Genomic DNA, 72,089 nt, shown 5'->3' with positions numbered 1-72,089 from the left:
CCATCTGACACACAGAAGGCAAAACTTGTTGACTCCACACAGCCTAATCTACCGTAAGTGTTCTTCTATCAGCATATGCACCAGGTGTCTGTTTTGCTGTCACTTCCACACAGAAAACCCACACCCTGGCTTTCTTCTAGAGGAAGACAAAAATTCAAGAGCTCAGCAGGACTCAAATCATTCCCTCTGTGTACCAAGGAAGAATTTGGTGGCACAATACCCATTATCTCCTTTGCAAAGGGACTGACAAAGCCTACAGAGGCCCCATTATCTTCCCTGGGCTTTGCCATTGCACACGTTTTATCAAACATCCTGGATGAGCTGAGCGGAAAGATAAGACACCGGTGTATGATGTGGGGCCAACCTGTTGATTTTCATTGCAACGGACAATAGCCTGACCATTATGGGAAGTGTTGTAAGGGTCTGCTCGCTGTGTATCTCTTGCTTTGTCCTTTGCTTAGACTTTCCTTGCACTCTTTCTCATGGAGGACAACAGACAGGGAGGGAATGTCCCATCTTTATAAAGCAAACCTTCCCATTTATCTCTTCAGGTGACATTTTCTCTGTAGCCTTTGAAAACAATAGGGGTCAGTCAGAAGCCGACAATCTTATAGCTCTATAGAATTTTTTGAGAAGTAGGTATCACACAAAACATTTTTGTCTCTGACTTACAGGGGTGTCAAATATGTAGTTTGGGGGCTGAATCAGGCCCCCGGAGGGCTCCTATCAGGCCCTTGAGCAACTGGCCGTCATCTGCTTCAAATTTAGAGCCCGCATCATCTACCATCAGCTTTCCATTTCCCCACTTCATTTGTGTCTCCTTTACATTCTTAGTTCATTTGAGTAAACCCCTGGCAAAGCATCAGAGAAAATCAGTATGGTTGTAGTGGTTAGCAGAGAAAATCTATCTATCTATCTATCTATCTATCTATCTATCTATCTATCTATCTATCTATCTATCTATCTATCTATCTATCTGTCTGTCTGTCTGTCTGTCTGTCTGTCTGTCTGTCTGTCTGTCTGTCTGTCTGTCTGTCTGTCTGTCTGTCTGTCTGTCTGTCTGTCTTATATAATAAGGCAGCGAGTATATATATATATACACACACACATACATACACACACACATACTTACATATATATATTGGATCTGGATTATGGGAAGGGCAGAAATATCATTGGATTATTTGTGTCTCCAATACCAGTCCAGTATTTGGAATGTGCTTCCCCTCCACCTGTCCGCCGGAATTCTTTCTTTCTTTCTTTCTTTCTTTCTTTCTTTCTTTCTTTCTTTCTTTCTTTCTTTCTTTCTTTCTTTCTTTCTTTCTTTCTTTCTTTCTTTCTTTCTTTCTTTCTTTCTTTCTTTCTTTCTTTCTTTCTTTCTTTCTTTCTTTCTTTCTTCTTTTCCCTTTGGGTAATCTTTCCAGGGGCATGGAGTGGTAGGTTGTTGTTTTCTTCCCAGTCAATTGACACCAACATTGCAACAGAATTTGGATTTCTTATCCACAGAAGAACCCATAAGCAATGCTCCCCCTAAGCTGTGGAGTCTTGTGAGCAAAAATTCTACTTTGTGAGCAACTGGCATTACAGTTGTGAGTTACTACAATGAATTAGCATGCTCTGGGGCCATTTTTTCCTGAGCTAAGACAAAAATGTATGAGCTGGAGGCTAAAAAACTGTGAGCCAGCTCACAGTTTCTCAACTTAGGGGGAACGCTGCCCCTAAGTTTCAAGTGAATTGGATACCTAAACCAGGTGCTCCAGCCAATGTTCATTGTTTCATATGAGGGGTGGTGGTGGAAATCTATGCTTTCTCCAGGGCAAAGAGTAGCTAAACATAAAAGACAATCAACTGCAGGCAAAGGTCTCCCAATATAAAGAGAATCAATAAGCCCAACAAAACCCATGTCAAACCAGAGAATCACACCAGAAAAAATCGGGAAAGCTCCCACTAACATGTAATCACATTTGCACTCTCCCTCTATCCTGTTGCCTGAGAAACCTACAACCCCCACCACACCCCCAACTTGGGAGCTTCAAAAAACAGGCTGAATATTGCTGAATATTACTGAATATTGTGAATATTACTGAATATTGTGAATATTGGTGAATATTGTGAATGTTGCTGAATATTGCTGAACATTGTTGAATATTCCTGAATATTGTGAATATTGCAGAATATTGCAGAATATTGTTGAATATTGCTGAATATTGTTAATATTGTTGAATATTGCTGAATATTGCTGAATATTGTGAATATTGTGAATATTGCTGAATATTGTTGAATATTGCTGAATATTGTGAATATTGCTGAATATTGTAAATATTGTGAATATGGATGAATATTGCTGAATATTGCTGAATATTGGTGAATATTGTTAATAATGTTGAATATTGTGAATATTGTGAGAATTGCTGAATATTGCTGAATACTGTTGAATATTGTGAATGTGAATATAGCTGAATATTGTGAATATAGCTGAATATTGCTGAACATTGTTGAATATTCCTGAATATTGTGAATATTGCTGAATATTGCAGAATATTGCTGAATATTGTTAATATTGTTGAATATTGCTGAATATTGCTGAATATTGGTGAATATTGTAAACATTGTGAATAATGTGAATAATGTTGAATATTGCTAAATATTGTGAATATTGTGAGTATTGCTGAATATTGTGAATATGGATGAATACTGTGAATATTGCTGAATATTTTTGAATATTGTGAATATTGTTGAGTATTGCTGAATATTGTGAATATTGCTGAACATTGTTAATATTGTGAATATGCTGAATATTGCTACTGAATATTGTGAATATTACTGAATATTCATGAATATTGTGAATACTGGTGAATATTGTGAATACTGCTGAATATAGCTGAATATTGTGAATATTGTGAATATTGTTAATATTGTTGAATATTGCTGAATATTGTGAATATTGTGAATATTGCTGAATATTGCTGAATAATGTTGAATATTGTGAATATTGTTGCATATTGTGAATATTACTGAATATTGTTGAATATTGTGAATATTGTGAAAATTGTGAATATGGCTGAATATTGTGAATATTGCTGAATATTGTTGAATATTGTGAATGTGAATATGGCTGAATATTGTGAATATAGCTGAATATTGTTGAATATTGCTAAATATTGTGAATATTGCTGAATATTGTGAATAATGCTAAATAGTGCTTAATATTGTTAATGTTGTTGAGTATTGCTGAATATTGTGAGTATTGCTGAATATTGTGAATATTATGAATATTGTGAATATTGCAGAATATTGTTGAATATTTTAAATATTGCTGAATATTGTGAATATTGTGAATAATGCTGGAATATTGTTGAATATTGTGAATATTGCTGAATATTGTGAATATTGCTGAATATTGTTGAATATTGCTGAATATTGTAAATATTGTGAATATTGTGAATATGGATGAATATTGGTGAATATTGCTTAATATTGTTAATAAAGTTGAATATTGCTGAATATTGCTGAATATTGCTGAATATTGCTGAATATTGTTGAATATTGTGAATATTGCTGAATATTGTTGAATATTGCTGAATATTGGTGAATATTGCTTAATATTGTTAATAATGTTGAATATTGCTGAATATTGCTGAATATTGTTGAATATTGTGAATATTGCTGAATATTGTTGAATATTGTCGAATATTGTGAGTATTGCTGAATATTGCTGAATATTGCTGAATGTTTTTGAATATTGCTGAATATTGTGAATTTTGTGAATATTGTTGAGTATTGCTGAATATTTTGAATATTGCTGAATACTGTGAATAATGCTGAATGTTGCTTAATATTGTTAATGTTGTTGAGTATTGCTGAATATTGTGAATATTGTGAGTATTGCTGAATATTGTGAATATTATGAATATTGTGAATATTGCAGAATATTGTTGAACATTTTGAATATTGATGAATATTGTGAATATTGTGATTGTGAATATTGCTGAATATTGATGAATATTGTTGAATATTGTGAATATTGCTGAATATTGCTGAATATTGTGAATATTGCTGAATACTGTGAATAATGCTGAATGTTGCTTAATATTGTTAATGTTGTTGAGTATTGCTGAATATTGTAAATATTGTGAGTATTGCTGAATATTGTGAATATTATGAATATTGTGAATATTGCTGAATATTTTTGAATATTTCTGAATATTGTAGATATTGTGAATATGGATGAATATTGCTGAATATTGCTTAATATTGTTAATAATGTTGAATATTGCTGAATATTGTGAATATTGTGATTATTGCTGAATATTGTGAATATTGCTGAATATTGTGAATATTGTGAATATTGTGACTATGGATGAATATTGCTGAATATTTGTGAATATTGCTTAATATTGTTAATAATGTTGAATATTGCTGAATATTGTGAATATTGTGAGTATTGCTGAATATTGCTGAATATTGTTGAATATTGTGAATATTGCTGAATATTGTGAATGTGAATATAGCTGAATATTGTGAATATTGATGAATATTGTGAATATTGTTGAATATTGCTTAATATTGTTAATGTTGTTGAGTATTGCTGAATATTGTGAATATTGTGAGTATTGCTGAATATTGTGAGTATTGCTGAATATTGTGAATATTGTTGAATATTGTGAATATTGCTGAATATTGTGAATATTGTGAATATTGTGACTATGGATGAATATTGCTGAATATTTGTGAATATTGCTTAATATTGAATATTGTGAATATTGTGAATATTGTGAATATTGTGAATATTGTGAATATGGATGAATATTGCTGAATATTGTCAATATAGTGAATATTGTGAATATTGCTGAATATTGTGAATATTGCTGAACATTGTTGAATATTGCTGAATATTGTAAATATTGTGAATATTGCTGAATATTGTTGATGATTGTGAATATTGTGAATATAGCTGAATATTGTTGAATATTGCTGAATATTGTGAATATTGTTGAATATTGCTTAATATTGTTGAATATTGCTTAATATTGTTGAGTATTGCTGAATATTGTGAATATTGTGATTATTGCTGAATATTGTTAATATTGTGAATATTATGAATATTGTGAATATTGTTGAATATTGTGAATATTGCTGAAAATTGCTGAATATTATTAATATTGTTGAATATTGGGAATAATCAAGACTGGGACAGCAAGTCAGTGATAGAAGCCTCATGCCTACCCCCATTAAATGGGGAGAGAGGCAGATCGCCTCCGCAAAAGCAGCCCCGCACCTCTGATTTGCCTCCCTGGCCAGCTGGCCAGCAGGGTCTTTAAATTGGGAGGTAGATTGGCTGCTTTCACCCCCTCTCACCCCCCCCACTATTTTTTGAGTGGGGGCACATTTTTTTATTCTTATTCCTATGCAAAAATATGTAGATCTGGCCCTGTTTCTTAGATGGAATCAGGGTGGAATAGTGTTAGATTCTCAGAAGAGGCTCTGGAAGACCCAGATGAAAATCCCCACTGTGCTGTGTACAGTCACTGGCTGACCTCTCTCAACCTACCCTTCCTTGCTGAGTTGTTACGAAGATAAAAGGGAGAATGGGAGACTGATATTGTTAGCTGCTTTGGTTCACAAATAGGGAGAAAATGAAGTATAAATCAATAAAGCAGGGGTGTCAAACATGTGATCTGGGGACCAAATCAGGCCCCCGGAGGGCTCCTATCAGGCCTGCAAGCAACTCAAGATTGTCTTCTTCCTTCTCCCTTTCTTGCTTCCTTCTTCATCACAACTTGCTTTGCCAGGCTTGCTCAATCGCACAGGAGCTACAGAGCAAAACTCCTCCCTTGGGAAGGAAGTGGGGAAAGGAGAGCTTGCTTTGCCAGGCTCTCTCAGTCGCACAGCAGAGCTACAGAGCCAAGCCTCTCTTCCTTCTGTTGGCTGAGGCTCGACAAGCCAGTGAGGTTTAGGTGGATTAGGCTGAGTGTGTGTGTTTGTCTGTGTTCATTATAAAGTTTATATCTCCCCTATCTGGCATTGCATTTTATGACACACATGACCCAGCTCAATTAGGTGAAGAAGAAGACTTTTTTTGAAGAAGACTGTGGATTTATACCCCGCCCTTCTCTCTGAATCGGAAATTCAGAGCGACTTACAATCTCCTATATCTTCTCCCCCCACAACAGACACCCTGTGAGGAGGGTGGGGCTGAGAGGACTCTCACAGCAGGTGCCCTTTGAAGGACAACTCCTGCGAGAGCTCTGGCTGACCCAAGGCCATTCCAGCCGCTGCAAGTGGAGGAGCGAGGAATTAAACCTGGTTCTCCCAGATAAGAGTCCGCACTCTTAACCACTACACCAAACTGGCTCTCATAGCAAATGAGTTTGACACCCCTGCAATAAAGGGTGGTATCTTTGCTAAAGCTCTGAACTAACATATTGAACATATGAAGCTGCCTTATACTGAATCAGACCCTCAGTCCATCAAAGTCAGTATTATCTTCTCAGACTGGCAGCGGCTCTCCAGGGTCTCAAGCTGAGGTTTTTCACACCTATTTGCCTGGACCCTTTTTTGGAGATGCCAGGGATTGAACCTGGGACCTTCTGCTTCCCAAGCAGATGCTCTACCACTGAGCCACCGTCCCTCCCTTAAGGTGAAGAAGAAGGTGAACTAGGACTAGGGAGAACCAAGCTGAGTGATTTATCAATTGCTCTTTCCCATTCCGATGTTACTCTCAGGTTTGGCAAACACATACCTCTTTTTTATGCATTTACTTATTGCATGTTTTGCTTCTAAACAGCCCTGAAACACGTCTTCATCTCCCTCTTGTAGAAAATGCAGGGTTTTTACAGCTGCAGCTGCTGCACAGTGACTGCGCTTGTTCAATCCTGAAGAACCTCTGATCCTTCTAAATCTGGAGTTAATTAAACCGTGTTAATGATGCTCTCTTGCAACACAAGCGAGGCTATAATTTTGCTCTGAGCAAAAGGTCTTGGTCTCCTATTTGCAGTGTGCTTTCTTCCTTTTTGTCAATAATTTTAGCTGGGTTTTTCCCCCCTTAAAGTAACAAATGTAATCGTTAACAGGGAAGTGAAGAGAAGGATATTTTAAGCAGAAAAAAGCGGAGTAAATAAGAAGAATAAGATGAAGATATTGGATTTATATCCCGCCCTCCACTCCGAAGAGTCTCAGAGCGGCTCACAATCTCCTTTACCTTCCCCCTCCCCACAACAGACACCCTGTGAGGTAGATGAAGATATTGGATTTATATCCCGCCCTCCACTCCGAAGAGTCTCAGAGTGGCTCACAATCTCCTTTACCTTCCTCGCCCACAACAGACACCCTGTGAGGTGGGTGGGGCTGGAGAGGGCTCTCACAGCAGCTGCCCTTTCAAGGACAACTCCTACCAGAGCTATGGCTGACCCAAGGCCATGCTAGCAGATGCAAGTGGAGGAGTGGGAAATCAAACCCGGCTCTCCCAGATAAGAGTCCGCACTCTTAACCACTACACCAAACTGGCTCAAATGATTTTATTTTATTTTTTTTTATTTTTATCATTTACCGAGTGCTGTTTTTTTGCAAAGCTATTGTTTATAGAACCTGACTTTGTCCTTCAGTCACAGTAATTTTAGCACATAACCCTTTGAAGAAGGGAGAGGTGCAGCATTGGAGAGTTTTGGGGTGCCAGCTGTTGTGCAGAGGCTAAGAGCAGCAGTCTCTGATCTGGAGAACTGGGTTGGAGTCCCGCACTCCTCTTCTACATGCAGCCAGCTGGGTGACCTTGGGTCAGTCGTAGTTCTCCCAGAGCTCTCTCAGCAGGTCCAAGACTCCTTCTGTTAGTGAAGGGTGGGATGTAAAACCAATTCTTCTTCTTCTTCTCTTCCTCCTCTTCCTCCTCCTCCTCTTTTTCATCTTTAAGAATCAGGGTGGTGTTTCTATGCTCCCTTATCCAACCCTTCATTCTTCTTTCTTGTTGGTTCTCTGATGTGCACCATGGCTGTATTAGGTAACATTGTGCCCATCTAGACTGGGATCAATGGGTATTTTTACATTCAGTTTGATCCACAGTTTTAGAGTCTTCAAATTGCCTGCCACCGTTTTGCTTTAATTATTTTCCTTTTACATTGGTGGATTTGCTGCGCTCATTTTGCTTAGCCAAACTTCTATATTTCCTGCTGAAAGCGTTTCAATTTTTTTTTTAAGCGGGGGGGGGGGGGTGATCTCTGATCAGAGAGCAGACGGAATTCCAGTGCTTAGTTAAATGTATACAATTGCCTGGAAATGGTGTCAACACTGCAAAAACAATACACATTTAAATTACAAGATGAGGAAAGCAATGATATGTACAAATTTCAAGTGCTGTTAGTTCTCATGCAAATTACTGCACCTTGTGGCTTTCAGAGGAGTCTTTTAAAACTTCTACAATACAAGTTTGAAACGCTTGCAGAGAAACGACCATCTCAAAACTGGTTTTGAGAAAAACGTCGCAGCAGCAGCACCAGAACTCATCTCACCGAAACAAATGTCGATGCTTCGGGCAGCAACGATACAAAACAGTTGTGAGAACGTTAGGTCATGTGAAAGGTGAGTTTCCAATGTGGTGTTAGAGAGTCACAAACTGTCAGTGTAAAAAAAACCCCAATGCCATACTAAATAAAATAAAATAAAAGCACCACCAGAGGGCAGTATTTACTTTATTGTGGAATACTTCGTTACACATATCCTGGCTTTCTCGAGCTATACTAATCTCATTTTAATTTAATAAGAGCTGCCATCCTTTCTAAAAAGAGACTTCAACAAACCCCCCCAGAGGGGCTATCTGTCTTGTCATGGGCAGTTGGCTAACAGTTCCACTATACTCCTGACAATGCAGTGCGATACTGCTCTCCAATTAGATTTGGGATCAAGGTTTGAAATAAGCATATTATCTTTGTTTGAATGCATAAGTCCAGAACTCATCTTGGGAAAGGCCATGGCTCAGTAGCTGAACATCTTCCTTGCATACAGAAAGTTCCACGTTCAATTCTGGCTATATCCAGTTCAAAGGACTGAGTAGAAGGAGATGTAGGAAAACCTCTACCTAAAACCCTGGAGAACAGCTGCTAGTCCCAGGAGACAGCAGGGATCTTGATGGACCGATGGGTGACTCAGTCTACAAAATTGTGGTAGGGTCCCAATACTTCCCTCCATTTCTCACAATACAATACTCATGGGCACTCAGTGAAATTGCTGAGCAGTCGGGTTAGAACGGATAAAAGGAAGTTCTTCTTCACCCAAAGGGTGATTGACATGTGGAATTCACTGCCACAGGAGGTGGTGGCTGCTACAAGCATAGCCAGCTTCAAGAGGGGATTGGATAAACATATGGAGCAGAGGTCCATCAGTGTCTATTAGCCACAGCGTATTGTTGGAACTCTGTCTGAGGCAAGTGATGCTCTGTATTCCTGGTGCTTGAGGGGCACAGTGGGAGGGCTTCTAGTGTCCTGGCCCCACTGATGGACCTCCTGATGGCACCTGGGTTTTTTGGCCACAGTGTGACACAGAGTGTTGGACTGCATGGGCCATTGGCCTTATCCAACATGGCTTCTCTTATGTTGTTGTGTTCTTACTCCCTTGAAGCTGTGGAGTCTTATGAGCAAAAATTCTACTTTCTGAGCTGCTGGCATTAAAGTTGTGAGTTCAGGGCTTTTTTTTTTTTTTTGTAGCAGGAACCCCTTTGCATATTAGGCCACACACCCCTGATGTAGCCAATCTTCCTGGAGTTTACAGTAGACCCTGTTCTAAAAGCCCTGTAAACTCTTGGAGGATTGGCTACATCAGGGGTGCAAAGGAGTTCCTGCTACAAAAAAAAAAGTCCCGTGTGAGTTACTGCATAAATAATTTTTTTTCCCCTGAGCTAAGACAACAATGTGTGAACCAGAGGCTAAAAAAACTGTAAGCTAGCTCATTCTAACTCAGTTTAGAGGGAAAATTGGTCCTGATGAAGATGGAGCCAGACTTTCCAGAGAAATAATCACAACCAGGGATGGAATTCTAGCAGGAGCTCCTTTGCTTATTAGGCCACACATCCCTGATATAGCCAGGGCTTTTTCTGAGTAGGAATGCACAGGAACGCAGTTCCGGCTGGCTTTGGCATCAGGGGGCTTAATATGCAGATGAGTTCCTGCTCGGTTTTTTTTAACAAAAAAGCTCTGTGCAAAACAATGGTTGTGTCAGGGGGTGTGGCCTAATATGGAAATGAGTTTCTGCTTCTACAAAAAAAAAGCCCTGGATGTAGCCAATCCTCCAAGAGCGTACAAGGTTCTTTTTTGCACGCTCCTCGATGATTGGCTACGTTAGGGATGCCAATTTGCAAATTTGCAAAGAAGCTCCTGCTAGAATTCCACCCCAGATCACAACATTGTCTCTAGCTGCAGTAACTGGGTGGGTATCAATTCTATTTATTTATTTACTTCGTTTACACCCTTCCTTTCTTCCCAACACAGAATCAAAGCGGCTTCTGTTATTCTCCTCTCCTCCATTCTATCCTCAGAACAACCTTGTGGTGTAGAGCAGCAGACTGGCCCAAGAATGCCCAGCAAGCTTCCAAGGTGGAATGGGGACCTGAACCGAGGTCTTCCAGATCCTAGTCGGATACCCTAACCACTCCACCACGCTGCCTTTCAATGTGCATGTATATACATATGCACTTCATTCAGCCTGACCTGGATAGCCTTGCCTAGCTTGATCCCATCAGATCTCAGAAGCCAAGCAAGACGAGGCCTGGCTAGTATTTGAAAGGGTGACCTCCAAGGACCAGCAGGGATTTTGTTGTATCTATCAGGGTCCCCCTTTTTCTCCAATCAGGAGACTCAATAACAGAGGTGGAAATGAGATGAATAGGCAGATCTTTATTGTTTGCACATTAATGTGGGAAGGAAGACAATCTTTCGCCCTTCCTTCATCTTTCCTCCGTTTTCCTTCAGCCATCTTCTCCATAGCCATCGATATCTATACCTTTCTGTAAACGAAGGCCAACTTACAGATTGGGTACGTCGTTCCTCGCTTCTGACACTGATTACACTCGTTGGCCAAAGGCCTCATGTCTCCAGATTTAGAAGCGGGAGATGAATTGATATTACTCTTAATCAGGACCTCCACCTCTCACTTCTTCATATCCTCATATCTCCTGGCTTCCTGGCGTATAGCATCTGAACAGAACTCTGTGGTCAGGTGTTCCTCTGAAAATGTGCAGATGGTCAAGATCGTTGTGCAGGCTCTTTGTTTTAGAATTATGGCTTGGTCCCAGAAAATGTGCCAGTAAGTAACATCTCTACTGTGTGGACATGATGGCTTCTTCAGGCTAAGGGGTCTTTTCTGAGGTAGGGAAAACAGCCTTTCTTATCAAAGGATGTTTACAGAACATACACTGATGACATTCTTTTGCTAGGGAAATGTGCTTTGTGATGTGCAATGTGCTTCCTTTCATATCTGATATGGGGAGGAGGAGGTCTGGCTGCTAATGTTACTTGAGATTGAGAGGCTCTTGGTCCGCATGAATGTCATGTCTGAAAAGTTGCCTCATTCCAGGCCTCATTTGGGGCAGGGGCTCACAGGAGCAGAGCTCTGAAACCTCTACATTTCATTGTGCTCTTTCTTTCTTATCCCCCCCCCTTCCAATACTTGCTTCTGAACTCCATTGTTTAACCCCCCTGTGAGAATTTTGCTGAACTCTAAGAAGATTTGACAAACTTTCTAATATTTCTCCCCACAAAAAATGGGGGAAATGACCAAAATCTATAAAGCAGGCAGATGGAAATGTTCCTCATGCCACTGTGGCCACATAGGAGGAAGTAATTTAAAAAGTATGAAGGGAGTCAGGTTTGATGATGACAATTCTCATTCAAGAGGCATCTTAAGGTAGACGCTGAGGCGATATAATTTGGTACCCCTTCCGGTGATGTCGGAGGGTGTGGCATATGCAAATGAGTTGTGCTAATGAGCTCCAGCACCTCTTTTTTCTGTGAAATGACCCCTGCCTAATTCCATTCTAAAGTGAACTGAAGTCAGTCATATAATTTCCCAGGATGTTTTGGATTTAGGTTGTGATGTCTTGAGATAATCACCCTAATGACAGCCATAGATTTAACTTATCCTGGTGATATACCATGCATATCCTTATCCTTATACCATGCATGAAAATAACGCCATGAGTTTCATGCATGGTATGACCACATGAGACAAATAGTGTGCTCTCTGGCAATGCCTTTCAATGTACCACCCTAGATCTATTTTACCAACAGTAATGTAAGAACATAAGAGAGAATATAAGGACATAAGAGAAGCCATGTTGGATCAGGCCAATGGCCCATCCAGTCCAACACTCTGTACACACAGTGGCCAAAAAACCCATGTGCCACCAGGAGGTCCATTAGTGGGGCCAGGACACTAGAAGCCATCCCACTGTTGCCCCCCCTCCCAAAAAAGCACCAAGAATACAGAGCATCGCTGCCCCAGACAGAGAGTTCCATCTATTTTTGTTGTTGTTCAGTCGCACAGTTGAGTCTGACTCTTAAATGTAAACTTTGCAACCCCATGGACGAAGTCACGCCAGGCCCTCCTGTCTTCTACCATCTGCTCAAATTTGTGTTAATTACATCAGTAACGCTGTCCAGCCATCTCATCTTTTGCTGTCCCCTTCTTCTTTTGTCTTCTGACTTTCCTGGCATCAAGATCTTCTTCAGTGAGGGCTCCCTTCTCATTTGGTGGCCAAAGGATTTGAACTTCAGCTTCAGCATCTGACCTTCCAGGGGACAGTCAGGGTCGATTTCCCTTAGAACTGACTGACTGGATCTTCTTGCAGTCCAAGGGACTCTCAATTCTTCTCTAGCACCACAGCTCGAAAGCATCTATTCTTCTGCGCTCGGCCTTCCTTATGGTCCAACTCTCACACCCATACATTACTACTGGGGATACCATCACTTTGACTATACCCTGTGGCTAACAGCCACTGATGGACCTCTGCTCCATATGTTTACCCAATCCCCTCTTAAGCTGTCTATGCATATAGCTGCCACCACCTCCTGTGGCGGTGAATGGTTATGGGTGACGTGACAAGAGCAAAATGTCTAGTCTGTGACTCAATTAAAATAAATTGATTTCTTCCCCAAGTCAATTGGACAGCTGATCTTGTGCATCCTAGCAACAGATTGCATCAGGTTGATGGATATGTTCTTTGATGGCCAAATTAAAAAGTATACAAGCTTTGACAAATGATGATCTGGACAAGACAAGTGGAGCTGTCTATTTTTCCAGCGTGTCCGTGCCAGCTTATTATTACGGTGCACATGGTCTAATTATTTCAAAAATGAACACCTGGAGTGGCAGACGGGAAGCCTGGCTAATAGAAACTTTCATCACTTTCACACATGTTAACTAATGCCATTTCAACCCAATTCAGCGACCGCTTGCATGTGGCTTTTGCCCTTTCACACGGTAAAACCCAGCTGCAAAGTGGATTGAAAGTGTCATTTGGTGTGTGTGAAAGCACTCTCAACAGGGGTGGAATTCCAGCAGGAGCTCCTTTGCATATTAGCCCCCCCCCCTGATGTAGCCAATCCTTGATGAGCTTACAAAAAAGAGACTTGGAAGCTCTTGGAGGATTGGCTACATCAGAGGTGTGTGGCCTAATATGCAAAGCAGCTCCTGCTAGAATCAGGGGTGTGTGGCCTAATATGCAAAGCAGCTCCTGCTAGAATCAGGGGTGTGCGGCCTAATATGCAAAGCAGCTCCTGCTAGAATCAGGGGTGTGTGGCCTAATATGCAAAGGAGCTCCTGCTAGAATCAGAGGTGTGTGGCCTAATATGCAAAGCAGCTCCTGCTAGAATCAGGGGTGTGTGGCCTAATATGCAAAGGAGCTCCTGCTAGAATCAGGGGTGTGTGGCCTAATATGCAAAGGAGCTCCTGCTAGAATCAGAGGTGTGTGGCCTAATATGCAAAGCAGCTCCTGCTAGAATCAGGGGTGTGTGGCCTAATATGCAAAGGAGCTCCTGCTAGAATCAGGGGTGTGTGGCCTAATATGCAAAGCAGCTCCTGCTAGAATCAGGGGTGTGCAGCCTAATATGCAAAGCAGCTCCTGCTAGAATCAGGGGTGTGTGGCCTAATATGCAAAGGAGCTCCTGCTAGAATCAGAGGTGTGTGGCCTAATATGCAAAGCAGCTCCTGCTAGAATCAGGGGTGTGTGGCCTAATATGCAAAGGAGCTCCTGCTAGAATCAGGGGTGTGTGGCCTAATATGCAAAGCAGCTCCTGCTAGAATCAGGGGTGTGCGGCCTAATATGCAAAGCAGCTCCTGCTAGAATCAGGGGTGTGTGGCCTAATATGCAAAGGAGCTCCTGCTAGAATCAGAGGTGTGTGGCCTAATATGCAAAGCAGCTCCTGCTAGAATCAGGGGTGTGTGGCCTAATATGCAAAGGAGCTCCTGCTAGAATCAGAGGTGTGTGGCCTAATATGCAAAGCAGCTCCTGCTAGAATCAGGGGTGTGTGGCCTAATATGCAAAGGAGCTCCTGCTAGAATCAGGGGTGTGTGGCCTAATATGCAAAGCAGCTCCTGCTAGAATCAGGGGTGTGCGGCCTAATATGCAAAGCAGCTCCTGCTAGAATCAGGGGTGTGTGGCCTAATATGCAAAGGAGCTCCTGCTAGAATCAGAGGTGTGTGGCCTAATATGCAAAGCAGCTCCTGCTAGAATCAGGGGTGTGCGGCCTAATATGCAAAGCAGCTCCTGCTAGAATCAGGGGTGTGTGGCCTAATATGCAAAGGAGCTCCTGCTAGAATCAGGGGTGTGCGGCCTAATATGCAAAGCAGCTCCTGCTAGAATCAGGGGTGTGTGGCCTAATATGCAAAGCAGCTCCTGCTAGAATCAGGGGTGTGTGGCCTAATATGCAAAAGGAGCTCCTGCTAGAATCAGGGGTGTGCGGCCTAATATGCAAAAGGAGCTCCTGCTAGAATCAGGGGTGTGTGGCCTAATATGCAAAGCAGCTCCTGCTAGAATCAGGGGTGTGTGGCCTAATATGCAAAAGGAGCTCCTGCTAGAATCAGGGGTGTGCGGCCTAATATGCAAAAGGAGCTCCTGCTAGAATCAGGGGTGTGTGGCCTAATATGCAAAGCAGCTCCTGCTAGAATCAGGGGTGTGTGGCCTAATATGCAAAGGAGCTCCTGCTAGAATCAGGGGTGTGCGGCCTAATATGCAAAGCAGCTCCTGCTAGAATCAGGGGTGTGTGGCCTAATATGCAAAGCAGCTCCTGCTAGAATCAGGGGTGTGTGGCCTAATATGCAAAAGGAGCTCCTGCTAGAATCAGGGGTGTGCGGCCTAATATGCAAAAGGAGCTCCTGCTAGAATCAGGGGTGTGTGGCCTAATATGCAAAAGGAGCTCCTGCTAGAATCAGGGGTGTGTGGCCTAATATGCAAAAGGAGCTCCTGCTAGAATCAGGGGTGTGTGGCCTAATATGCAAAAGGAGCTCCTGCTAGAATCAGGGGTGTGTGGCCTAATATGCAAAAGGAGCTCCTGCTAGAATCAGGGGTGTGTGGCCTAATATGCAAAAGGAGCTCCTGCTAGAATCAGGGGTGTGTGGCCTAATATGCAAAGCAGCTCCTGCTAGAATCAGGGGTGTGTGGCCTAATATGCAAAGCAGCTCCTGCTAGAATCAGAGGTGTGTGGCCTAATATGCAAAGCAGCTCCTGCTAGAATCAGGGGTGTGTGGCCTAATATGCAAAAGGAGCTCCTGCTAGAATTCCACCCCATCTGTAAACATAGTATGAGGCAGCACTGTCCCTGGGATTTTTTTTTTCTTGGAGGGGTGCAAGCACAAGGCAATTCCACCTGATGGAGCTTACTTCTGAGGAAGCCTGCAAAGAAGATCAGGCTGCACAAAGGAATGGGAAAGCTGCTCTTGGGCTCAAGACCGACTCTGTCACCAGGCAAACTAGGTGATTGCCTAGAGCATCCCCATGTGACCCAGTGATGTTATCAGTGCGGGGGCAGGGGGGGCAGAAGTTAACCTTACATAGAGTGCCAGACAGTTTAGGGCCGGCCCAGCTTGGGCTACGAGCAGACGGGCAGTTCTGCAAGGATGGGGCTGCTGGGAGCAACGCTCCCTCTAAGCTGCGGAGTCTTGTGAGCAAAAATTCTACTTCGTGAGCTCCTGGCATTAACGTTGGGAGCTACTGCAGAAATGAGCGCGCTCTGGGGCCATTTTGCCTGAGCTAAGGCGAAAAATGTGTGAGCTGGAGGCTAAGAAAACGTTGAGCTGTTAGCTAGCTTACACTCACTCAGAGGGAACTCTCTCACCACAGCTGTGGAGGGTCCAGTTCTATGTCCAGGGGTGAAATTCTAGCAGGAGCTCCTTTGCCTATTAGACCACAACCCCGGATGTTACCAATCCACCAAGAGTTTACAAAGCTCTTTTTGGTAAGCTCTTGGAGGATTGGCTATATCGGGGGGCATGGCCTAATATGCAAAGGAGCTCCTGCAAGGATTCCACCCCTGCCTAAGTCCAACACCCCCTTTGAACAACTATTTTGTTGCATTGGTCATTCCCTCAGGGTTCCTTCCTTCCCGCCCAGTGTTTTAGACACTGTTTTAATGTATTTTAGCACTGTTTTTAACCATGCTAAGGATGCATTTTTGTGGTGGTGGGGGGGTTGGTTTTAAACGGTTTTTAAATGTGATGTTTTAATTTGTTAGCTGCCTTTGTGACCCTCGTGGGGGCAGAACGGTAAGATTTCTGCAAAAAAAAAAAAAAACCCTCGTTAATAATACCACTAATCCTGAAGGTCCCGTCTGTCCGCTAGGCAATGTGGCCCCGCTGTGCCTGCTATTTATCTACGCATATGCCTGTGACACTTGGCAGTTTGCTACGGGTGCAATTGATGTCCATCTCCTTTCTGACCAGCTGTCACATTCTGGAGCTGCAGAAAGCCTTCCAAGGAAAAGAGGTGCAATTGTTCGCTTTGATCAGGAGGTTGCAGTAGAAGATCAGGCAAACCTCAGGAAGGTGCCTTTTTTAGCACTGAGGAAGATCTGCGGTTACTCGCAAACGGCTTTTTTGGTAGAAGAAGCACAGCAGGGACCCATTTGCATATTAGGCCACACACCCCTGATGGCATCATTGTTACACATAGGGCTTTTTGCAGAAAACTCCCAACAGGGACTCATTTGCATATTAGGCCACACCCTCTGACACCAAGCCAGGCGAAATTGCGTTCCTGTGCCTTCCTGCTCAAAAAAAAATAAAAGCCCTGCTCACAAAAATGCGAATCTCGGTTTGGATTTCCCAGAAGCAGTTCTTGCAGATCTCTGTCACAAGGTATGGCTAGGTTGAGGTGGCCAACCCAAGATATTTTCCCTTCTTCACCTACAAGGAATTAATCATATGAATTCAGTCATTAGAAAACCCCGTCCGAATGGTGTGAACCCAGCAACTATTCAGTGGTTCTGTGGGAGAGATAAAATGGGTCAAGGCAGATGTCAGGAAGGCAACGTTTTTGGCTCCACCCCTGAAAGATTAATTGTTTTCTGAAAGTTTGCTGTAGTACAAAGCAGGGGCGGAATTCTAGCAGGAGCTCCTTTGCATATTAGGCCACACAACCCTGATGTAGCCAGTCCTCCAAGATCTTACAAAAAAGAACCTTGTAAGCTCCAGGAGGATTGGCTACATCAGGGGTGTGTGGCTTAATATGCAAAGGAGCTCCTGCTAGAATTCTACCCCTGGTGCAAAGATATAAAGGTGTCATGATGAATGAAATTACTGGTCTGTTTAGGTCAGTGTTGGCTACACCCACTGGAAGTACCTCTCCGGTGTATCAAGCACAGAGGGGACTCTCCCAGTACCTTCTAACTCTGATCCTTTACCTGGAGATGCCAAGGGCCTGGGAGCATCCGCATTCAAAGCATGTCCTCTTAACAGTGAGCCACAGGTCCTTTCTCTGGTGACGGCACTACCTCAAATTAGATTAGTTCTCTGGCTAACTTCCTCGTGGCACCACTGATATGAGGAAGATGACGCCGGTTGCTACAAAATGGTTTCCACAGGAGGTGGAACAAAATGAATGTCACAAAATGAGTGCCACAAAATGAATGTCTCAGGCAGGCCTGTAGACAGGATTTCATTTTTGGTGGGGCCCACAGTTGGTTGTGGGGGGGGGGCAGGGGACCACCCCGTTTGGTTGCCCTGGGCTCTCAGCACTGTAAGCTGCCTCGAGTTCCACAAGCTAACCCCTCCCTTCGCCTGGGCAATCATAGCAGCTCTGCTTCCCTCACCCCATTCTTATGTGCCCCTCCCGCAGAGAAACAGAGACCTCTTGACTCTCCCCTAGCGCCCCCCCCCCTTTGCTCTGCACACTGTATTAAGGAAGGGGAGAGAAAAAAAGTGAAAAGACGAGCAGCAATGACACTACTTGTTCAGAGTGATGGTGAGCCAAGGGGACAGATTTGGGACCCTCCGATGGAGGGGCCATACAGTTGGAAGGGGAGGTTTGAAAAGATGGACCTGGTCCCTCCAAGGCCCCCCTGTAGCTACGGGCCTGGCCTCAGGTGAACTTCGGTAACACAGTGAAGATCCTTGGGCTATGGATAGTGGCAGCTGCTGCCAAAGCAGAATTTCAAATAATCTGCACCGTTTATTAACTCCCCAGTAGTCAACCAGAAGCCTCGCTGGGCAAAAGCCCTGTCTGGTTCCATCCACTGCTTAAGAACACTTGGTGGGCACCAGAAAAGGTGTTGGTGGGCACCAGGTGTCCATGGGTACCACCAGGGCTTTTTGTATCAGGAACTCCTTTGCATATTAGGCCATACCCGTCTTATGTAGCCAATCCTTCAAGAGTTTACAGGGTTCTTAGTCTAGGGCTTACTGTAAGTTCCAGGAGGATTGGCTGCATCAGGGGTGTGTGGCCTAATATGCAAAGGAGTTTCGGCTACAAAAAAAAGCCCTGCTTCCAACTGAGCAGTCAGAGATCACTATGAGCTGTGGTCTCCTTGTGGACTTATCAGTGACACTAACAGGGGTCATTTTGTAGAAAAATAGGTGGCCGAGCTCATTAGCATAACTCATTAGCATATGCCGCCCCCTGCACCAGCCGAAAGCAACCCGAGGCAAGAAAGGAGTGCCCCAGGGGAGCAAGGCCTGCTTGCCAGCCAAGCAGGCCTTGCTCACCTGGGGCTCTCCTGGGCTGCCCACCCCCCATCAAAAGGTCAGCAAGCCACCCGCTGCCCAAAATCACATAAGAATTGCGGAAAGGGTGGTGCGGGCTTCTCCAGGGATTAATGAGGGCTGCTGGGGGTGTGGCAAAGCTCTTGGTGGCTGGCTGGCTGCCCGCTCTCCTAATCCAGGGATTGTTATGCAGCTGCACTTACTATTCAATGGACAAGGTAGGTGGGGAGGAACCATCAGAAAGGTTCAGGAGCTGTGCTCCTGTGAGCTCCTGCTGAATCTGAGGTCACTAATATTACTAAACTGCGATAAAATTCCAATGCTCTCTTCCCCAAAGGGAGCCCAAAACCAGACTTTTTGGGCCTCAGTGCTGAAAAAGACCTTCTAATAGTTGAGGTGACCCAGATGGCTGAACAATAATGTGCGTAAGAAAAGTGTGTAAGGAAAGTGGGGCTACACGCATAGTGTAAACAAACAAATGGATGAACAATCTCCATTTAAAGACAGCTGAACTAGAGACTAGGGATGGGCATGAACCAAACTACAATGCGAACTTCATCACAGACTTTGTCCTGTTCATGGTTCATGAACCAAAGTGCACGACAGGCCTACAGTCGCAAACTTCCATGGATGCAAACTGCCATTAACTTGGAAAGCAGTTCATGACAGTTTGTAGGCAGAGCAGGAAGCAGGGTTTTAAAGGGACTCCATCCCTTTAAAATTCTGTTTTCTGTTTCCCCGAAATCTGCAAAAACAGCTGACTGGTGGGAGCAGGTGCTCTCTGTCACTCAGCTGATTCAGGGTGCCTTGTGCAGCCCCTTTAAAGTTTAAAGGGACTGCACAAGGTTTAAAGGGACCCTTTAAAGTTTAAAGGGACTGCACAAGACATCCTGAAACAACTGACCAGAGGGGAACAGGCTGCTCCCTGTCGATCAGCTGTTTTGGGGTTTTCTGTAAACCCCATTTAAAGGGACTGTGATCCCTTTAAATGTGGTTTGTGGGGCTGTAGACCACAAACCTGTTTGGTTTGCAAATGAACCTCCCAGTTCAGTTTGTGGTTCAGGTTGTGGTTTGGCCATGAAGCAGGAACTGATATGAACCACATTTTTTCTAGTTCATGCCATCCCAACTAGAGGTCATCATTACATTCTGGGACACCATTTCCACAACTTAATTACTGTTTGAGTGAAGAAGTACTCCTTTCGTCTTTCCTGATTAATTGCCCATTAGCTTTATAGGTTTCTCATCAGTTCTGGTGTTACAGGAGAGGAGAAATAGTTGTTTCTTTCTCCACTGCATGCATGATACTTTCTTATAACGTACCTCTCCCCTCCCAGACTCTAGAGTGCTTCCATAGAGAAAGAACTCCCTACCTTATTGCAAATTCAGTCTGCAACTTAAAAGATCCTATAAGAGCCACCAACAAATTGAATTGGATCTCCTAAGACCCGAAATTCAGTTTAATTTCTAATACTACCCAGGCAATTGCTTTCAAATGCTGGTGCTTCCTTTTCAGAGGCATGATTTTGATTACAGCTGTGCTTTTTAATTCTCTCTCTCTCCACTTCCCTTGAGCCTTCTGTTTGTGACTCTGTCAGTCTGTGAGGACACATGTCAAAAGAATCCAGTTAGCACAACAGCTGTTTAGGCACAGTCAACACGGAAGCTGTTTTCTGTACGTTAACAACGGGAGATTGATCATGCGTACAGCCAATGTATTGTAACACCTTTTTAATTCTATTTCTTTTAATTGATTCCCCCTCCTTCTTTCCTCTCAATGGCGCTGAAATGCAGAAGTACCCAGCTTGTTACGAGAATATGGCCTACTTGTAATTTTCAGATGTATAACTAATTGAGCTCCGTGTCCCAGAAGTTCTTCCATGGCTCAGAATACAAAGTGAGCTTTCCGTGCACACACCGTCAGCGTTCATCAGACCTTGTGCCAAGTGTCAGCAGCTCTGTAGCTTCGTGGTGCAGAATTCGTGTATTGTTGGCAACAAAGTTTTCACTAATTGCAGCGAAGCAAAACGAATTTTCTAAATAACCCTGCACTTAAAAAAAAAAGTTTACCTACTTGTAGTGTATTGGGAGCTTCAAATGAAGACCCTTTGTTGGAGAGGCACCTTGCAGCTGCATTCAGAGTGGCTGCCCTTGCCGAGCCAGCCAATCAGGTAACATCCATTTGATTCTCCACTCCTCCACTCACAGCTGCTGGAATGGCCTTGGGTCAGCCATGGCTCTTGCAAGAGTTGCCCTTGAGAGGACAACTTCTGTCAGAGCCCTCTCAGCCCCACGCAACTCACAGGGTGTCTGTTGTGGGGAAAGAAAGTAAAGGAGATTGTAAGCCACTCTGAGTCTCTGACTCAGAGAGAAGGGCGGGGTATAAATCTGCAGTCTTCTTCTCCTTCTCCTTCTTTTTCTCCTTCTCCTCCTTCTTCTCCTCCTTCTTCTTCTCCTTCTCCTTCTCCTCCTTCTCCTTCTTCTCCTCCTTCTTCTTCTCCTTCTCCTTCTCCTTCTTCTCCTTCTCCTTCTCCTTCTCCTTCTCCTTCTCCTTCTCCTTCTTCTTCTTCTTCTTCTTCTTCTTCTTCTTCTTCTTCTTCTTCTTCTCCTTCTTCTTCTTCTTCTTCTTCTTCTTCTTCTTCTTCTTTTCTATTTCAAATGTTCTCTGCCTATTTCTCCCCAACAACGATGCCTGTGAGTCTGGGGTCTTTGGTTCTTGGCTTTCAGGCCTCTAACCTAGGTGCTCGTGTCGGTCCTCACCTGGCCTTGATTGCAGGCTGCTGGAAAAGACTATTTCTGGTAGACAAAGAAGAAGGAAGGGAGTAGCAAGGAAACAATTAGATAGGATAGTGAGGTCAGCACCTTCTCTTCTGTTCAGTGCCATTCCTTGTGTGTCTCCAGATTGCTACTCTTCAGTCCATTTCCTCCTTCTCAGAAGCTGCACACTTAGGGTGAGATCGCGCGAGAGATTTGGCCCCATCTCGCCCAGTTTCTCCTCCCGATTTAATGTGCATGATCACAGGCACACATCTGCCCCTCAAGTCCTGCCCATGCATACCTTATTGTAGGACAGACCGGGACCAGATTAAAAAGCTACCAGGAGCTTCCTGGTAGCAAATCTCTACAATGCATGCAGGGCATGTTTGCCGGCTGTCTGAATGGCTGAACAGAGGAGCAGTCTCAACGCTACTCTTGCATATGTGCAGCCCGTGCCTCTCCCAGAAGCAGGGCCAGTGCTGTGCAATTGCCAGGGCAAGCATTGAAGAGAGCAGGCTTTTTCAAATCTGGGAGACAGTCAGGGGAAATTCCCAGCGCGATCCTGCCCTTTGTCTCCCTTTTCCCTCTCAACTCAGGATGTAGTTAAGACCCTATCTCTGTCTTCAAGAGAGCCAGTTTGGTGTAGTGGTTAAGTGTGGAGACTCGTATCTGGGGGAACCGGGTTTGATTCCCCACTCCTCCACTTGCACCTGCTGCAATGGCCTTGGGTCAGCCATAGCAATCGCAGGAGTTGTCCTTGAAAGGGCAGTTGCTGTGAGAGCCCTCTCAGCCCCACCCAGCCCACAGGGTGTCTGTTGTGGGAGGAGAAGATATAGGACAGGGGTCCTCAAACTACGGCCCGCGGGCCAGATGCGGCCCGCTGAGGACGTTTATGCGGCCCACCGGTTTATGGCAAAATCAGACCGGAAGTGATGTTCGACCTAAACTTGCGTTAGCAATGCACACTTCCGGCACTGGGCTGAGGCGGCGGAGACAGAGTGTGAGGTGATACCGAGGTGAGGTGAGTTCCCAGGCCGGGGTGTGTGGTGTGGGGAAGGGAGAGAGATGCAGAAGATGGAGAACTGACGGCCCGTGGCCTCGTACAGTAACGGCAGTCCGGCCCTCCAACAGTCTGAGGGACAGTGAACTGGCCCCCTATTTAAAAAGTTTGAGGACCCCTGATATAGGAGATTGTAAGCTGCTCTGGGACTCTGATTCAGAGAGAAGGGCGAGATATAAATCTGCAGTCTTCTTCTACTTCTTCTTCTTCTTTACCATCACCATGTTGTATGAACAGAGAGGGAAACATACATATTTACCATGCATGTACAACTTCTCTTTAAATACATGCAAACCAGCTACTAGATCTTTTGGTGCTCAGGTTCATATGGTAAACATATGGAGTTGTCCTTGAAAGGGCAGTTGCTGTGAGAGCCCTCTCAGCCCCACCCACCCCACAGGGTGTCTGTTGTGGGGGGAGAAGGTATAGGAGATTTTGAGCCGCTCTGAGTCTCTGATTCAGAGAGAAGAGCGGGGTATAAATCTGCAGTCTTCTTCTTCTTCCCCCCTTTACTGTCAAATATGCTAGTTCTTTCAATAAACCTTTATCTGTAATCAGGTGGTGCCCCTTTGCTGTGTTCATAACTTTGCCAACATGGGCAACCCCTTCTGCTCAGTCCTTTCACCATCTGTCCTTCCTCCCACACTCTTGGGGCAGCCCCACCAATGTCCTTTCTCTTCCCTGGTCTCCTGATCCCACCGCTTGCTTCACATGGGCTTCTGGCTGCCCTCCCTTCAAGTCTGACTTTGGTCTGGCATCTTGCCTGGTCTTCGAAGCCCTGCAGCTGCTGCTCTCATCTTTGGTCTGGGTCTCAGTCTTTGGCCCTGTCTGTCCTTTCTCTCTCTGGCTGGCAACTTTTAATGTTTGTGGATGGCCAGTGGGCCCCAGTCTTCCAGCAGCAAGGGTGTATCAGTTCCAGCCTGGTCATTTTCAGTTCTGGGAAGGCCATTGGAGGTGTTCTACCTCTTGCGCCATGTGGGGCAATTCCAATGGCCATGTTTCTCACTGAAACAAAAAAGAATAGCCAGGTTTCCCCCCCCCCCAATTCAGTTCTACCCAGGGCTTTTTTGTAGCAGGAACTCCTTTGCATATTAGGCCACACACCCTTGATGTAGCCAATCCTCCAAGAGCTTTACAGGGCTCTTAGTCCAGGGCCAACTATAACCTCCAGGAGGATTGGCCACATCAGGGGTGTGTGGCCTAATATGCAAAGGAGTTCCTGCTACAAAAAAAGCCCTGGTCCTACCTTTTGGACAATTCCGTGGGGCCATTCCAGTGGTCACCAGTGTTCCCTCTAAGGTGTGGAGTCTTGTGACCAAAAATTCTACTTCGTGAGCTAATGGAATAAAGTTGTGATCTACTGCACAAATTACTTTGCTCTGGGGCCATTTTTCCGGAGCTAAGGCAAAAATGTGTGAGCCAGAGGCTAAAAAACTGTGAGCTAGCTAAGCTTAGAGGGAACACTGGTGGCCACAGGTATATATCTCATTGAAATAAAAAATCGCCAGTTCTTTCCAATTAAATCCTGCCTTTTCATCCAAGAGAAACCCAAAGCACTTTATCTTGTTCTTCTCTCCTCCATTTTATCTTCACAACAACCCTGTGAGGAAGGTGAGTCTGAAAGTGTGTCCCTAGACTAAGATCACCCAGCGAGCTTCCATGGCCGAGTGGGGGGCATCAAACCCAGATCTCCCAGACCCTAATCTGACACTGTAACCTCTGCACCACATTGATTTAAATCTCAGTTCAAGATTAGCGCCATTAATCTTAATTTGTGTGGTTACAAACTAAAGAATCCAAGCAAAATGTTGCACAAACCATCTAAACCAACTATCAACCCAGTCAATGTCTATTCACATCCCTAGCTGATAGCATGGAAGAAGAAGAAGATGATGATATTGGATTTATATCCTGCCCTATACTCTGAATCTCAGCTTCTCAGAGTGGTCACAATCTCCTCTACCTTCCCTCTCCTCCACAACAGACATCCTGTGAGGTGAGTGGGACTGAGAGAGCTTTTTACAGCAGCTGCCCTTTCAAGGACAACTCCTGTGAAAGCTATGGCTGACCTAAGGCCATTCCAGCAGGTGCAAGTGGAGGAGCGGAGAATCAAACCCAGTTCTCCCAAGTAAGAGTCCACGCGTTTAACCGTGACACCAAACTGGCTCTCTGGGGAAGTGAGATCAGAAGTTAGACTTTTGTAGGTTTAACTTCTGGAAGGGCCCCATGTGATTTCTTTTACGGTCAGTTTTGTGGGGTGTCTGACTGAGACTTGAAACTCAGAAGGTCTCCCAATCCCACCCCTGGTGTAGGAGCCTTAGAGTAATGCACTGTATCTATAGATTCGGAAGGAATTAATTTGATTTGTGCTCTTATGCCAATAAAGGTGGTAGTGGTAGTGGTGTTGTTGTCATTGATGATGATGATTTGGATGGGTAGCCATGCTGCTCTGAAGCAACAGAACAAAGTATGAGTCGGGTGGCGCTTTTAAAGACCAACAAAATCGAATACTGGGTATAAGCTTTCATATGATACAGTTGACCATCAGCTACTGACTAGCCGCCTTGCTGATGTGGGGATTTAGGGGTCCGCCTTACAGTGGTTGACCTCCTTTCTCCAAGATCGGGGACAAAGGGCAGTGATAGGGGAGGAAGCATCCCAGAGGCACTCTCTCAGTTGTGGGGTGCCACAGGGAGCGATCCTATCCCCGATGCTATTTAACATCTATATGCGCCCCCTTGCCCAGATTGTCAGGAAGTATGGACTCGGTCGTCATCAATATGCAGATGACACCCAGCTCTATCTATTGATGGGTGGCCAATCTGACTGTACCTCAGAAAATCTAGACCTGGCTCTTCAAGCCGTGGCTTCTTGGCTCAAGCTGAGCCGGCTGAAGCTGAATCCGACGAAGACGGAGGTTCTCTATCTGAGTCGGGGTGGTTCGAGGGGAAAGGTTTATCTGCCGGCTCTTGACGGGGTGCCATTAATACCAGCCCTTAAGGTCAGGAGCTTGGGCATGATCCTTGAGACCTCCCTTACAATGGAGGCCCAAGTAGCAGCCACTGTTAGATCCGCCTTTTTTCACCTTCGGCGGGTGCGGCAGCTGGCCCCGTTCCTGGAGCACAACGACTTAGCAATGGTGATCCATGCTACGGTCACCTCAAGAATAGATCACTGTAACGCTCTCTACATGGGCTACCCTTGACACTAACCCGGAGACTACAGCTAGTGCAGAATGCTGTGGCGCGGCTGTTAATGAGACTCCCTCGATGGGAGCACATTCAGCCGGTGCTGAAAAAGCTGCATTGGCTTCCTGTTGTGTTCCGAGTTCGTTTCAAGGTGTTGGTACTGACCTTTAAAGCCCTTTATGGTCAGGGACCTGTCTATCTGCAGGACCGCCTTTCTCTGTATATTCCCCAGAGAGCACTGCATTCAGGGATGAAAAATCTATTGTCCATCCCTGGACCAAAAGAAGCCAGGTTGCATATGACACGAACCAGGGCTTTCTCGGTGGCAGCGCCAGAACTCTGGAATGCTCTCTCAAAGGCCATAAGGGCCCTGCGGGATCTGCCTATGTTCCACAGGGCCTTTAAGACCGAATTGTTCCGACAGGCCTTCGATATCTAACTAAGAGAGAGCTGCCGCTGGACATCATATAGAGCACCATGTAGAGTACTGGTGGTCACCACCGAATTTTCAGAACTGCCTATATTGTACTGTATTAATACAGCACCATGAAATGGTTTCAAATAATTTAAATATGTAATTATGTTTTATTGGTTTTAATGGTAGTAATGTAATGTTGCGAGCTGCCCTGAGTCCACTTGCGGAGACGGCGGGATATAAGCTTAGTGTAATAATAATAATAATAATAATAATAATAATAATAATAATAATAATAATAATAATAATAATAATAATAATAATAATAATAATAATAATAATATGCATGCCTGAAGAAGCGTGCATGCGCACAAAAGCCTATACCCGTCCCAGAATTAAACTTTATAGGTCTTAAAAATGCCACTGGACTCAAACGTCACATTGTGCCTGTGTCTCAGAGTGCCAGGGCATCATTTCCAGTTCAGCCTTCAAGCTCTGAGAAAAGGACTCAGTAACAAAAAAAGAAGTCCAAGTTTTGTTTAAAGGTCACAGGAAACGATACACAGACTCAACTTCCAGCTGTTGGATCCAGGCCTCATTTTGGGCAGGAGCTCACAGGAGCAGAGCTCCGGAATCTCTACATTTTATTGTGCTCTTCAAGTCTCGGATTCAGCAGGAGCTCACAGGAGCACAGCTCCTGAACCTTTCTGCAGGTTCCCCCTCCTCCTTGTCCATTGAATAGTAGGTGCAGCTGCATAACAATTCCTGGATGAGCTCCACCACCTGTTTTTCTAACAAACAACCCCTGGTGCTCTTTCTTTCTTACCCCCTACCTAAAAAAAAAAAGATGCTTCTGGGCTCCACTGTTCAAACCCTCTGTGAGAACTTTGCTGAACTCTAAGATCTGACAAACTTTCTAATATTTCCCCCTCACAAAAAAGGGGAACATAACCAAAACATATAAAGCAGACAGATGTAAACGTTTATTGCGCCACTGTTGCTGCATAGAAGAAATTAGGAGACATTTTGTAGAAAAAATAGGTGGTGGAGCTCATCTAGTGATTGTTATGCAGCTATTCTCATGCCTTTTTTTTGTAGGAGGAACTCCTTTGCATATTAGGTGACACACCCCTGACGTAGCCAATCCTCCAAGAGCTTACAAAAAAGAGCCTTGTAAGCTCACCCTGCCAACAAAAGTCCATATAGTCAAAGCGATGGTGTTCCCAGTAGTAATGTATAGCTGTGAGAGTTGGACCATAAGGAAGGCCGAGCGCAGAAGAATAGATGCTTTTGAGCTGTGCTGCTGGAGAAGAATCTCGAGAGTCCCTTGGACTGCAGGAAGATCCGATCAGTCAGTCCTAAGGGAAATCAACCCAGACTGTTCCCTGGAAGGTCAGATGCTAAAGCTGAAGCTCAAATCCTTTGGCCACCAAATGAGAAGGGAGCACTCACTGGAGAAGATCCTGATGCTGGAAAGACAGAAGGCAAAAGAAGGGGACAGTAAAAGATGAGATGGCTGGACAGCGTTACTGAGGTAACTAACACAAATTTGATCAGACTTCGGAGGATGGTGGAAGATAGGAGGGCCTGGCGTGACTTGGTCCATGGGGTCACAAAGAGTCAAACTCTACAACTGAACAACAACAAGAAGAAACCATTCTGCCTTTATTCTTTTTTTTAAAAGGGGGTCATGAGCAGGGGTCATTTTGTAAAAAAAGAGATGCCAAAACTCATTAGCACAACTCATTTGCATCAGCCACACACCCCTGATATCCCCGGAAGGTGTACTAAAGGATATCAGCTCAGCATCTACTTTAAAAATGTTTCTTGATCTAGAATGGTCAAAATAAAATCTTACTCCCATCATGCTTTTAAAATTACTTTCTCCTATGTTATCACAATGGGTTGATGAAGATTTCCATCTCTCTGCTTTATATGTTTTGGTTATTTCCCCATTTTTTGTGGGGGGAAATATTAGAAATTTTGTCAGTTCTTTTGTCAAATCTGTGAGTTTTCTCACAGGAGCTTGAACCCAGAAGCAAGGGTTTTTTTTTTTTGGGGGGGGGGGGGCAGAAAGAAAGTGCAATAAAATTTAGAAGAAGAAGACTGCAGTTTTATACCCCGCCCTTCTCTCTTAATAGGAGGCTCAGAGCAGCTTACAATCTCCTATATCTTCTCCCCCCACAACAGACGCCCTGGGTCGGGTTGAGAGGGCTCTCACAGTAGCTGCCCTTTCAATGACAACCATTATGAGACAACCTCTACAAGGCCATTCCAGCAGCTGCAAGTGGAGGAGTGGGGAATCAAACCTGGTTCTCCCAGATAAGAGTCGGCACACTTAACCACTACACCAAACTGGCTCTCGTTAGAGATTCCTGAGCTCCGCTCCTGTGAGCTCCTGCTCAAAATGAGTCCTGGTCATGAGATTCATTTGAGTCCTAGATGAACCGCATAAAACGCATTGGCACCGGGGAACAAATCTTCCCCGCCCCCCCTAGACTGCCAAAAAAATTCCTGACTAGTATAAATAAGAGACTAAAGTGCTGATTTCTTCACTTATACATATTCATCGGAAGCGCCGATACACAGAAGAGATGGAGCTCGGCGGACTTCTCCCATCTCCAGTGATGTCCCAAGTCATTTGAGGGGAAGTTTATTACTTGGAAAATACTACACAACTCCAGGATTCAATAGCTCTGCCCATATCTTCAGCCGTCAGTGTCTTAAATGACTTCATAAAACAAATCTTCCCAGTAGGTAGACTTGTGTCGAGCAGTTAAAGCTGTCAGTTCCTTTGTCGTTTTTATAGCAATTTGCTCTGGCAGCGTGGTGGCGAGGGTGATATTTAGCAGTTAAATAACTGTACGGAACGGATGGGTGTTGCTGAACAGTGCTGAAGTTTTTATTGGCTGGAATGGATGACACTAATGTTTATAGCAATGCCTTTTGCGACTCGCTTCTCTTGCAGATGGGAGTCTGACAGCTCCATTGCGTTCTCTTATCTTACCGTATAATAACTATGTTGCAAAACACGTCCAGGTGGAAGTCATCTTCACCGATTACAAGGCCAGAAGACCTCTTTTGCAAGGGGACGCACTGGAAAGGGCCAGAGGGAGGGATACCAAGTTTTATACACCAAGGCTGGGTCCAGACTGGCAGCTTTGGGCGCACGGGGGACGTCCCAAATCCCACCAGTTCAAAATTGACCAGATTATTCCCGATCAGACACTCTCGTGCAAGCTGCCCATATCCCATGCGGGGGGTGCTTTGGCACAGTCAAATGGCTGTTATGCACCATCCCTGCTGGAAGTGGCTTAGGGGAGCCAGGTGGGGTCACACTGCCAATCCTCACGCCACCTCGCTTGCGTGCTCCCGCATTCAGATGCCCGGAAAGGCAGATGGTGTGCGGCTGAAGGATTGAGCCATCTCAGAGATGCTGGAGGGCACGGTGAATACTGGAGTGGGAGTACGGGCGGCAGATGTCCGTATGTGGACTTGCTTTTTTTCATCCATCTGGGGGCCGTGTCTGTGTCGACTTAAGTCTGGACCCAGCCCAAGTATGGTTGCCAACTTGATCTTTTTTCAAACAGGTACCAAGAGCCTACCAACTGCACACAATGAGAATGCGCAGTACCCATCCTCCAGTTTGGTGTAGTGGTTAAGTGCGCAGACTCTCATCTGGGAGAACCGGGTTTGATTCCCCACTCCTCCACTTGCACCTTCTGGAATGGCCTTGGATCAGCCATAGCTCTCGCAGAGGTTGTCCTTGAAAGGGCAGCTGCTGTGAGAGTCCTCTCCAGCCCCACCCACCTCACAGGGTGTCTGTTGTGGGAGGAGAAGATATAGGAGATTGTAAGCTGCTCTGGGACTCTGATTCAGAGAGAAGGGTGAGATATAAATCTGCAGTCTTCTTCTTCTACTTCTTCTTTACCATCACCATGTTGCATGAACAGAGAGGGAAACATACATATTTATCACGCATGTACAACTTCTATTTAAATACATGCAAACCAGCTACTAGATCTTTTGGTGTTCAGGTTCATATGGTAAACACACTGGCTGCTCTTGTTCACACAACATGGTTGCCGTACTTATCAGGAGGATGACAGGTAGCGCTTGTTCCCATTGTGCGGGATTGGTGGGACTCCTAGTACGTGTGAATGTAATGTCTGAAAATGACTCAGCAAGGAAATAAACTGGCTTGCCTGAGCCTTCTAGGGCAGTTTGAGCTACAGAAATAATCCATTGCTACATTGGGCTGCAACCGGAAAGAAAGGGCGGGGTGGTTGCATCCTATAGGCAAAAATCACTTCCATTTGTGAGAACGACCCAAACCTACATCCTGCATTCTCGATTTCTTATTATTTTCATTGGCTAGAAGTGAGTTAACTTCTGAGTGCATCCTCCAGACATCTGAATGACTCCTCATTTGGTATATACACTCAGCCATCATGGAGATTGAGAGGTCTATTTCATGGGCATATGGATCCAGATTGGTTCATTTCTTTTGACTTCCTTTCATAGTTTCAAAGACCCTTTTGTCCTGCCTAGTTTCTTGGGAAACTGTCCCCATTTTTCAAAATGGCATTTGTATTCATTGGTACTTTTTGCGCCATGCGTGCACTATGCACCGTTATTATGCCATTTCTATGCATGTGAAGAAAAACGAAGATAGATTTCTATGGTAATGTTTCCGGCAGAATTTTGTTCATTCAAGACAAGGAAGGTCTCAGGTTTCTCCCAAGTGCTGAGAAACCATCAAAGAAATTTTATTTCTGAAACTGAACCAGGGGAGTCATAAATTTAGGTAATGTACCTAGTCTGTTTATGCCATCCAGGAGGAGAGGAGGAGGAGGCGGAGGAGAAGACGACGACGATGACAACAATGACCACATATCCTGCCTTCCACTCTGAATCACAGAGCGGCTTACAATCTCCTTTATCTTCTTTCCCCACAACAGAAACCCTGTGAGATAGGCGGGACTGAGGGAGCTCTCACAGCAGCTGCCCTTTCAAGGACAACCTCTGCGAGAGCCATGGCTGACCCAAGGCCATTCCAGCAGCTGCAAGTGGAGGAGTGGGGAATCAAACCCAGTTCTCCCAGATAAGAATCTCCACACTTAACCATGACACCACACCATGAACACATGAAGCTGCCTTGTATTGTCAGACCATAGGTTTATGAAGGTCCATATTGTCTACTCTGACTGTTATCAGCTCTCCAGGCTCTCAGGTAGGGGATATTTACATAGGAGGGACTTAGGGATCTCCTGGAATTGCAGTTCATCTCCAGTCTACAGAGATCAGTTCCTCTGGAAAAAATGGATGGTTCGGAGGGTGGAGTCTATGGCATTGCATCTCACTGAGTCCCTTGCCCTCTCCAGGTTCCACTCCCAAATTTCCAGGAGTTTCTCAGTCTGGAACTGGCACCCTATGTCTCTATCCCCCTGCCAGGAAGGGACCTGGCAACCCTATAACTGATCCTTGAACCTGGGACCTTCTACCTGCAAAACAGACATTCTTTCAGTGAACATAAGAACATAAGAACATAAGAGAAGCCATGTTGGATCAGGCCAACGGCCCATCAAGTCCAACACTCTGTGTCACACAGTGGCAAAAAATGTTATATACACACATACACTGTGGCTAATAGCCACTGATGGACCTGTGGTCCATATTTTTATCTAAACCCCTCTTGAAGGTGGCTATACTTGTGGCCGCCACCACCTCCTGTGGCAGTGAATTCCACATGTTAATCACCCTTTGGGTGAAGAAGTACTTCCTTTTATCCGTCTTAACCTGTCTGCTCAGCAATTTCATCGAATGCCCATGAGTTCTTGTATTGTGAGAAAGGGAGAAAAGTACTTCTTTCTCTACATTCTCCATTCCATGCATTATCTTGTAAACCTCTATCATGTCACCCCGCAGTCGACGTTTCTCCAAGCTAAAGAGTCCCAAGCGTTTCAACCTTTCTTCATAGGGAAAGTGCTCCAGCCCTTTAATCATTCTAGTTGCCCTTCTCTGCACCTTCTCTAAAGCTATAATATCCTTTTTGAGGTGCGGCGACCAGAACTACACTGCCATGATCAGAGCTGTCATGATCAAGGCTGGCCCTAGATTATCTGGTGCCCTAGACAAGGCTAACTTCTAGTGCTCCCCCCCCCACCAACACCAATAAAAAAATGTCAAAAATTGGGGGGGGGAATGTTTGCCCAATTTTGCGCCTCCTGAAGGCCAGCACCCTAGGCGATTGCCTATTTCACTTAGTTGCAGGGGCGCCCCTAGTCACAATTCGCTTGAAGTTGAAACCGATCAGGCAGTTCAGGACTCAGGAGAGACTGGAAGAGGCCCGACTTCCTTACGCCATTTAAAGCAGCATCCAAAGCTCTTCTGCGACATATGAGTAAAATCACATGTACCATTCCGTTAAAAAAGCACCAGTCATTTCCAACTCTGGGGCAATGTCGCATCATAACATTTTCATGGCAGACTTTTTACGGGGTGGTTTACCGTTGCCTTCCCCAGCCATCTACACTTTCCCCCCCAGCAAGCTGGGGACTCATTTGACCAACCTCGGAAGGATGGAAGGCGGACTCAACCTTGAGCCGGCTACCTGAACCCAGCTTCTGCTGGGATCGAACTCCGGTCTTGGGCAGACTTTGGATTGCAGTACTGCAGCTTTACCACTCTGTGCCATAGGGCTCCTTTCCCTGCTCCAATTAAACAGAACTGTTAAAAACCCTGGGACAGAAAAGTCAGTAGAATACAGTTAGACAGCAGAACCTTGGGGCACGAGATGAAGCTTTTTATAATAGGGGAAAAAAAGGGAAACGTTCCCACCTAATATGTGTTGTTTACATCTTTGTGTAGCAAAGGCTGTTTGTCACGAATGCGCTCCCTGTTTTTGGCTGTTAAAATTAATCCCCCCCATCCCCCCTCCAGGGACCGATTGACGAGAAAATGTGAGCTCGGAAACCGATCGCTAATTTGCTGGCTTCTCCATTTTGTCTAAACAATATTAACGATGCCAGGCTTTGTGATTTCACAATAAACCACGATGAAATGGAATTATATTTGAGGTTATTCAGCATGTAAAATAAATCAGTGAGGGTTGCTGAAGAAATATGATGATTATTTTGATTCCTAATGTCACTGGATCACTGAGGGCCCATTCATGGGCCTCTAATTATCGCTTCTCCCCACCCATCTGCCCTGTTAGCAGCCACAAAAGGTTTTATAGAGAGATGGGAAATTACATGTGGTAGTTCCATGACAGTTCTCGGGGGGACCAGTTCCTCATTATATCTCTCAAGTAATCCTTTCCCTGTCTGCTAGTTCGATGCTTATGTATATAGGTGCACTAGCAACTTGCTTTACCTTTAATTGCACTCAGGGGAATGTATTAGTGTCACTCAGTTTAATAAGTAGACTGATCCATCCAAGACGTAGTTTCCTAGCCCAAGCCTGCCGTTATGGGATGGAGACAGTGCTGGTCGCCTTGGTAGATGACCTCCAGTGGCATCTGGACCGAGGTGGCATGGCAGTGCTGATGTTATTAGATCTGTCGGCCGCATTCCACATGGTTGACCATCGGCTACTGACCCGCCGCCTCGCCGACATAGGGGTTGGGGGGGCTAGCCCTGCAATGGCTTTCCTCCTTCCTCGGGGGTCGGGGACAAAGGGTGGCAATCGGGGGCGAGCTGTCCCAGAGACACACACTTGATTGTGGGGGTGCCACAGGGAGCAGTTCTCTCCCCGATGCTATTTAATATCTATATGCGCCCCCTTGCCCAGATCACCTGGAGGTATGGGCTTGGGTGTCACCAATATGCAGATGACACCCAGCTCTATCTGCTCATGGATGGCCGGCCTGACTGCGTTCCAGGGAATTTGGACCTGGCATTGCAGGCCATGGCAACTTGGCTTAGGCTGAGTGGGCTGAAGCTGAACCCAACAAAGACAGAGGTCCTTTGTGTGGGTCGCGGCACCCTGGGGAGGGAAATACCTCTCCCAGTTTTTGACGGTGTGCCTCTGAAAGCGGCGCACCGGGTCAAGAGCTTGGGAGTTCTACTGGAGCCTTCACTATCAATGGAGGCCCAGATAGCAGCCACTGCTAAGTCGGCATTTTTCCATCTGAAGCGGGCAAAGCAGTTGGCTCCCTTCCTGGAGCGCCGGGACCTAGCAACAGTGATCCATGCAACGGTCACCTCAAGATTGGATTACTGTAAAGCCCTCTACATGGGGCTGCCTCTGTGCCGAACCCAGAGGTTGCAGCTGGTGCAGAACGCGGTGGCTAGGCTGATATTGGGGCTCCCGAAGTGGGAGCACATACAGCCGGGGCTACGCGAACTGCACTGGTTGCCAGTTACCTACTGGGTTCATTACAAAGTGCTGGTTATTACCTTTAAAGCCCTATATGGCCAAGGACCTGCCTACCTGAGGGACCGTCTCTCCCCATACGAACCCCAGAGAGCACTGAGGTCAGCAGGGAAGAACCAGCTGACTATCCCTGGACCAAAGGAGGCCAAACTCCAAAACACCCGTACATGGGCCTTCTCCATCGCAGCTCCACACCTATGGAACCAGCTCCTGGAAGAAGTGCGAGCCCTGCGGTGCCTTGACCAGTTCCGCAGAGCCTGCAAGACCACCCTTTTCAGGATGGCCTTTGCTGGCTGAGAGACTGCTGTTGGGTGACTTTCGCTATTATCATTATAAATGGAATTAGCACCTGGAAATCTGTATAATACTTGGTTAACTGGAATGCTTTAAAGTTAATGTGATTTTAAACTCTGTATAATTTTATGAAATGTTGTTAGCCTCCCTGAGCCCGCCTCGGCGGGGAGGGCGGGATATAAATAAAATTTTATTTTAATTTTATTATTATTATTTACAAATTCTGCAGATTTTGAAAATGGAGGCAAGCTCAGCACTAGAAACTACATCTAGAATGGATTAGAGCATGGGTGTCGAACATGCGGTCTGGGGGCCGACTCAGTCCCCTGGAGGATTGCTATCTGGTCCTCGAGCAACTGGCTCTTGTCTGCTTCCTTCTCTCTCCCTTTTGCTTCCTTCTGCATCACAGCTTGCTTTGCCAGGCTTGCTCAATTGCGCAGGAGCTACAGAACAAAACTATTGCTCTATTTTTTCCATTGGTTGAGGCTCCTTCCTTGGGGAGGAAGGGGGGGGGGGAAGGAGAGCTTGTTTTGTCAGGCACTCTCAATCACACAGCAGAGCTACTGAGCCAAGCCTCTCTTCCTTCTATTGGTGAGGTTTCTCCCCCTCCTCCCTAGTCCCCTGGGGAAGGAAGGAAAGAGCCAGAGCTTCCCTTGTCCAGTTCCCTGGATCCCATGGAAGAAATACAAAGAAAGTACCTTTAAGATCAATGAGTGCTAATGTTACCGTTACACATTCAAAGAAAAGCAGGAAGCAAGCAAGCAGTCCCTCCCCCCAATATTTCCCCAGGCCCCTTTGCAGGTGTGCACATAATCAGGCAAGAGCGACCTTGGTAACTCTTGAGACCAGGCAGAAAGGAATGTTATAATTGTTACACAGAGATAGTAGCAAGCGAAACAGAGACACTGGAAAGTGAAAGTACTTCAAGATAATAATGACAAGAGTCTCCTTGACACAGCCTTGGTTAGTATTTGGATGGGTGACCACCAAAGAAAGTCCAGAGTTGCTACACAGAGGCAGGCAGTGGCAAACCACTTCTGTTCAGTTCTTGCCTTGAAAGCCCAAAAGGGATCTCCTTAAGTTGTCTGTGACTTGATGGGACTTCCCACCCCATTGAAGATGGACTTAGTGGCGCAGCTGAGTCTTCAGGTGGTCATCCATATGCAAAACCATGTGGAGGTTTTAGATCTTTACAGTGCCATCCTTCTAAGTTCATTGATTTCAATAGACTGGAAGAAATCAGGGATGTGGGATCAAATGTCTGAAAGGAATCAGGAAAAAAAAATGACATCAAATAGCTAAGACAAATAAGGCTACTTAACCAACAAATCCACTAAAGCAGCTACGCATTAAGACGTGTGAATCATGAGCAAAGGGAAGAGACTAAGAGGAAGAATAAGCAGGCCTCAGACATGCAGCCATGAGTGATAAGTCCAGTTGGATGGAAGAAGACCATGACTGATTTCCCACTCCTTTCGCCACTCTCAAGTTCCTCTTCTCAGCGGGGCTTCCTTCCGATTTCACACTATCTGCCCCGGGGCTGCAGCTAGCGTCGGCTTTTTCGTGCGTCAAACAGAAACTGCTAAAAACCAGTTTCTGTTTGACGTGCGAAAAAGCCGACTTTAGCTGAAGCCCCGGGGCAGATAGTGTGAAATCGGAAGGAAGCCCCGCTGAGAAGAGGAACGTGAGAGCGGCATAAGGCGAGTGGGAAATTGGTGCATGTGTTTTTTAACATGCATTCCAGTATAGGAATCCAAGTGGAAAGAGTGCCGAATATACAAAAAATACCAATAAGGTATTTTGTGGGTAAAATTTTGGCACACGCCTTGTTGGTTTTATAGAGCCACTGCATTGCTCTGTGTTAGGGGGGAAAATGAGTAGGGGGAAACACCAATAATATAAAATTGAACCACCTTTTCATGAGACAGTGAATGAATTTTACCATCCTAAACACAATTGCATCCTTCTAAAGCAATTAACTTCAACGAGGGAAGGAACTCTTGCTTTGGATTGCACTGTAAGGCCCTGTTCAGATGCACAGTATAATCAGATGTTGCTGCTGCTTCCTTCCAGATTTAATGTGGCTGATCAGACAGCAGCATCTGCCTCCCGGTATTAACTCGTGGTAGCACCCCCCCCCCCATCCTTCTCGGAACTGGATTATTTTGTTACCTGCTTCTTTGTGATTTTTTTTGAGTTCTTCGGTTTCACCTCGTAGTTTTCTTCTCCTGGATAGTTCTGCTGCGATATTAACCAACTTCCGGATGTATGAAGGCTGTCCCAGAGCAAAAGGAGCCTCAGACATCCAGTTTATGGTTGCCATTTTTTTTTACTACTTAGTGATATGCACATAACTCCATAATCACATAATGTTTTAACCTATGTGCATAATGAGCGCATGTGCATAGTGCGTGCATGTGCATAATGCGTGCATGTGCATAATAGCGGAGAAAAAAAGAACTGCATGGTACCACTGTGTGGACAGCAGAAGACAGTTTCACTGCAGAGTGATTCGAATTGCAGTACGGCAGTCTGATCGATAATATCCAGAACAAAGATATTGGGAATAGAACCGGGTCAGTTTAAGGCGGACTCAACACGCTGTGTGAACAGGGCCTAAGATTGTCAACTTTTAGTTGATTAATTTATGGTGTTGGTTGCTTAACCAACAATAATCAGAAGGAAATGTCTATATATATATATATATATATATATATATATATATATATATATATATATATATATATATATATATATATATATATATATATATATATTAAAAAGTACTTAATTTACAGCTTCCTCCCAGATTAAAATTACTTTTTACCCTGAGGACCACTTACAGATTAAGCTGCTATGAAAGAAACATTGCTGCTTTATTTGGGAGAGTTTCACAGCAATGCAGAAGGAAAAGAAGCAGCCTTTTTGTATTATTTCAAAAGGCTTCTATATCTCTTTTTCTCGCATCTCATAGTTTAACCCAGAGCAGTTCCGCAGTGAAGAAGGCTCTCTTTTTTTCATTTAGGGCCAGAGAGACAACAGACTGATATCTCAGCAATGGTCTGAAGAGAAACACAATTCAAGCTAATTTATTCTCCTTTTGCACGCCTAGCATTTAGAGCGGGCCGAAGCAAAACTTTGTAGAAAAAGCAGGAGCTTTGTTAGCGTTATCAATGCAGAGAGTCAAATCACACCAAACCATTTTGGGCTGCATAATTTCTGATAGGATTGACAGCTCTGGATTGTGAAATTCCTGGACATTTTTGAGGGGGTGGGGCCTAAGGAGAGCAGGGAATAATAATAATAATAATAATAATAATAATAATAATAATAATAATAATAATAATAATAATAATAATAATAATAATAATAATAATAATAATAATAAAATTTATTTGTATCCCGCCCTCCCCGCCGAAGCAGGCTCAGGGCGGCTAACAGGACATGGTATATACCATGATTTTGTATAAAACAATTTTAAAATACAGTTAATAAATACATTTAAAAAACAGTTACATAAAATTTAAAACTACAATAAATTAAGGTGCTATATTCAATAGATGTATTCCGATGGCTAGATGTCGCTTTCAGGGTTCCTTATAAGCTTGCAGAAAGAGGGTGGTTTTGCAAGCCCTGCAGAACTGATTAAAGTCCTGCAGGGCTCGCACTTCCTCCGGTAGTTGATTCCACGAGTGGGGGGCCATTATAGAGAAGGCCTGCTCCCTCGTTACTTTCAGTTTGGCCTCCTTTGGTCCAGGGATCCTTAAAAGGCTTTGGGAGCTAGATCTTAGAGCTCTCTGGGCAACATGTGGAGAGAGGCGGTCCCTAAGGTAGGCAGGTCCTCGGCCATATAGGGCTTTAAAGGTAATGACCAGCACCTTGTAGCGAACTCGGAATATAATTGGAAGCCAGTGCAGTTCCTTCAGCCCAGGCCGCACGTGTTCCCACCAAGGTAGTCCCAGTAGCAGCCTGACCGCCGCATTCTGCACTAGCTGCAACTTCTGAGTTCGGCACAGGGGCAGCCCCATGTAGAGGGCATTACAGTAGTCTAATCTCGAGGTGACCGTTGCATGGATCACTGTTGCTAGGTTGCTACATTCTAGGAAGGGGGCCAACTGTCTCGCCCTTCTAAGATGGAAGAAGGCGGATTTAGCAGTGGCTGCTATCTGTGCCTCCATTGTCAGGGAGGGCTCCAGTAGCACTCCCAGGCTCTTATCCCTGCTCACTGGTATCAGTGACGCACCGTCAAAGGCCGGTAGGGAGATCTCCCCTCCCAGCCCGCAGCGACCCATGCAAAGGACCTCTGTCTTAGCTGGGTTCAGCTTCAGCCCACTCAGCCTGATCCAGTCTGCCACGGCCTGCAATGCCCGGTCCAAATTTATAGGGGTGTCGGCGGTCCGGCCGCCCATCAATAGATAGAGCTGAGTGTGATCAGCGTACTGATGGCAACCAAGCCTATGTCTCCGGGCAATCTGGGCAAGGGGGCGTATAAAGATATTAAACAACATTGGGGAGAGAACTGCCCCCTGAGGCACCCCACAGTTAAGTAGTTGTCTCCGGGACATCTCTCCTCCAACTGCCACCCTTTGTCCCCAACCTTCAAGGAAGGAGGAAAGCCACTGTAAGGCTAGCCCCCAAATTCCTGCGTCAGCGAGGCGGCGGGTCAGCAGCCGATGATCGACCATATCAAACGCAGCCGATAGGTCTAGCAACAGCAATACCGCCGAGCCGCCTCGATCCAGATGTCGCCGGAGGTCATCCATGAGGGCGACCAACACCGTCTCCACCCCGTGGCCCAAACAGAAGCTGGATTGGTATGGATCCAAGGTGGAAGTGTAATCCAGAAAGCTCTGCAACTGCAACGCCACAGCCCTCTCAATAATTTTGCCCAAAAAGGGCAAATTTGAGACTAACCGGTAATGAGCCAATTCGGCCGGATCCGATGTAACCTTTTTCAGGAGAGGGTGGACCACTGCCTCCTTCAGGGGTGTTGGAAAATAGCCCTCCGAAAGAGATCTATTTATGATGTCCCGTATAGGACATCTTAACTCCTCCCAGCAGGCCTTAATTAACCAGGAGGTGCATGGGTCCAGATCGCATGTAGTAGGGCATGCAGTTACAAGGATTCTGTCAACCTCCTCCAAGCTGAGTGGGTCAAAGCAGTCCAGGGTCGAATTAGAAGACATGCACGGAGCCTCGAGTTCGCTCACTGTATCTAATATGGCCGGGCAGTCATGGCGGAGTGATTGGACCTTGTCTGCAAAAAATTTCGCAAAAGCCTCACAGCCTATTTCCAATTCCTTAACATTTGGCTTGCCTTGTGGCAATGTAGTAAAATTCCGAATTATCCTAAACAATTCTGCCGGGCGCGAGTTTGCAGATGCAATCTTGGTCGCAAAGTATGTTTTCTTTGCGGCCTTGATTGCCATCTCATAGGACCTCATAAATGCCCTATAAGATGTTCTAGTCACTTCGTCACGGGTGCATCGCCATTGCCTCTCTAGCCGTCTGAGACCTTGTTTCAGCTGACGCAGCTCCGGGGTGTATCATGGAGCCAGCCTACTCCGAGGCCGTAGAGGGCGTCGAGGTGCGATCTCGTCAATGGCCCTAGATAGTTGAGCGTTCCATATCTCAACCAGGCCATTGAGGGAATCGCCAGAAGGCCAGGGATCCTGCAGGGCCGATTGGAACCGTTCCGGATCCATCTGGCTCCGCGGGCGAGCCATAACAGGCTCGTTGCCTAAACAGGTTTGGGGTGGCATATCTATACCAGCCCTAAGGGCGAGGTGGTCCGACCATGGCACCACTTCAGTGGTTATATCGTCCACCATAACCCCGGCCGCAAAGACCATGTCTAACATGTGACCAGCCTGGTGAGTGGAGGCTGCAACAAACTGAGAGAGTTCTAATGTTGCCATGGATGACACCAGGACCATCGCCTGACTAGAGGCTGGGTCATCAGCATGGATGTTGAAGTCACCCAGGATCACCAGCCTTGGGTGCTCCAGCGCCCAGCCTGTCGCCGCCTCGAGTAGGGACGGTAAGGCACCGGCTGGTGTGTTAGGCGTACGGTATACCAACCAGATCGCCAATCGCCAATTGCCAATCCCTCTCCAGCCTCCAGCGCCAAGCCAGCACATTCAATGCCTTCGATCTTTGGGGCCGGGAGCACCCTGAAGGAGTAAGCCTCACGTATAAATAATGCCACTCCTCCCCCCCCCGCCCGCTAGTCCGCGATTGGTGAAAGACCAAATAACCTGGTGGAGCTGTTTGTGAGAGGGCTATTGTATCTCCCTCTCGGACCCAAGTTTCGGTCACGCATGCCAGGTCCATGTCCTGTTCGATTAGGAACTCTCAAAGGACAGAAGTCTTATTGTTAATGGACCTGGCATTGCATAACACCAATGACGGAGGCGGGTTATTCTTCCTGGCCCTACTCCCTGTCACCATTGGGATGGGACACAGATTGGAGGGTGAGCGAGCACTGACCTGTCTCGGTCTCCCTCCCTTATATCGTCTGCTCCCACCGCCATACCTCCCCCTCCCCAGGAGCACTGGATCCCTAGACTAGCCATTCCCCACTGGTGGTTACCGCTGTCCTAGACAACACTGGTGCACAGTTTGGAGAGGAAAGTGACTTCAGTGAGGTATAGTCAGGAGTGGAATTCTAGCAGGAGCTCCTTTTCATATTAGGCCACACCCCCTGATGTAGCCAATCCTCCAAGAGCTTACAAAAAAGAGCCTTGTAAGCTCTCGGGGGAATGGCTACATCAGAGTTGTGTCGCCTAAAATGCAAAGGAGCTCCTGCTAGAAGTCCACCCCTGGGTATGGTGAAATAGAGTCCACCTTCCAAAGCAGCCATTTTCTTCAGGAGAACTGATCTCTTCTACTTGAAAACCAGTTGTAATTCTGGGAGATCTCTAGCCACCCCCTGGGGGCTGGGAAAACCTATAGACCAGGGGAGGCCAAACTGCAGCTCAGAACCCCTATCTCTTCTCTCAGAGGAAAGTACCTTTACTAGCTGAACAGGTCCACAGAATCCATTCCTTTGACTCTTGAAATGATAACTACAAGGGTAGCAGTTTCCTTCCCTATATCCAAGGAAGGAAGGAAGGCAAAAAGATGGGGGAGGGAGGGAGGAAGGAAGGCAAAGAGATGGGGGAGGGAGGGAGGGAAGGAAGGAAGGAAGGCAAAGAGATGGGGGAGGGAGGGAAGGAAGGAAGGAAGGCAAAGAGATGGGGGAGGGAGGGAGGGAAGGAAGGAAGGAAGGCAAAGAGATGGGGGAGGGAGGGAGGGAAGGAAGGAAGGAAGGCAAAGAGATGGGGGAGGGAGGGAGGGAAGGAAGGAAGGCAAAGAGATGGGGGAGGGAGGGAGGGAAGGAAGGAAGGCAAAGAGATGGGGGAGGGAGGGAAGGAGGGAAGGAAGGAAGGCAAAGAGATGGGGGAGGGAGGGAAGGAAGGAAGGAAGGCAAAGAGATGGGGGAGGGAGGGAGGGAGGAAGGCAAAGAGATGGGGGAGGGAGGGAGGGAAGGAAGGAAGGCAAAGAGATGGGGGAGGGAGGGAGGGAGGGAAGGAAGGAAGGAAGGCAAAGAGATGGGGAGGGAGGGAGGGAGGGAGGAAGGAAGGCAAAGAGATGGGGGAGGGAGGGAGGAAGGAAGGCAAAGAGATGGGGGAGGGAGGGAAGGAAGGAAGGCAAAGAGATGGGGGAGGGAGGGAGGAAGGCAAAGAGATGGGGGAGGGAGGGAGGGAGGGAAGGAAGGAAGGAAGGAAGGAAGGAAGGAAGGAAGGAAGGAAGGAAGGAAGGAAGGAAGGAAGGAAGGAAGGAAGGAAGGAAGGAACATAAGAACATAAGAGAAGCCATGTTAGATCAGGCCAATGGCCCATCCAGTCCAACATTTTGTGTCACACAGCGGCCATATATATATATATACACACACACACATACACACACACACACACACACACACTGTGGCTAATAACCACTGATGGACCTGTGCTCCATATTTTTATCTAACCTCCTCTTGAAGGTGGCTATGCTTGTGGCCGCCACCACCTCCTGTGGCAGTGAATTCCACATGTTAATCACCCTTTGGGTGAAGAAGTACTTCCTTTTATCCGTTTTAACCTGTCTGCTCAGCAATTTCATGGAATGCCCACAAGTTCTTGTATTGTGAGAAAGGGAGAAAAGGACTTCTTTCTCTACTTTCTCCATCCCATGCATTATCTTATAGGAAGGAAGGACCTTTGATGAAGCTGTACCTGCTTCGGCTGCCTCCCCTCCCCCTGCTCAGAAGCCTGGTATGCCTTACCCTGCCATTCCTTAGGCCATTCCTGCGGCAAATCTTCAAAGGGACTCCCTTTGGGAGGAAGAGGAAGTGGGGAGGAGATTCTTGCTGCTTGGGGCAAAGGGAGGCCATGGAAAACAAGGTTCCGCTCTGGGGATATTCTTCTCTGGATCAGTGGCAGGAGGCAGGAGTAAAGCTGCAGCACTGGAATCCAAGCTCTCTGCTCACGACCTGAGTACGATCCTGGTAGAAGCTGGGTTCAGGTAGCCAGCTCAAGGTTGACTCAGGCTTTCATCCTTCCGAGGTCGGTAAAATGAGTCCCCAGCTTGCTGGAGGGAAAGTGTAGAAGAAGGCAGTGGCAAACCACCCTGTAAAAAGTCTGCTGTGAAAACGTTGTGATGCGAGTTCACCCCAGAGTCAGAAACGACTGGTGCTTGCAGAGGAGCCTATCTTTACCTTTATATCTGATGGACAGAATGGGAGAAAAATAGAGGGGGGCTGAACAAAATAAGAAGAGCAACAAAACTATATCATAAAACACTTAAGGGTCAGGCAACTCGTAAATATTGAAATAGCTTCTACTCAACAGTCTGGGATCTACCTGCCAATAGCTTGTGGATGGGGAATTCTGTGTCTTTCCTTATGCATTGTTTACTTGTCGAAAGCTGGTAAGTATAAAGCACGTCCTGTTAGAACATAAAATCAATTTGCTGTCACGCTTCAAACGACATACACCCTGAGTAGGCAATTTATTCATGTTTAGTTTAATGAAACTAATATAATTAGGACATTTATGTAACCAAAGAGGTTTTTGCTCTTATGAGTTGTTGCATTTCTTCTTTCTGTTCCCCAAGAATGCTATTAATCTTAATGGTAGACAGAGATTATTAGTCATATTGAGTTATTGAACAATAAATCTGACAAAGCAGATCCTCAACATGGAAGAAAAGGACACCATTAGCCACAAACATAATATTTAATAAAAGATGGCAGAATGATAAAAATATACTCAAATGCAGCATAATTAAGGAATTTCACCACTAATCTTATTTGCAGATGGCTGCCCTCGGTGAGAGACGGTGTAAATTTGGAGGACAGAGCGAAGAATTACAGAACATAAACAGTGAAAATCCACTTTTGTTGCAGTACACAATTATCTGCCAAATGATAATTTATGGATAGGGAGGGAACACAAAATAATACATGTTCATTATGAGTGTCCTTCATTAGGCCTCGAACACACACACTTTGTCATTTTCTGAAGGATCCAGTTTCAAACATGAGCAGTAACCAAGGCATCATCCACATGAGGATGAGATTTTGCGGTTTCCCCTCTGCTAGTATGGCTGCAGATTAAATGCAGGAGCAATGAGGCTTCCACAGAGCACACCCCTCCCCCCATTATTCCAGTCCCAGTCCCCCATAAGTGGCTACTACCCTTCCCTGGTCCAATAGGTAGGGCTTTTGATTTTTTTAAAAAAAAAATCAGCACTAGCAAATCATTAACTCAAAATATTGTTATAACAATAGGTGCAGCAGATTCTCTGAATTCCTGGCGTTCACTTTTTAAAAATGTAAATCTCTATCCTCTTCCTATGTCTTTATTTCCTTCTTTTCCCTCCATGGATCTCCACAAGGGAAGACCCTAGAGACTTACTTAAAAAAAAAAATGAAAGCTTGGAAATTCAGAACCTGTTGCACCTATTGTTACAATGGTATATTGATACAAGAGGGTTGCCAGTTCCATGCTTGGGGAATTCCTGGAGATTTTATGAGGAGCCTGAGGAGGGGAGACTTTGAGTAGGGGTGTGTGTGTGTGTGTGTGTGTGTGTGTGTGTGTATATATATATATATATATATATATATATATATATATATATATATATATATATATATATATGCACCGTGCATTTGGCTGACTGCATAAAAGAGTGTGGAGCAACAAGCATCTGAAAAAAGGCACAAAGATCAATGTTTACAAAGGGGTTGTGATGACAACCCTCATCTACAGCTCCGAATCGTGGATTTTATACCGTCATCACCTGCAACTCCTTGAAACTGAAACTACTGGAATGTATTATTATCCCAGCACTACAAGATCTGCTGGACGTGGACAATAGGTCACATCTGTGAGGCAGAATCTGCCATCTTAGTCATCGTAATTTTCGATTTTATATATTTTAAACTGGTCTTTTACTGTTTTTACTGTTGACTGTTTTTATGATGTAACCCATCCTTAGCCTGTTCTACGGGAAGGGCAGGCTAAAATTCGAATGAAATAAAATAAATATTATTGGACAAAGAGTTCCACCAGGTAGGAGAACGGGCCGGAAAGGCTCTGGGTCTGGTCAAAGACACCCAGATATTTTTCAGATATAATGCCATGCACACCCTTCCTGGGTAGCCATTTTCTCCAGCTGAACTTGATCTCTGTCACCAGGGGATCAGCTGTAATCCACTTTATATATTTCATTGAATTTTTTGAAAATGTTCAAGTTAATATCAATATTAATATCCATATACAATTAATTAATCTTATCGAATCAGGTTATAAACCAGCACAAATACTTACATACATACAATAAAATATCGAGTAAAGATTTTAAGTTATATAGCTATATCTAGATATGTAGACCATTTTCTATCCAAGGAGAGAGGTCAAGATGAAAACAAAGTTAAAATTAAGGCAAAAATTCCTGTATCAAAATACGGTCAATCTAATTGAACCAGTATTATCATTAAACTATTAATTATGCATTGCTATGAATTCTTAACTGCCTAAATATTTCTATGCAAACTATTGCAGGTTTTTCCAAAAATTACTATCACGTAATTATAATTAATGTAATCCCAGGAGATCTCCGACCACTACCTGGAGCAGCCCTATTGAGGCAACCATGTTCTAGAACAATTTTAAATTAATAAATAAATAAGAAGCCCCCCCCCCCCCACCACCATGGCAGGGTAAGGAAATGGCTGCATGGAGGCAGGGTTAGGAGAAATGGCTGCTTACATGGAAAATCCTAATTTTCTGCTATCCTGGCTTTTACTGTGATCTTTCCCCAAAAGCTGGAGCAAAGCTGGACTGATTTCACACTAACCTTGTTCCGTGGCCGGCTCCCCCTTTTCTCCAAAGCAAGCATCGCAACTTCGCACAAGCTGCTCCACACCACCATTTCCTTTCACAGCAACCCCCGATTTCATGCGTGACAACGTAAACCTGTTTTTTTCAGGCAGGGAATCAGGAAAGAAGACAGAAAAGTCCTGCTTCTTCAAAGTATTGAACTCATAAGATTGATTCCCAAAAAAAGAAGAACCTGCACTTGAAAAGAATGTATGTGACGGAATTTATTTCGGGTTATGATCCTAACCATATTCTTTATGATCTTAAATATACTCTTTATGAAATTGACTACAAAAACTCTTTCTGAAAGCAGCTATGCTCTTACGAAATGAGCACTAAGCTCTTCAAAAACACCTTAGAAGCCTCTCTATTTCTCTATGATTTTTGACTGCAGTTATGAACTTGGCCACCAGAGTTCTAAACTATTCAGCTCTATCATGCATTCCTATTGCTAAGTGGGTGAAAGTTGAGCGTCTTTTAAGGACAGGAAACAAGATGGAGGGAGCAGCCGTTTGCAAAAGACCCAGAAACTGGGTAAAAGGTTGGAGTGAACTGAAGATGATCTCAGCCATGATTGTTTTGAAATTAGCTCTGATTGCTGATAGTTGGCCCTGAAATTATTTACAGCTGAGCGATGCAGTAGATGTATGTATGAGGTCACTAGAGCCTATATAAGCTGTGGATTTTTTGGCTCACGCTGCTGATCTGGACCAGAGGGTAGCTAGGGACTCCCTCCGTGCCAGATTGTGCCACACTAATTGGGACTTAGAATCTTGGGTTGCTCTGCAGAGATGGTTTCTTCTGCTGAACAGCCTAAGAAAGGAAACAGCCTTTTCTGATTTAAAATATCTTCTGTTTGGGGCCTCAAACAATAGCTTACTGGTCAACCTTAGATTCCGGGGTATGAAGTAACTCTCTTTAACAGGTATTAGATCCTAAGGAGGGTATGCGTAGCTGTGGGAGTGTGTGTAAAGTACATTTGATTATTACCATGTGTAATCCAACTGCTGATAATTTATGTTATGCCTTTCTAATGTCCTTATGTCTTTTGTCTGTCTGGAGTCGAGTGAAATAAAGTTTATCTGTATTGTTTGTCTGTGTTTGGGTTATTGGGTACTGGGGAAGGTATAAGTCCTGCGTCAATGTAAAAGATGAAAACTGAAATGAATGTACATTCTTACAACCAATACAGGCCTGCATCAGAAATTTTTCTACTCCTTAGTAGTTGTTTCTTTGCTCTGGATATTTACACCCTGAATAAATCTCCCCCCCCCTTTTTCCTTTTCTTCACCACACCTACTGAAATTGAAAGGCAGTTTCTTTGGAACTGGGACAAGCTGGCAATGATCGATCACTAGATTTCTCCTGCTTCAGCGGAGATTCAGAAATTGGAGTTTAAACTTGACCTTCTTTGAGATGTTGTTCTGACTTGACTCCTGCCTTTTCAATGCTAGCCCTAGGAAATGCAGAACTTCAGATGGTATTTGAATCTGCATATGATATGAGAACAATCGTATGCCAGCCAGGGAGACTGTGCCTTTAGCCAGCAATGAGAAAAGGAAACATTTAAATGGTTTAATATGCCAACAAAGCATATTATCATTATAGAAGGATGTAAGTATCAGAACCAATGGAACCTAACTACCAGTAAATAGCTGAGAGATGCCATGGTTCAGTGGTAGAGCACCTGTTTTGCATATGAAGCTCCCAGGTTCAATCCCTGGTCTTTCCAGGTAAAATATATCAGGTGATATGAAACATCGCTACTTGCAGGGCTTTTTTTTTTTTTTAGCAGGAACTCCTTTGCATATCAGGCCACACACCCCTGATGTAACCAATCCTCTTGGAGCTTCCAGAAGGCCCCGTACCAAGAGCCCTGTAAGCTCTTGGAGGATTGGCTACATCTGGGGTGTGTAACCTGATATGCAAAAGAGTTCCTGCTACAAAAAAAAGCCCTGTTTAGGACCAATGTCTGGTACCCATTAATGTTATTCTCTGGATCTGGGTACAGAGTGGCCCGACTTTTAGATTGTAGATGCACATTTTCATATTCGACTGTTAAGGAAAGAGGGTTGTTGACATGGTTGCTTTGTTGTTGCTGCATTTATGAATCACAACAATCAAATGCAAGTAATCATCGATACAAACAGTTAAGAACACATTTCAACCCAATGACATATGCTCTAACCGGCTACCAATCTGCTTTCTAGATTCTGTATTGGGGCAGGGGACCCCCCCCCCCACCTCAGGAGGGGAAGGAGTGCCAGCCCGGCAACCATCATTGTCCTTCAGCAAAAGCCGGGCAGGACAACTCTGTTTTTCAGGCCCTGAAGAACTGTAAAAGATCCCGCAGGGCCCTGGTGTCTTCTGAGAGAGTGTTCTACCAGGTCGTTGAGGATAGCCGGACCTCTTTAGGGCCAGGGATCACAGGAGATTGTAGAGCAGTTCCGTAGCTAAGAGTCACAGGTGGAGGGGGCCATAGGAGGGAGGCCATGGGAGTGAGAGCAAGAAGCTGGAGAGAGCAGGGGGCCCTCTCCCGCCCCCTCCAGTGTGATTTAAGTTGCATGTAAGCTCTGATTTCCCCTCTACCTTCCCTGGAGCTCAGCCCGCAGTGATCAACTTCCAGTTCCAAAGTTCAAAAGAAGGCTGGTTTGTATCTCTGCGCTCCCTCGTTTCCCTGCTTTCCTGTGCCCTTCCCCAGCTAGGAGCAGCAGGGAATGCAAGCGGCTTGTACATGCTGGCTGGGGGAGACAAGTCCTGGCCACCCTCCTCCCTTCCCTCCTGACCCTGAAAGGACTCTACTAGCTGCCCTTGCAGCCTGTGCAATCTAGGGGCCTCTCCTCCCACCCACCCAAGAACTTACCGTTCAGGCTCATGGCGGTGGGAAACAAGGCAGCACATGGAGCCCCCAGCTCTTCATGGCCGGACTAAGGGCTGCTGGGAGGAGGGGCTGGGGCTGGTTGCCTACCTACCCACCCAACTCTGCTCAGAGTGCTTCAGGGGAGAGCTTGGTGGTGCTGCTACCTGCTTCATGTGCTGAGACAATCAGGGTGGGGGGAAAAGTCCCGAGGGGGAAGGGGGGGGGACAATGCTTGGGGGGAGGGCCCATAAAATCCACAAGGAGTCTGGGCCCTCTGGGCCCCATAGGATGCTACAGGCCTGCCGTAGAGCGTAACACTATTCCAGGGAAATAGTGGCGGAGGCAGTTCGGTAGATACGTCGGTCCCAGACTGCTTGAGGCCTTAAAGGTCATATCCAGAAGCTTGAATCCGACTCGGTACTTAATGTATGTTAAGCAGAAATACGAGCGGTGTGCATGTGGTACAAAGAGGAGAATATGAAGCAGAAAATCAGAAAGCTTCAGTGCCAAAAAAAAAAAGAATGTGGATTTTAAATGTATTGCAGCTTTTGACAAATATACTTATAGAGCTGTCTGCCCCAGGGGCTGGCTTGATACATGGAGAGTTCAGATGAGCATGTCTCCTAAAGCTTAAGGTCTTTAGCTCGAGAGTTTATTGTCGCCCCTGAGGAATCCAGGCTTTTCGTCATCGTATCTACGCAAATACACCAGCCGTTCCTGTTCTAAACGCGATCTTCCTTTTCGTGCCGCAGGAGTCCTGGGGCCAGACGGCTGAGACTGTCAAGGAGAGCGAAAGGTTTAAGGCCGAGGAAGCTACAGACTGAGTTGCGATATGGGAAGGAAGGATCACGAGGTTCCAAGGCATTCAGAAAAGTGGGCAGGGTGGCGATCTGTACATGGGTCACTTCACATTCTCATGCACAATGTCATGTTTGGACTACTGTAACACCCTCTACATGGGGCTGCCCTTGTCTCAAATCCGGAGACTGCAGTGGGTGCAGAATGCAGTAACTAGACTGTTATTGGGGCTCCCCATGTGGGAGCACATACAGCCTGGCCTGCGGGAACTGCACTGGCTGCCGATAATGTACTGGATTCGCTACAAGGTGCTGGTTATTACCTTTAAAGCCCTATATGGCCGAAGACCTGTCTACCTTAAGGACCATCTCTTCCCATATGTTCCCCAGAGGGTACTCAGATCAGGGACACGGAGCCTGTTAATGATCCCTGGGCCGAGGGAGGCAAGATTGAAGATCACTCGGGAGACAGCCTTCTCTATAGCAGCCCCCTACCGGTGGAACCAACTGCTGGAAGAAGCAAGAGTCTTGCGGGACTTGCTTGCAAGACAGCTTTATTTCAACTTGCTTTTAATCGATAGCCACATACGAGGATACTCAAGAAGACTGAAACTGAAACTACTGGAATGTATTATTAGCACCAAATTGTTTTTAAAGTGTTTTAATTGTTATATTGTTTAAGGTTTTAATTAGCTAATGTTTAATATTTGTACGTTTTTACTGTTGTGAGCCGCCCTGAGCCTGCTTCGGCGGGGAGGGCGGGATATAAATCCAATAAAATAAATCAATAAATGTTATTTCTTTAAATTGCTATTTAAAGACCAACCCTCCTCCTCCTCCTTCTTCTTATTATTTTGCAATGTTGAATACTTGTGGACTGAATACAAATCATTAGAGGTAACAGACACGCATAGTATCTTTAGGACACAATTTCCCTACCTTAACTGTGACCAATTCTGGCCCATTTTAATGTTCTCCCATCAGTAGTGCTATGTGGGAAATTTAAGAAAATTCCATATTCAGACAGGTTGTGTCCATGTGGGATGAGTGAGCACAAGACCATAAGAGAAGCCATATTGGATCAGGCCAGTGACCAATCCACTCCGATACTTTGGCCAAAAAACCCAGGTGCCATCAGGAGGTCTACCAGTGGGCCCAGGACACTGGAAGCCCTCCCACTATTGCCCCTCCCAAACACCAAGAATACAGAGCATCACTGCCCCAGACAGAGTTCCAACAATACACTGCGGCTAATAGCCACTGATGGACCTCTGCTCCAGATGTTGATCCAATCCCCTTCTGAAGCTGGCTATGCTTGTAGCCACCACCACCTCCTGTGGCAGTGAATTCCATGTGTTAATCACTCTTATAAGAAGATAATCATTGTGTGCTCTTGCACTGTAAATTTTATGATGATCTTTGTGTAGTTATTAAAGCCTTTTCTGCAGCCTTTAGAGGGTCAATCTGATGATTGCAAGTCCTTCCTACTTTTGCCCTCAAATAAGTGCGAAATCTCTGAATCTGTAGCAAAATTCCTTTACTGTGTTTCTAGGAGGAGATGTTCCTTTTGTCCATAGATTCTATTGCAATTCATTTGCTTCATGCTGTTATGTCAATAAAGGTTGTGATGATGAACCGATGACCACTGGCTTACATGGTTTCAAAAGACAATTAGATGGAAGATAGGTCCATCAGTGTCTACCAGTCATGATAGTTAAATAGGACCTCCATGTCTTGTGACAATGTACCTCTCTGAATAGGTTTCTAATGGTGGACTATTGGCCTGATCCTTCTTTATTATTGTTCCCATCCTATCTATTTAGACCAATAACCTTCCAGTTGTTTCCTCCTTTATTGAGATTTTCAAACTAAGTTTCAAACAAGGATATAGTTTTATCCTTTTTACTATGGACGAGCTTCACATTTCCCCTTTGGACTGGGAACAGGACAACTGTAAGAAAAGGACATTCTGATACATTTGCGCAGTTCCTTCTTCTATATTTGCCATGTCCACCTTGGCATCTGGATAGCCAAATGCTTTCCAAAACTACCATCACCATCTCAGTCTAGCTAATTTGGGATTCAGTCTCACACTGTTAATAGATTCTGTAGATAGATTCTTAACAGTTGAAAATAGCTCTTGCAAGCAGGGGTGGGATTCTAGCAAGAGCTCCTTTGCATATTAGGCCACACCCTCCTCATGTAGGCAATCCTCCAAGAGCTTACAAAAAAGAGCCTTGTAAGCTCTTGGAGGATTGGCTACGTCAGGGGTGTGTGGCTTAATATGCAAAGCAGCTCTTGCTTGAATCCCACCCCTGCTTGCAACAAATGTTATTTGATCCTTCTCTTTTGTGTTATCAGTGTATTTTTCTGTCTCGTTTCTCGTTCATTAAAACCCTCTCCTGTTGACAATCCCTCTCCTGTTTTCTTTTTCTAAGCTGTCTTTATCTGTTCTTTACCTTTTTGTTTATAACTTTCCTCTCTTTCTTCTCTTTTGTCTGGTGAGTTTTACTCTGCCTGTCACACCACACCCGATATGAGTTAGAGGCATGCCTTGAAGGCAGTGCCATCAAAATACCATCCTTCTCTGGCTGGGTGAGTGTCAGCAAGGCTTCGCCCTGACCTATTTATTTTACATCTCTGGTTCCATGGAATTTTCTTCTTCTTCTTCTTCTTCTTCTTCTTCTTCTTCTTCTTCTTCTTCTTCTTCTTCTTCTTCTTCTTCTTCTTCTTCTTCTTCTTCTTCTTCTTCTTCTTCTTCTTCTTCTTCTTCTTCTTCTTCATCTCTGGTTCCATGGATGACAGATACAGGAAATCATCATTAGGGGATGGAGTGTGGTCCCAATGACTTTTAGTGAGTTGTCAAATGGAAAAATGGTGGAAAAGAAGGAAGGAGGGTATCTGGGACCAAGTTAGTTATAACAGTTACTGGAGCAATTTATGCATTAGTGTAACCCCTATCAGGGGTGGAATTCTAGCAGGAGCCCCTTTGCATATTAGGTCACACATCCCTGATGTAGCCAGAGTCGCTGCTAGTCTGAGTAGACAATACTGACTTTGATGGACCGAGGGTCTGATTCAGTATAAGCCAGCTTCATACGTTCAGTCCCTTGAGACCTCATGAATTACTTTTGAATCTCATCTCAATGGAATATAAAGGTGTGAATCCCCGTTCTTCCAGAGAAACACATGGGGTGACCTTGAGCCAATGTGCATGATAGGTAAGGTTAAATCTAAGAATGGCTGCAAACCAGAAGAAAGCCTTGAATAAGTATTTGGGAAGAATATGCCTGAGTTTTGGTTTCAGTGATTACCTGTTTTGAGAAAGTGGTTCCTACTTGAAAAAAGTCTGGCCAGGTGAAATGTGGAGCAACATGGCTACTGTGCCTGTCGACTTTATAAGGACTGCCATCTTTGGATATCAGTGCTGTTGCTCAGTGCCTAGTTTCAACTTTGAATGTGGCTTCCGTTTCTGAAAACTGAAGACAGCTGAATATTCTGAACAGAGCCATTGATGGACTGTGGGAACATTTGGCTGTTTTGGCCTATGCAGAAATTCATTTGCATGCTAGGCCACATACCCTGACATCACCATTGTATCACACAGGGCTTCCCCCCCCAAAAAAAAGCCCTGCAGAAACTCATTTGCATATTAGGCCATGCCCCCTGACACCACCATTGTTTCACACAGGGCTTTTATTTTGGTAGAAAAATCCCAGCAGGAGCTCATTTGCGTTTTAGGCCACACCCTCTGATGTCACCATTGTTTCACACGAGGCTTCTTTGTAGGAAAAGCTCAACAGGAAGTCATTTGCACATTAGGCCACACCCCCTGACGCCAAACCAGCCGGAACTGTGTTCCTGTGCATTTCTATTCAAAAGAAGCACTGGCGCTATGATTTGACAATTTGTATTCTGATATTGTTGGCATAAAAGCGGGCTGAAGCTTAATCCTGCGAAGACAGAGGTCCTTTGCCTGGGTCGCCGCGGCCCGGAAGGGGGAATCCCCCTACCAGTCTTTGACGGTGCGCTGCTGATAGCGGCGGACAGGGTCAGGAGCTTGGGGATGCTATTGGAGCCTTCCTTAAAGATGGAGGCTCAGATAGCAGCCGCTGCCAAGTCCACGTTTTTTCACCTTAGGCGGGCAAGGCAGTTGGCCCCCTTCCTGGAGCGCAACGACCTAGCAACAGTGATTCATGCTACGGTCACCTCGAGGTTGGACTACTGTAATGCCCTCTACATGGGGCTGCCGCTGTCCCGAACTCGGAAATTGCAGCTGGTGCAGAATGCCACGGCCCGGCTGTTACTGGGTCCCCCAAAGTGGGGACACATTCAGCCGGGTCTCCGGACCCTGCACTGGCTCCCAGTGATATACCGAGTCCGGTACAAGGTGCTGGTTATCACCTTTAAAGCCCTATATGGCTTGGGACCTGTCTACCTGAAGGACCGTCTTTCCCCACATGTTCCCCAGAGAGTACTGAGGTCAGGAACACAAAATCTCCTTACTATCCCTGGGCCAAAAGAAGCCCGCTTGAAATCCACCAGAGAAAGGGCCTTCTCTGTTATGGCCCCTACATGGTGGAATCAGCTGCCGGAGGAGGTGAGGGCCCTGCGGGACCTTGTTCAGTTCCGCAGGGCCTGTAAGACGACCCTCTTCCGGCTAGCTTACACCTAGCTTGAGAATTTAATGCAACTTGCAAGATTTCTTTTTATATATTTGGAATATTTATTAATTTTTTAGGTTTTATCTGTTTTTAAATGTTTAATTCCTTACATGTTTAAATATTGTTTACTTTTTGTGTCGGATTTATTGTTGGAAGCCGCCCTGAGCCACTTGTGGGAAGGGCGGGATATAAATTCTAAAATAAATAAATAAAATAAATATAAATAGCTTTGGGATGTGTCTTTATTAACTGTGTGTATGCTATACATTTAATTTTCATAAGAATAGTTTTAGTAATTCAATTGCTATTTTCTAGGTAAAAATTACTGTTTTGCAACCAGTTGTTTTATTTGTTTCCACCCTTAGTTAAATGATCGTTCTAGACCTCATTACCAAATGTAATGGCATCACGCCGACTCGCCAGTCCACTGCTGGACTCTTTCTAGGGCTTTGTGGCTTTAAGGAGTTTTCCGCTGTTCAAAGGATATACCAGCATCAATATTCCACTTATGAAACTCCGGTCTTGATGTAATGTATTCCAGTAGAAATGCCACAGTAATAAATGAAATGATCCAATCCGCAGTGAAGCTGGCATCATATCCGATCTAATCCCTCAAGTTGATGGGAGAGAGTTTCCTTTCTTCCCTTCACCGGCTGAAAAATAAAAGGATTGACCTTTGAGAAAAGTGAAAGAGTCTTATTACAAAAAAAAGTGTACATAATACACAAACATTTTTTTTTACAGGTAGACTTTTGCACCTATTGTAAAATGCATTTCCGTATCATTCGGACACATGGTTTCCATTGTCGTTAGTGGGATCTGGGCCTCAGATGCAGAAGGAGCTCACCGGAGCACAGCTTCGGAAACTTTCTGATGCCCCCCTTCTTCCTCCCCACCTACCTTGTCCCTTGAATAGTAGGTGCAGCTGCATAACAAATCCCTGGATTAGGAGAGCGGGCAGCCAGCCAGCCAGCCACCAGGAGCTTTGCCACACAGGTCCGGATTAAACCCTGTGGAGGCCCCTAGGCAGTCAAAATGTTTGGGGCCTCCGGAAAATTATCTCAGACTTGGAGCACCCACCGCATCGCCTGCGACCCCCTCTGCAGCCTGCAGACCCCTTCTCAAAAGCCCCTTTGACAAAGCTGCGGGGGAGAGGCAGAGAGAGGCAAACTCGTGACAATGCCAGCAGCAGCCGCACCAGGCAAGTCGGGCAAAGAGCGGCTCAGTTGTTGGCTGTGCGTGCAGGCTGGGAGGGGAACTGGGGGGGAGCCATCCCGGGGTCCCTAAAGACATGGGGGCCCATAGGCCATCACATTTAAAGGAACTGCACAAGAACTTTTTTTCTCCAGGGGGACTGATTGATGTAGTCTGGAGATGAGTTGCAATCCCAGGAGATCCCCAGGTCCCTCCTGGAGTCTGGCAACCAGGGCCAGCTCTAGTAGGGTTGCCAAGTCAAATTCAAGAAATATCTGGGGACTTTGGACAAACTTGGACAATCTGTGCAGCAGTAAATGGTCTTCGGTGCCTATGTTCTTCTGAATGCTGTGTTTTGGTAACATTATAGATGGTTTGTGATAGCCTCCAACACAACCCAACAGCCACACAGCAACTGAAGTGTTTGTTTCTAGAACCATTTCGAAGCTGAGGACCACTCAGGAGGGGTTTCTTCTACCCAGCTACTCAGGGGTCATTTTGTAGAAAAATAGGTGGTGGAGCTCATTAGAATAACTCATTAACATATGCCAACACACCCCACCCCCAGCCAAAAGTAACCTGATGCAAGAAAGGAGAGCTCCTGGCAAGCGAGGCCTGCTTGGGCTGACTAGAGATCCAGCCAGACCAAGTAGGCCTCACTAGCCTGGGGCTCTCCTGGGTGCCCCCCTAGTCAAAAGGCCAGCAAGCCACCCGTCACCCAAAATCACATCAGAAGTGGAGAAAGGGTGGTAGGGGCTTTTCCAGGGGTTAATGAGGGCTGCTGGGGGTGTGGAAAAGCTCCCACTGCCCTCAGCGGATGGCTGTCCACTCTCCTAATTTAGGGATTGTTATGCTGCTGCACTTACTATTCAATGGACAAGGCATACATCCCTACATATGTCCCAGAGGGTGTTGCAGTCTGCTACACAGAACCTCCTGACCACTCCTGGCCCGAAGGACATCCTTCTCACCTCAACCAGGGCCAGGGCTTTTTTGGCCCTGGCCCCTGCCTAGTGGAAACAGTTCCCTATGAAGATCCGGGCCCTACCTGAGCTGCTGCCATTTTGTAGGGCCTGCAAGACGGAACTGTTCCACCGGGCTGTTGGTTGAGGCGGCAGGCTTCCTATTCCACCAACTATTCTATCAGTCGGCCTCCCCTGTCATGTCATCATGCTCTATAGCCTTTTGAGGTGCTGGATCTGATTTGAATGCCATCACATCTTCTTGGGCTAAAACCTGTATTTTGTGGAATGTGTGGATTGTGCCCTTTCCATTGGTGGTGCAACTTATTTAGTTTTATCGTTCTGCTATTTTGGTTTTATGGTATTTTTTTAAATTTGACTTCTTGGTTTTTATTGCCCAGTCTATGTTGCGATCCACCCTGAGTTTTCTAAATAAATAAAGGTAGGCGGAGAGGAAGAGGGGGAACCCTCAGAAAGAAGAAGAAGATGAAGAAGATATTGGATTCATATCCCGCCCTCCACTCTGAAGAGTCTCAGAGCGGCTCACAATCGCCTTTACCTTTCTCCCCCACAACAGACACCCTGTGAGGTAGATAAAGATATTGGATTCATATCCCGCCCTCCACTCTGAAGGGTCTCAGAGCGGCTCACAATCGCCTTTACCTTCCTCCCCCACAACAGACACCCTGTGAGGTAGATGAAGATATTGGATTCATATCCCGCCCTCCACTCTGAAGAGTCTCAGAGCGGCTCGCAATCGCCTTTACCTTCCTCCCCCACAACAGACACCCTGTGAGGTGGGTGGGGCTGGAGAGGGCTCTCACAGCAGCTGCCCTTTCAAGGACAACTCCTGCAAGAACTATGGCTGACCCAAGGCCATTCCAGCAGGTGCAAGTGGAGGAATGAGGAATCAAACCCGGTTCTCCCAGGTAAGAGTCCACACACTTAACCACTACACCAAACTGGCTCTCCAGGTTCAGGAGCTGTGCTGCTGTGAACTCCTGCTGAATCTGCAGTAGCCTACAGCTACTAATTCAATACCTGCACTTGGCTGTTGCCACTGAATAATTGATACCTGGCATTCTGTACTGAGCAGAGAACAGCTAGACAGTCAGGGAGCCTAGATCAGGAGTAGACAATCGCATCATTTGCTCCATGCACATGAAGCTCCTTTATATTCATGCAAGCCAGACACAGTAGATGGGATTTAGGAGATATTTCAAAACAGAATCACTTGTCCCTTCGAGCAGGATATTTGAATTAATTTTCTGTCGACCGAGTATATTTTTTCTTTCACCTTCCTTCCCAGGACATCAGGATCATGTGTAGGTCTCCCCCTTCCCCATTTTATCCCCACAGTAACACCTTCGGTAGATTGAGAAACAGAACGGTTTACTCAAGTTCACCCATCATAGAATGGGGATTTGAATCTAGGTCTCCCATATCCAAGCCTGGCACTCTACCCAACACACCGCAATGGCTCTAGGCCAGGGGTGTCAAACGTGCAGCCAGGGGGCCAAATCAAGCCCCCGGAGGGATCCTATCAGGCTCCTCGAGCAACTGGCTCTTGCCTGCTTCCTTCTCCCTCTCTCTTGCTTCCTTCTGCATCTCAACTTGTTTTGCCAGGATTGCTCAATTGCACAGGAGCTACAGAACAAAACCTCTATTTTCTCCATCGGCTGAGACTCCTCCCTTGGGGAGGCAGAGCTCGTTTTTCCAGGCTCTCTCAATTGTACAGCAGAACTCCTGAGCCAAGCCTCTCTTCCTTCTATTGGCTGAGGCTCCTCCCCCTCCCAGTCCCCTGAGGAAGGAAGGAAAGAGTCAGAGCTTCCTTTTGCACCTATAGCACCTATTTCTACCTACTTTATATTTTTATATCTTTTAATCTCCTATTCTCTTATTTTTATATTTTTAAACTTTATTAATTCATGTAATTGTATTATTTAAACCATTGCTGTCTATTTTAACCGAATCATGCTTGTCATGTCTGTGAGCCGCCCTGAGCCCGCCTTCTGGTGGGGGAGGGCGGGATATAAAAATAAAATTTGCTTTGCTTTGCTTTGCTTTGCTTTGCCCAGTTCCCTGGATCCCATGGGAGAAATGCAAAGAAGACACCTTTAAGACCAAGAAGTGCTAATTTTTAAAGCATGTTTTAAGTTTTTGGGTTTTCTAAATCTTTAGTCATGTTTGTCTGTGTCCTTTAAAAAGTTTGTATCTCTGCTACCTAATCTTAAATAGGCGCACACATGGCCTGGCCTGACATGGCCCGACAAGGTCTCATTTATGTGAGATCTGGCCCACAAAACAAATGAGTTTGACACCCTTCTCTAGGCTTCCCCCCTCTGAAGCAACAGAAAATAGCAAGAATCTAGTAGCCCCTTAAAAACAAAACTCAGGGGTGTCGAATTCATTTGTTACGAGGGCCAGATTTCACATAAATGAGACCTTCTCGGGCCAGGCTACGTGCGTCATAAAATGTAAAGCCAGGTAACAGAGATATACATTTTATAAAGGACACAGGCAAACACAATTACATTAAAAAAACCCTTTACATAAAACGTTATTAAAACATCAGCACTCTTGCTCTGAATTCTTGCATCAAAATCTGGAACTGGAGAGTGCTGTAGCAATCTTGAGTATGCTGTTCAGGTGCTGTTTGGAACCCAACTGAATGCTGACGGATACAAATTGGTAGAGGTGTTCCATGATTAAAAGTAAATAAATAAAAACATAAGGAAGCCAGAAAATTTTGGCCCTTCAAGTCTACTGCTCCAATATACATGACAAGACGGTCCCTTGAGGAAGGATAGGACATCAAAAACGAAATTGGACCGCTTCTGTTTTTTCGTTGGACTCATCATAAACTATTATGAATTCTGGACAGTAGCTACGTTGTGCATGGGATGCATTAGTGCGTTGCTTATTCAAGGTGTTTGGGTGAATGCAGTTTATATTACACATTGTTACTCTTTTGTAAATGGAGTGTGTTTCTTTCTACGTTTCTTGTTGCGTATTTCTTTTTACAGTCCTTGAGATTTTTGCCAGCCGTTTCAGTTTTCTGCTGGTTTTGTATATTTGGACGTAAGCCTTTTGCAGAGTTTACGGCTACTCTTAGGTCAGCAGCTGAATGTCTTGGAAGGTTAAAATGTTCCCCCACAGGATTTTGAATGCTGTGGTTTCTAATGTCAGTCTTATATCCGTTTATTCTTTTGTTATGAGAACTGCCCTGTTTGTCCCGTGTAGAAGGTCTAAGGGAATTGCTGACACATGATGGCATAAATCGCATTAAAGGATGAGCAAAATTATGGCTGGGTCCAGACAGCCAGTTAGAGTTGACACAGGGATGGCCCCCATTTAGATGAAAAATTGAGGTTCACATGCATGCATTTGTCAATTGTCATGCTCCCGTACTCACCCCGTCCCCCGGTGTCTCTAGGGTGGCATTAAAAAGCTACCACTTCCTAAGGATACAGGATAATCTTGACAGGCTGGAAAACTTGGCTAAAACCAATAAAATGAATATTAACAGAGAAAAATGTAAAGTTCTGCATTTAGGCAGGAAAAATCCAATGCATGGCTATAGGATGGGAGAGACTTGTCTTAGTGGTAGTATGTGTGAAAAGGATCTAGGGGTCTTAGTGGACCATACGCTGAACATGAGTCAACAGTGTGATGCAGTGGCTAAAAAGGCAAATGCAATTTGGGGCTGTATCAACAGAATACGTGAAGTGATTGTATCACTTTGCTCTGCTCTGATAAGACCTCACCTGGAGTATTGTGTTCAGTTTTGGGCAACACATTTTAAAAAGGATATAAAAAAGCTGGCACGGGTGCAGAGGAGGGTAACAAGTTGGTGAGGGGTCTGGAGACCAAGTCCTATGAAGAAAGGTTGAAGGAGCTGGGCATGTTTAGCCTGGAGAGGAGGCGGCAGAGAGGTGATAGGATCACCATCTTCAAGTACTTGAAGGGCTGTCATATAGAGGATGGTGTGAAATTGTTTTCTGTGGTCCCAGAATGTGGGTCCAGAACCAACGGGCTGAAATTAGATCAAAAGAGTTTCTGGCTCAACATTAGGAAGAACTTTCTGACCTTTAGAGCAGTTCCTCAGTGGAACAGGCTTCCTCGGGAGGTGGTGGGCTCTTCTTCCTTGGAGGTTTTTAAACATAGGCTAGATGGCCATCTGACAGCACTGAAGATCCTGTGAATTTAGGGGGAGGTATTTGTGAGTTCCTGTATTGTGCAGGGAACTTCCTGACCATTAGAGCAGTTCCTCAGTGGAACAGGTTTCCTCGGGAGGTTGTGGGCTCTCCTTCCTTGGAGGTTTTTAAACAAAGGCTAGATGGCCATCTGACAGCAATGAAGAGCCTGTGAATTTAGGGGGTGGTATTTGTGAGTTTCCTGTGTTGTGCAGGGGGTTGGACCAGATGACCCTGGAGGTCCCTTCTAACTCTTTGATTCTAAGTAGTAGCAGATCTCCCAAGCTCTTTCCTGCCACCTTTCCTGGCCATCTGAATGGCTGGGAGCACCAGGGAAGCTCCTCTCAAGTGCTTGAGTGATCTGACTGTTCCTCAAGAGCTTGTGCAGCCCATCCCTCTCCTGACAGTGGGGAGCACCTTCAGACCACCCTGGAATCACTTTCCATGGTTCTGGCTTTCTTCTTCAGGATGCTGCTGCCCCAAGCTGCTGGTCTGGAGTCCGTCCGTCTGTCTGTCTGTCTGTCTGTCTGTCTGTCTGTCTGTCTATCTATCTATCTATCTATCTATCTATCTGTCTGTCTGTCTGTAGGTGTGTCTGTCTGTCTCTTTCATTTTCTATTCCGCACTCTCGGCAAGCAGACTCAGGTCGGCTAACAGTCAATCAAAGCTCAATTTAAATTACAATTTAAAACAATAAAATTAAAAATTAAAATACATTTCATGGTGCTGCTCAGAGTTCAGTATAGGTGGGATCATAACTTTCTTTCTTCTGACAGCGATCCTGTGGTGGACGTCATGTCTCATAAATGATATCGCTCAGCAGTGTAGAGTGGCAGTCCTCTCCCATTAGATATTAAAGGCCTGTCAAAATAATTAAGTTTTACAGGCCTTGTGGAATTGGGAGAGATCCCGCAGGGCCCTTATGGCCTCTGGGAAGGCATTCCACATTGTTGTTGCTGCCACTGAGAATGCCCTAGCTCGTTTGGAGCACAGTCTGGCCTCCCTTGGTCTGGGGATAGATAACAGATTTTGAGATGGTGAACCTAGATGGTCTGGCTGATGTCATTGGGTCCACTGATGGTGCTCCTTGGATCTATATGAGAGCAAAGTTGGCCTCTTGGTTTGTCACAGGCCTTGGTAGCAGACTCTTGATCCTCTTCAATGTCAGGAACAAGGAGCGAATGACAGAGATGGCCACTCATAAATGGGCTATCGGGTGAATCCCAAGGATTGTTTTTGTAAGCTGAAGGATTTCCACCTGAGGAGTGAGATTTTCTTTCCACTCCCTCCCTTTACAGCCCCAATTGCCACCCAAAATACTGTCCCTTGGGGGCAGTTTGTGTGCAGCGAGAAGATGGGATGAGAAAGTAACCGTATGCATAGTAAAATCCTTCTGTGTATAGTAAAGACTCTGTGGAACTCATCCCCGTGTTTGGGAAAGGGCTCATATTTTCTTAACTTTTCCCTTTCTTAATAACTTGGGAACTTTTGTTTCATACTGTGTGGAGGATGTTTGTTAGTTATTTCCCCGTAGGATCATTGTTTGTGCTGTCAGTCAAGTGCTGAGCCAAGTAACCCATACATCAGCAAATTGTCATTTTGTCTTGTCAGTGAATAGCTGTTGTTGACAGTTCTCATTTACCATGACTTATGCTTGCTTTCAGGTTCAGGACAAAAGGGGAGGAGGCATTCACAGGGATAAGCCCGCACCCCAATTAGAACCAGTTAGGTGCTATGGCTTAATTAAGAAAGCCCAGCCATCTGGAGCGGCTATTTCTTCAAAGAGATGGCAAACAGCTCAAGCGCTGATCATTGTTTATGAAATATTTGATTGAAATGCCTTGATAGATCTCTGGGGGGAAACCCTAGGGGGAGTGTCCTTCCCCACTGTCCACCAACAGCAGGCAATGATATGGTGCATAGGTCAGAGAAATACTGAACAAGATGCCCTCGGGATTTGACAGAAATTGTATTTTCTGTTACAGAGGAGACTGGGGCAGGAGTGGAAACAATTTAAATTTCTTAAAGAGTTCTCTCTCCCTCCCTCCCTTTCTCCTTCTCTTCCCCCCTCTCTTTCTCTCCCTCCCTCCCTCTCCCCCTCCCTCTCCTTCCCTTTCTCCCTCCCTCCCTCTTTCTCTCCCTCCCTCCCTTCCTCTCCTTCTCTTTCTCCCTTTCTCTCTCCCTTCCTCTCCTTCCCTTTCTCCCTCCCTCCCTCTTTCTCTCCCTCCTTTCCCCTCTCCCCTCCCTCCCTCTCCCCCTCTCTCTTTCTCTCCCTCTTTCTCCCCTCCTTTTCCCTCCCTCCCCTTCCCTTTCTCCCCCTCCCTCTTTCCCTCCCTCCCTCTCCCCTCCTTCCCCTCTCTCTTTAGAACATAAGAACATAAGAGAAGCCATGTTGGATCAGGCCAACGGCCCATCAAGTCCAACACTCTGTGTCACACAGTGGCAAAAAAAAATTATATACACACATACACTGTGGCTAATAGCCACTGATGGACCTGTGCTCCATATTTTTATCTAAACCCTTTTTGAAGGTGGCTATACTTGTGGCCGCCACCACCTCCTGTGGCAGTGAATTCCACATGTTAATCACCCTTTGGGTGAAGAAGTACTTCCTTTTATCCATTTTAACCTGTCTGCTCAGCAATTTCATCGAATGCCCACGAGTTCTTGTATTGTGAGAAAGGGAGAAAAGTACTTCTTTCTCTACTTTCTCCATCCCAAGCGTTTCAACCTTTCTTCATAGGGAAAGTGCTCAAGCCCTTTAATCATTCTAGTTGCCCTTTTCTGGACTTTCTCCAATGCTATAATATCCTTTTTGAGGTGCGGTGACCAGAACTGCACAGAGTACTCCAAATGAGACCGCACCATCGATTTATACAGGGGCATTATGATACTGGCTGATTTGTTTTCAATTCCCTTCCTAATAATTCCCAGCATGGCGTTGGCCTTTTTTATTGCAAACGCACACTGTCTTGACATTTTCAGTGAGTTATCTACCACGACCCCAAGATCTCTCTCTTGGTCAGTCTCGGCCAGTTCACACCCCATCAACTTGTATTTGTAGCTGGGATTCTTGGCCCCAATGTGCATTACTTTGCACTTGGCCACATTGAACCGCATCTGCCACGTTGACGCCCACTCACCCAGCCTCAACAGATCCCTTTGGAGTTCCTCACAATCCTCTCTGGTTCTCACCACCCTGAACAATTTAGTGTCATCCGCAAACTTGGCCACTTCACTGCTCACTCCCAACTCTAAATCATTTATGAACAAAAAGAGCATGGGACCCAGTACCGAGCCCTGCGGCACCCCACTGCTTACCATCCTCCACTGCGAAGACTGCCCATTTATACTCACTCTCTGCTTCCTATTACTCAGCCAGTTTTTGATCCACAAGAGGACCTGTCCTTTTACTCCATGACTCTCAAGCTTTCTAAGGAGCCTTTGATGAGGAACTTTATCAAAAGCTTTCTGGAAGTCAAGGTAAACAACATCTATTGGGTCTCCTTTGTCCACATGTTTGTTCACCTCCTCAAAGAAATGTAACAGGTTAGTGAGGCAAGATCTTCCCTTGCAGAACCCATGCTGAGTCTTCCTCAATAACCCATGTTCATCAATGTGCCTACTCATTCTGTCCTTGATAATGGTTTCTACCAACTTTCCCGGTATTGAAGTCAGACTGACTGGCCTGTAATTTCCCGGGTCTCCTCTGGAACCTTTTTTAAAGATGGGGGTGACATTTGCTACCTTCCAGTCCTCAGGAGCGGAGGCAGATTTCAATGAAAGATTACAGATTTTTGTTAGAAGATCCACAAGTTCAACTTTGAATTCTTTTCAGAACTCTCGGATGTATGCCATCCGGACCCGGTGACTTATTAGTTTTTAATTTGTCTATCAATTGTAGGACCTCCTCTTTTGTCACCTCAATCTGACTCAGGTCTTTCAATACCCCTTCCAAAATTAGTGGTTCTGGGGTGGGCAAAAAGTTCTCATCTTCCACAGTGAAGACGGAGGCAAAAAATTCATTTAGCTTCTCAGCCATTTCCCTATCCTCCTTCAGTAATCCTTTTACCCCATGGTCATCCAAGGGCCCCACTGCCTCCCTGGCTGGTTTCCTACTTCTAATATATTTGAAGAAAGTTTTATTGTTGGTCTTTATGTTTTTTGCAATATGCTCCTCACAGTCCCTTTTTGCCTGCCTGATCACAGTCTTGCATTTGATTTGCCACAGCCTGTGTTCCCTTTTACTAAACTCACTTGGACTGGTTTTCCACCGCTTAAAGGAGTCCTTCTTACCTTTTACAGCTTCCATTACTTTGTTTATTAAGCACGCAGGCTTTTTCTTATGCCTGTTTGTGCCTTTCCTAACTTGTGGTATGTATTTTATCTGAGCTTCTAGGATTATAGTTTTAAATAGCATCCAAGCTTCCCCAAGGGTTTTGACCGTATGTACCTTTCCTTTCACTCCCTCCTTCCCCCCTCTCCCTCCCCTTCCTCTCCCTCCCCCCTCTCCCCTCCCCTGCCTCTCCCTCTCTCGCTTTCTCTCCCTCTCTCCCTCTTCCCCTTCCTCTCCCTTCCCTCCCCTCTCTTCCCCTCTGTCTGAGAGAATTAAAGCAAAAGGTAAGAGGGGTCTCTTTCAGCCCCAGGAGGGGCAGCGGTTTAGTGAAAAAGCATCTGCTTTGCATGCTTTAGCTTCTAGGTTCAGTCTCCAAGCTGTCCAGGTTAAAGTATTCAGTAATAGGTGATGTGAAAGACCTCTGCTTGAGACCCTGGAGAGCCACTGCCAGTCTGAGGAGACAACACTGGCTTTAATGGACCAAGGGTCTGATTCAATAGAAGATACATCCATGTGTTCATTTGATTAGGACTTATATAGGTTCATATATTCTATTACATTCACTTGAAGACACTTTCTTGTAAGCGCTCTGAAGAACCAGTCCCTTACTAGTTTGGTTTCACACCTGGGTTGGGAAAACTCAGCTCCAGGCTTTCTTTGTTGTAAGTGTTATCTCATATGAGATTCTATATGCTCCAATTAGATCTCTGAAGGCAGAAAGCCATTCCTCAGTCACTATTCTCTAGAACAGGGGTGGCCAACAGTAGCTCTCCAGGTGTTTTTTTTTTGCCTACAACTCCCATCAGCCCCAGCCATTAGCCATGCTGGCTGGGGCTGATGGGTGTTGTAGGCAAAAAACATCTGGAGAGCTACTGTTGGCCACCCCTGCTCTAGAACTCATTCCTGAAAAATGACCCGACATGAGTAAAGCGTGCATGGTTGGATTCAGCCAGCATTTGAGTGGCTGAAAAAGGAAGGAGGGGCCTCTTGAAACCCTCCCCCCCCCACACAACAAATCAAACACATGACACCTTCATCAGCAAAAATAATGCGGGATGAGTATGGTGGAAATAAGGGATCAAGCCCACAGTTTTCAAAGTTTATGAGTCATTATGAAAGGTACACGTAGTTGGCTTAACAGCAGGGTTTCTCATTATAAAATGCCGTACTTCTACACTGTACGTTGGAGAATGAATCATAGTTACACACGGTTGATTTAATTGTGAAACATCATGCACAATTAGGTCCATTAAGGGTTCTATGCCCTTTGGCTCTTAGCTTGTTGCTCACAGCTTGCTCTTTCTTATGACCCATCCCCTGATTCTGGGACCAGACCAAGATGCAGCTGTATTGGATCATTTATTGGTTCATTTACACGGTATTATTTGCTGCTGTAAACCTCTTGGGATTCTTTCAGCGAGAAAAGCAAGTTACATATATCTCAATAAGGGATTTTTTTTTGAGCCGAAGTGCATCGGAGAGCCGCTTTGGCTGACTTGGCCAGGGCTCCAGCTCTAAAAAAGTCTCTGGCATGGCTTTTTGAAGCCCAGCTCACCAGCCAGGCTTGCAGGGCTGGGCCACACTACAGCAGCAACCTCCTGGGGCCTGTCTCACCAACCGAGCTTGTGGGGCCAGGACGCACGGTGGCAGCTGCCCCCTGGAGCCCTCCTGGGCTCCTACTGGACTTTTTAAAACAAAAAGCCCTGATCTCAACAAAGTAATTAATTACCAGCACCTTTTCTATAGATTAGGGTTGCCAAGTCCAATTCAAGAAATATCTGGGGACTTTGGGGGTGGAGCCAGGAGACATTAGGGGCGGAGCCAGGAGCAGAGGTGTGGCAAGCATAATTGAACACCAAGGGAGTTCTGGCCATCACGTTTAAAGGGACGGCACACCTTTTCAATTCCTTCCTTCCTTAGGGAATAATGAAGGATAGGGGCACCTTCTTTTGGGGCTCATAGAATTGGACCCCCTGGTCCAATCTTTTTGAAACTTGGGGGATATTTTGGGGAGAGGCACTAGATGCTATACTGAAAATTTGGTGCCTCTACCCCCCAAAACAGCCCCCCAGAGGCCCAGACACCTGTGGACCAATTCTCCATGATTTTCTATGGGAATAAATCTCCATAGGGAATAATAGAGTTCCCTCCCCTCCCCCTGCTTCCTGATGACCCTGAAGCGGGGGGGAGGGTCGCCAAACCGGGGGGATCCCCTGCCCCCACCTGGGGATTGGCAACCCTACTATAGATAGAAGCATTGCTTTCATATGTAGGGATGAATTGATGTGGCAATTTTGTTTGTTTGATTTTGTACCCTCCTCATAGTTCATGGTAATTTACAAGGTTCATTTTTTCTACAATGAGGTGGGTTAGACTGAAACAGTCTCATCGCTCGTAAAGAATTTTAGCCCAGATCTCCACCGCTCTTATCTGTCAGATTCTTATGTTGTCCTTCTCTTATGTTGTCCTTCTCGTTTCACTTTCTCATTTACCTGTCCAGAGAATTACCTGCCCCCAGTCCCAGTTTCCCACCACTGAGGAATTGAAGAGCAGGAGAAAAAAGGCTAACACATAGAGCGTTTTCGCACTCACCTTCAGCCGGCGCGATGCCCCTCTTCACCGCACAGGATCTGCGCGGATTTCGCATTCATTGCCACGGAGCACCCGGAAGAGCCGGGAAGTCCCGCGGCTTTTGCGGCGCAAACGGAAACCGCCAAAAACCAGTTTCCATTTGCGCTGCAAAAGCCGCAGGGCTTTCCGGCTCTTCCGGGTGCTCCGCGGCAATGAATGCGAAATCCGCGCAGATCCTGCGCGCTGAAGAGGGGCGTCGCTACTGAATAAGGTCAGTGCGAAAACGCCCATAGTGATATTCTAGCATTTCCCCTAGTCTCGGTGGTAATGACTATAGAAACAAAAGAAGCCAGCCTAGGGCATCACCCAGAAATAATGTCACATTCCCCTCCAGCGCTGCCCCCTAAAATTTCCTGGGGACGTAACTGGCAATGAAGTTTAGTGTGAGGCATTGCCTGTAAATTGAGTAAGACCGGGTCCCCACTAGCGAATCATCATTTATAGAACTGGAGGAGATGCGCAGGGATGTGTGTGTGGTGCAACTTGTGACTGAGGAAGGCGTGGCCGAAACCGATCTCCTATTACTCCTTCTCCGAGGATTCATTTCCAAGTTATGGAAGAGTGCATTCCAAGTATTGGATTTTGGACTGTAAGAGAGAATTTTGTGCACTGGGACTTCTTGTATTCCTTTAGGTATTTGTGGTGTATTGTGTCTTTAAATGACAATTCCTTAAAAGAATCAAGTGTGTGCTACTCGGAGACGTATTTTTTCCCTAAAATCTCCTGGCATTTGCCTAGACAGTCCTTGGTTTTGGTTTGCCTCATTTTCATTGGTGTCATTGACGATTCTCGTAGGATTTTGACACTATTCTTCACCGTGTATACATTAGAAACCGTTTATATGCAACTGATACAAAACAGTATGGAAAATATGTCAATTTTAACAGGAAAATATGATGTGAAGAATGGGAAACCGGTGTGCAAATAAAGATTCATGTTGCTGTTGTTTTCCTCACAAGGGAGAAATGAAGTCGTTAAAGAGATATATAAATCCATCCAAACAGTTTTCAAAACTAATCTTCATCCCTATTCATAAACTTTCTGCCTGTTCAGACATGCGACGGGAAATTGGAGGAGGTGGTGGTTGTTGCTTTTTTGCTAATCCTTGCAATTTCTTTTTGCCTGCCTTGTGTTGCTCGTCGTTGCCGCAATCTTCGTTGCCTTTCATCTGTTGGTTTCTGCACCCCCACGTATCAGTTGCTATCCACCTGCACGCATATGGGGTGTCTACGTGGGAGCAGATGGAGATGGATTGATTCAGTGGTGCCATTGATTGTCATTGTTGACATGCCAATTGATGTTATTGTAATTGGATTTTAATTAACTGTCATAGCACTTCAAATATTGGACTGTTATTTATTGTATTGTGCCCTGAGCCAGCTTGTGGAGGAGGGCAGTCTAGAAGTCAGAGGAAGTTGAGCGAGCTGAAAAGGAGAGAGAGAAGGGCAGTGAGGACGATCCTAGGGTTGGAAATTTTCCCCAAAGAGAATGGGGGTGGGAGATTAGAAGAAGCAGATATTGGATTTATATCCCGCCCTCCACTCCGAATCTCAGAGTTTCAGAGTGGCTCACAATCTCCTTTATCTTCCTCCCCCACAACAGACACCCTGTGAGGTGGGTGGGGCTGAGAGGGCTCTCACAGCCGCTGCCCTTTCAAGGATAACTCTGCAAGAGTTATGGCTGACCCAAGGCCATTCCAGCAGGTGCAAGTGGAGGAGTGGGGAATCAAACCCGGTTCTCCCAGATAAGAGTCCGCGCACTTAACCACTACTCCAAACTGGCTCTCCAAGAACAAGATATTGGATTTATATCCCACCCTATCTCAGAGAGGCCACTATCTCCTTTACCTTCCCCCACACACACAACAGACACCCTGTGAGATAGGTGGGGGTGAGAGAGCTCTCACAGCAGCTGCCCTTTCAAGGACAACTCCTACGAGAGCTATGGCTGACCCAAGGCCATTCCGGCAGGTACAAGTGGAGGAGTGGGGAATCAAAGCCTGTTCTCCCAGATAAGAGTCCACACACTTAGCCATTACATCAAACTGGCTCTCATTACACCAAACTGGTGTAGAGATTTACAAATGAACTATGTGGTAGGAAAGGACAGAGGTATTTCTCCCAGAGAGCCAGTTTGGTGTAGTGGTTAAGTGGCAGACTTTAACCTGGGAGAATAGGGCTTGATTCCCCATTCCTCCACATGTACCTGCTGAGTGACCTTGAGTAGTCACAGTTCTCTCAAGAGCAGTTCTCTTTGAGTTTTCTCAACCCCACCTACCTCACAGGGTATCTGTTGTGAGGAGACGAAAGGAAAGGAGGTTGTAAACCACTCTGGGACCCCATTTGAAGGGCTACCCTCCCCTTCTCCTCCCCCTTTTCTAGTAATAAAATCATATTTAGGAGCTTGAAGACAATCTAAAGAAAGTACCTCTTTCCAACAATACACGGAAGAAGTGATGAATCACTATGGAGATGAACCACTAGACTAGGTGGGTTTAGGCAAAGTGATGGTTAGGTCTACCAATCAGCCATGATGACAAATAGGAATCTCCAAGTCCTTAGGTAGTATACATCTAAACACCTCCCCAGGACTGAACAGGGATATGGGTTTCTTATCTCCTTCCATATGCTAAACCCATTCTTACCAAGTAGAGCCAGCTTGGTGTGGTGGTGAAGTGTGCGGACTCCTAACTGGGAAAACTGGGTTTGAATCCCCACTCCTCCGCTTGCAGCTCCTGGAATGGCCTTGGGTCAGCCATAGCTCTTGCAGTAATTGTCCTTGAAAGGGCAGCTGCTGAGAGAGCTCTCTCAGTCCCTCCTACCTCACAGGGTGTGGGGGAGGAAGATAAATGAGATTGTAAGCCACTCTGAGACTCTGATATTCGGAGTGGAGGGTGGGATATAAATCCAATATCTTCTTCTTCTTCAGACAGAACTCTCACCTGAGGACTGTAGGAGAAAGTGATTCCCATGTGCTGGCTTGCATCTCTGGGCATGGGCTTCAAGGTAACAGAAACCCTACAGAATATCTGTAACTTCCCAAGGAGCCTACCTTATATTTACCATCAGCTATGGCAGGGGTGTCAAACATGTGGCCCAAGGACCATATCAGGCCCCTGGAGGGCTCTTATCAGGCCTGTGAGCAACTCACTGTCATCTGCTTCCTCCTGTCTCTCTTACCTCTTTCTGCATCCCAGCTTGTTTTGACAGGCTTGCTCAATCGCACAGGAGCTACAGAGCAAAGCTTCTATTCTCCATTGACTTCCCAGCACGTGAAGCAGCTTATGTACAAAAGCTTGCATTGCCCAGCCATTTCATGTTTCCCCCGGGTCTTAGGCACAAAGCAATGACCATGAGATAATCAAAAGTAGGATTGCAGTTTGCCTCTGTCTTTCTTTTTCTTTCATTCTGTCTACCTTCCTTCTTCTCATTTTTCTTTGTCTCATTCCTTTCTCCACCTCTTTTATACCTCTCTCTTCTGTTCTTTCTTTCATTCTTTCTCTGTATTTCTGTATTCCTGTCTTTTTATTTCATTCCATCTGTCTACCTTCTTTCCTTTCATTTTTTTCTCGCACTCCTTTTCCCCTGTCTTTTTACTACCGTTTTTTCTCTCATTCTTTCTCTGTCTCTGTCTTTCTTTTTCTTTCATTCTGTTTGTCTATCTTTCTTCTTTCCTGCCACCTACACATTCACACACCCCCTCCCAATATTTTTCTAAGGCCAATTGCATTTCTTCCAACAATGGGCTTTACTGCTAGTGTCCAATAAATTTATTT

The sequence above is a fragment of the Heteronotia binoei genome, chromosome 7 (genome assembly GCF_032191835.1).
Source record: "Heteronotia binoei isolate CCM8104 ecotype False Entrance Well chromosome 7, APGP_CSIRO_Hbin_v1, whole genome shotgun sequence".
Taxonomy (NCBI): Eukaryota; Metazoa; Chordata; class Lepidosauria; order Squamata; family Gekkonidae; genus Heteronotia; species Heteronotia binoei.
Note: the sequence above shows the minus strand (reverse complement) of the source record.